Source organism: Equus przewalskii, chromosome 17, assembly GCF_037783145.1.
Source record: "Equus przewalskii isolate Varuska chromosome 17, EquPr2, whole genome shotgun sequence".
NCBI lineage: Eukaryota > Metazoa > Chordata > Mammalia > Perissodactyla > Equidae > Equus > Equus przewalskii.
Genome location: NC_091847.1, coordinates 81,174,247 through 81,244,002, shown reverse-complemented (window position 1 = coordinate 81,244,002; position 69,756 = coordinate 81,174,247). Strand labels below are relative to the sequence as shown.

Genomic DNA, 69,756 nt, shown 5'->3' with positions numbered 1-69,756 from the left:
AAGGTCTGAAATCAGACTGCTGGCAGGATTGGTTCCTTCTGGAGGGTCTCAGAAGAGCCCATCCCATGCTTTCCTCCTATTTCTGCTGGTTGCCAGTGGTCTTTAGCTTTCTGTGGCTTCTAGACACATCACTCCAATCTCCGCGTCCATCTTTCCGTGAAGGAACACTTCACTTTGCTTCTCTTCCCCTTCTGTGTCTTTCTCTCTTCTTACAAGGACGCTTGTCACTGGATTCAGGGCACACCCAATCAAGATGGCCTCATCTCCAGATTCTGTACTTCCTTACGTCTGCACAGACCCTTTTGTCAAACGACGTCAGGTATGCAGGCACCACTACAACTCTCTTGGCAGATCAAGTGGGGCCTGGAGCGGGGCACATCGGACAGGACTCGCAGCAGGCCCAGCCCTGCCCACAGCCCAAGTCTCACCCTACAGCAAATCTAAGCCACCAAGGAAGCGTCCACTCCCGAGCGTCAGATCTGACTGGCCATCTGGGAAAGCTGTCCCAGCAGTCGTGCAGCCACTACATCAGAGAGGGAGGGTGATGGGTAGGAAAATGTGGTAATACTTTATCTCCTCTTGAAAAAGATAATGACCACCTAGAGTTTGTCCAAACGTTGCAGACATGTCCTCCTCCTCCCGTGCTGTCCCTCCCCGAGCCCCTGAGAGTAGACGAGGGATCTGGACTCTGATTGTCCTTGGACATCTTTTTTTTTTTTAAAGATTGGCACCTGAGCTAACGTCTGTTGCCAATCTTCTTTTTCTTCTTCTTCTTCTTCTCCCCAAAGCCCCCCGGTATATAGTTGTATATTCTAGTTGTAGGTCCTTCTGGTTGTCCTATGTGGGACACCGCCTCAGCATGGCTTGATGAGGGGTGCCACGTCCACACCCAGGGTCTGAACCGGTGAAACCCTGAGCTGCCAAAGCGGAGTGCACAAACTTAACCACCCAGCCACGAGGCCAGCCCCCATGACAGCATCTTGAACCACACAATCCGTGGTGCAATTGGAACCAGTACCTACAACTGCAGACTGACAATCCTAAGTAGATTCACTTCTTACAGATTAAAATTACTTTAAGTAATTTTAGTGCCCGTAATTTTACTTTAAGAATAGGAATTTATTTGTTTATTTTAGCATAGGGACCAAAAATAAAAAAGATTTTAGAATAAATGGAGAGATGGGAAGTCAATATTATAATGTGTTCACAAATTTAAAAGAGTAAGGCATTTTAAGTCAAAATCCAAACGAGACCGGGGAGAAATTTTGAAAACCAATTCAAGTCTGTTTGGAAGAAAAACATGGAAGAACAGTCCAGAAAATTTGGTAAAAGAGTAAGGAGGAGCCAGCATTCACAGTTGTTAAATAGTTAATAAACAACGCAGTACTAGTTTAAGAGTAGAGACTTGTTCATTTGGTCATTCATTATTTCAACAAAGATCTTTCAAGAGTCTGTGTGCCAGGGCGGAGAGAAACAGCAGTGAAGGGGGCAGACAGGTCCCCGTTCTCTTCCTGCGGGAGAACCAGATATTGAAAACAAAGACCAGTTGCTCATAAATCTTTGATAAACATGAAGTAGGGCGCGACTGACTGTCTCAGGTCAGGTGCTCAGGGAGACCTCACAGACCCATGCAGAAAGTCGAGGAGCCAACCCCATCTGTACAAGACTGTGCCATTTGATAAGATAGCTTTTCCTGCATGTTTTAATCAGAAAAAAAATATTAAAAAACAGAATAAAGCAACTTTAAGCAAAAACTTAAGTATTGTGATTAAAAATAAAAATATCTGAAAGAATACATTGCAATGAGCCTGTTCAACTAGTCACCTCTGAGAGGCTGCGAGCTTACTCTGTGCCGTCACCACGCACACACACACACAAACACAAAAACACACATGCACGCAGGCAATCCCTGTAGAACTTTCTTTGGAACCTGTGGATGAGCCTTCACAGCATTTGCAGAGGAATAGTCTGAAATTACTCAGATTTACTCCCAACTTTGTTTCCTGAACTCAAACCTCCAGACAATAGCTATTTACTTGGGCTGAGCTTACCTGTTGCTAGTGCTGAGGTTTTCAGTCCAAAGAAAACAGCCCTCTTTGGAGATGAGGGGTCAAAGTGACTTCATGTGCCAATCGTAAGGCCTAAATTTCATCTTTTCAGAAATGTGAAGTCTCAAACACAACATTCTCCCCTATTCAAATGATAAAAGAAAAACATTTTATTGTTCAAAATTCACTCACGCCATTAAAAAAAAACAGAAATCAGGGGCTGGCCCCGTGGCCCAGTGGTTAAGTTCACATGCTCCGTTTTGGTGGCCCAGAGTTCACTGGTTCAGATCCTGGGCATGGACCTACACACTGCGTTCATCAGGCCATGCTGTGGCGGCGTCCCACATAGAAGAACCAGAATGACTTACAACTAGGATATACAACTATGTACTGGGGCTTTGGGAAGAAAAATAACAAGGAAGGTTGACAACAGAGGTTAGCTCAGGGCCAATCTTCCTCATCAAAAAAAAGCATTAAAAAAAAAGAAACTTACTTTTTTTTTTTTGAGGAAGATTAGCCCTGAGCTAACATCTGCTGCCAATCCTCCTCTTTTTGCTGAGGAAGACTGGCCCTGAGCTAACATCCGTGCCCATCTTCCTCTACTTTATATGTGGGATGCCTGCCACAGCATGGCTTGACAAGCGGTGCTATGTCCTCACCCAGTATCTGAACCGGCAAACCCCGGGCCACCGAAGTGGAATGTGCAAACTTAACCACTTCGCCATCGGGCCAGCCCCTCAAACATTCTTTTTATCTAGAAGCTGATTCCAGCCCTCATATATTTCATTTTGCCCCTTATCTGCTCTGTAAGGTTAACAAGGTTCAGTATACAGGCATGGAAGGAAGGCATTCGGACAATATCTCTCCTTACCAAAGAAAGAAGGTTTTAAAGAGCAAAAAGCTTTCTTTGACATACCTTTTCTATAATTTCTGCAATGTTCCATGAATGGACATTAATTCTATAACTAGAAAGTAAGTAAAAACATGTCGACGAAAATAATCCATAACCAATTTATAAATGAAAATTTGGGTGAGTTTATTCTGAGCTTAAATTGGAGAATTATAACCCGGGAGAGTCTTTCCACAAAGGAACAGAGCATTCCAAAGAAGTGGGGGTATACAGGGTGGTTATATACCCTCAAAGAGTATGTTTCACATATGATTGAAATGTCCGTTTTACAATAGTCGCGAGGCTGCTCTGTCAGCACAGCGATTGATGGAAACAGCAGATAGGACTGCTGTCTCAGTGAACCCCTCAGGCTGGCAGGTCTGTTGCCTCGAGCTGGGAGGTCACAGATGAGCACTGCAATCAGTTCCCAGCCTAAAGAAAGATGCTTAATCTTTAAGGAGATGCCAACGTTGGGAGGGGGAGGGAAGTTGCACCTTTATCTCAAAATGTCTAAGCAGATATACAATGCATGCTCAATGGCCACAGTCAGGCCCTTTTGGAAAAAAAAGTCAGGCCGAATTAGGTTTATACCAAATGGCTTCCTCATATACTCCAATATATCCTATTGCTTGCCATTTTTATTTGTCAAACAGAACACTCCAAATATCTTGCTATTGATCAATTGTCACAAGATTGGCAAATCATTTTTCACGTCATTTCAAGACTCTTTTAATAACAGTCCCGAATACCAAAGTGCCTTTACCAATTCACATTATCATCACCCTGGAAAGATCGTCTCTCCCCACAGTTTTCAGGCAGCAGAGATGTACAGACCCAGAAGTGGAGAGGTAACCTCAGTCGTTTCACAGCACACTTGCAGACCAGAAAGTAAAGCTTCGGAATTCTGGACGCACATTTAAGTGATGTTACTGCAGACCCTGACGCCATTCACATTGGTGAGATATTGAGATTTCCACAGGTGACTTTGTGGACACACGGGGCACTCCAGCCATGAGGACTTGGGCTGTTGTGTTCGTATCAGCAGAAGCAGTCTGAGTTCCACCTCTGAAGGACAACATGAAGGTTACTGACCATCGTATCATGGCATCCAGAGTTCTACCGTTCAGGAAGCCTCCGTGGACGTCAAAGAATTGTAGGCTTCCGAGAGTCCCCTCTAAATGACGGATGCCATTGCCCTCCGTGATGAGCCCTCACGTGGCTCGCTGCCTGGAAAGGAGTGGATAGAGACCTCACAGCTGCGCTGGGCCGCAGGAGAGAGGTGGGGCAGGAGAAGGAGATGGAGCCCAAGACCAGCTTCCTGTTTCACACGCTTTCCAGGTTTGGCCTTAAGTACTGGCTGGAGGGGCAGACACCCAGCTCCCACTCCACCATGCCACGCACGTGACGGCAACACTCCAATCACCCCTAAGGCTCAGAGAGCAGACACAGTCCCTGGGCCCTCCTGGGCCTTGGCTGCTACCAACCTCAGAGCAGCCAGAAGCAAACCTGCCAGGCAGTCTCAGCTTGCTTTACTGCGGAGGTTCATGCTGAACAGAAAAAGCGTCAATAACAACTGTGTTTGAGCCCCTGTTATATTCCTGGCCCGACCACAGGGTCTATGATGTCACCACTTCTGGACATCCAGAGCCACCATTTTAAGCATCCGAGACTTGATGGTGTGCCCCTGGCATACAGCTTGGTGTCCGCAGATGTCCTCAAGCTTTGTGAAGGCACAATTTCCACATATAGTTCTCTTTTAGTGCCTTCGTTTTATCCTCAAAAATAGGATGTTGTCTCTGAATCCTGCAGAGAACCAGACAGTGCTCGCTAGGTGGCTATTGGTTGATTCACAGCCCTGGCAGAACAAATTCTGAATCTGATCATGGTTGGGCACAATCGCCCCCGCCTCTTGCATATCCTCTCTCCAGAATAGTTTTTGTATATTCCAAGCTAAAATCTGATGACTTTAATCCTAAGGAACATCTGCTCTGCATTATCGCAAACAGAGATTGGCGACCTTTAACCTTGATCCAAAGCAGCAATAAGACAGGAGTCAGCCTCACTAGGCCAGTTGACGTGGGACACAGTCAGCGAAAACAGCCACTCTCTAGGCACTATTACCAAAATCCAGGATGTCGGTGAGAATATCGCCAGGCGTGGGCTGTGCTGTCCTGAGAAAAGCAAGAGGAGAGAGATCAAGAGGGCACAGAAAGAGGGAAAGGGACAATGAGGAGGAGGAGGGGTGCCCCCCCCACCCATTCTCGGCCCAGTCGGGTAGGGAGTCCAGGGTTGCCAGATGAAGCAATAAAAACACAGGCTATCCAGCTAAACTGGAATCTCAGATAAACAATGAGAAGTTCTTTAGTACAAGTGCACCCCTGTGGAATACTTGGGGCATACTTAGACTAAAAAAAATTTATTGTTTATCTGAAATTCAGGTTTGACCAGCACAATCTGCACCATGATGAGGACCACAGAGATTTTGAAACAAGACAAACCCAGGTTTGAATCCTGCAGTTACAGTTACTTCTTGGTCGTGAGGCTCCAGGCTCATCGTGTGGCTTCTCTGAGGCTCAGTCTCCACGTCTTAAAGTGAAGAAATGGCCTCACTTCATGCTCTGTCATGGGGATTAGAAATAAGCAAATTCTGAGCCAGCAAGTGCTGACAGGACGACATCCTTGGCTCAGTTCTCTCAGATGTTGTCATACTTGCAGCTTCACCCTTCTTCCCACTCGAGTCTGAAATATCTCTAAACTCCAGATCTTTGTGCAGCCATGTCCTCCCCTGCATCACCACTCCACTCCTCGCAATAAGGAGAGCGTGTGTTAATTTTCACAGATTTTCTCCCCATTACAGATAATTCACTGTCATAAAGTGTCATAAAGACTATGGCGTTTTAATTCCCCAGCTCAAGGAAGACATGGCAGGTCCTGAAGGCTGAGAGCCAGGGTCACCCAGGGACAAGAGCGCACAGTATAATCAGAGGCGTCCACAGCCACAGAACACCAGCTATCAACTTATTCCTCAGACTGGACGCTAATGAAGCCACTCCCTGCAGATACACTAGGAGTTCAACAGGTCTCTCTCTCTGTTTTGTGCTGGTCTCAGCCTCTCAATAACCAGTGTTGTGGTGGGACCAGCCCTTGTGGTTCTTGCTGTGATTGTGCCCTTCAGCAACAACCGTCAGGAAACTTAAAAAAAAATAAATAGAATTTGTGACTTACAGGACCTGGAAATCACACAGCACACCTGGGGCCACATGGCAAGGTCAAGGGAGGGAGAGAGAGAGAGTACATGGGCCTGGGGTTCTGCTTTTATTGGGGTCGACCGTGGGGGCCCAGGGTTCCAGGGGCTCACTCTTCATTGGTGAATTTAAAACATAAGAGTGAGAATTTAAAGTGCAGAAAGAAAAAACAAGTGGCTCAAACAGTCAGTTATCAAAATCAACCAAAGGAGCCTCACAGAGGAGCCTGGCTCTGCATCTGGTGGTGTGGCCAGAGAAGTGTTTGTTGGAGACAGCCATCTCTGAAGCAGATACTGCACAATCAAAGCTTAAGTCAGGCACTTGCATCACAAGAAAATCAACCATCAGTTGGTTAGCCTCAAGGTGCGTGGTTAAGCTCAGCAGCAGTCTGTGCTTGTTTATGGTGTGGTTACAGCTGTTGGTAGGTCAGTTGTAAATATCTGACCTGGATGCTCCTGGGAAAACCCTTTCCGTCCTCATGAAAGATTCAGGGGGCAGACTTACTTCACTCAGCATAATGCCCTCAAGGTTCATCCACATCGTCCCAAATGGTAAGAGTTCATCTTTTTTATGGCTGAGTAGCATTCCATTATATATATATATATATACCACATCTTCTGTTCTGTGTCCGCTGATGGGCACTTAGGTTGTTCCTGTATCTTGGCTAATGTGAGTAATGCTGCAATGAACATAGGGATCAGATGGAGAAAGATAAATGCCACAGGAATATAGAAAACAAAACCAAACCTCATAGAAGCAGACACCAGATTGGTGGTTACCAGTGGTTACCAGAGGGGAAGGGGGTGGGGGGACGGCGAAATGGGCAAAGGAGTCAATTATATGGTGATGGATAGAAATACACTTTTGGTGGTGAAATTGATGTAGTGTATATGGATGTTGAATTATAATGTACACCTGAAACCTATACAGTGTTATAAACCAATGTCAACTCAACCCTTTTTTTTAAAAAAGGGGGGGGGGCCAGCCCCAGTGGCCTAGTGATTAAGTTGATATGCTCCACTTCAGCAGCCCGGGTTTGGTTCCTGGGTGCAGACCTACACCACTCGTCTGTCAGAGGCCATGCTGTGGCAGCGACCCACATATAAAAAGAGGAAGACTGGCATGGATGGTAGCTCAGGGCAAATCTTCCTCAGGAAAAAAAAAAAAAAGACAGGTAGCAGAAACTGAAGCCATTGTTTAACCCTAAAAATCGTTCCCTTTGGCTCTCTTGATAGGAAGAGTGTAGTGACTTTTAATAAGACAGAGCATCGTGAAAGAAACCCCACAGACACGAAGGGAAATGCTTACCTCAGAAACTACCAGTGACAAACCTGTATCTCACCTCCTTCTGGATCAGAGTATGCAGCCAGGAGCCGAAGGCCTGCTTTCAACAGCCAAAGGGTCCAATGTACTCTGAAAAGTTTACCAACATCGCCCCGTGGCTGCAGTGGTCTCCAGCCGTGCAGGGGAGTCGGCCATCAGTGAGACCCCAACAAACTCACCCACCGTGAGAGGGAGGGAAACGGAGACAGCCTTCCAACAGCTCCACGGTATTTCTGTATCCATCCTTGATTCACCAATTCCACCACAAGAAATCCATCTTAAGGACATGCTCATTCACAAAGTTAAATATGTATTCATACAGAAACGTCCCTGCAGAATCGCCTACTGTAGCAAACAGTTAGAGAACATCAACGCCTCTCCATAGAGGGCCAGTCGAACTTTATGGTGCGCTCACACCCTGGGGTACGCACGGCTGTTAACAAGGGTGGGGTAGATCTGTAGGTCCCCATGTGAGGAGCTTTCTAAGACATATCTTTAAGGGTGTGAGGAAACTGTTCGGAGTCCCGCTGTAGCCCCAATATGTTAAAGGAAAGAAACGCCACAGTGTTTACGGTAGCCCATGTCTGTAAAGGCTCAGTTAAATGTCTTGAGTGGTCCATACTTAAGTGTTAACAGTGCTCACAGCTGGAGAAAAACCTTCACGGGGGAAATGGAGGGAGGCTGAGACACTTAACTCGACACACCTCAAGACCGTTTGAGTCTTAAGCCTACATGTGTTTGAGCATCACTTGTATTATTTTAACTAATTACTTTTTTTTTTTTTTTTTTTTATTAATGTTATGATAGATTACAACCTTGTGAGATTTCAGTTGTACATTTTTGTTAGTCATGTTGTGGGTACACCACTTCCCCCTCCGTACCCTCCCCCCACCCCCCCTTTTCCCTGGTAACCACCGATCAGATCTCCTTATCAATATGCTAATTTCCACCTATGAGTGGAGTCATATAGAGTTCGTCTTTCTCTGACTGACTTATTTCGCTTAACATAATGCCCTCGAGGTCCATCCACATTGTTGTGAATGGGCCAATTTCGTCTTTTTTTATGGCTGAGTAGTATTCCATTGTGTATATATACCACATCTTCTTTATCCAATCATCAGTTTCTGGGCATGTAGGCTGGTTCCACGTCTTGGCTATTGTAAATAATGCTGCGATGAACATAGGGGTGCAACGGACTCTTGAGATATCTGATATCAGGTTCTTAGGATAGATACCCAGTAATGGGATGGCTGGGTCATAGGGTATTTCTATTTTTAACTTTTTGAGAAATCTCCATACTGTTTTCCATAGTGGCTGTACCAGTTTGCATTCCCACCAACAGTGTATGAGGGTTCCTCTTTCTCCACAACCTCTCCAACATTTGTCGTTCTTGGTTTTGGATGTTTTTGCCAATCTAACGGGGGTAAGGTGATATCTTAGTGTAGTTTTGATTTGCATTTCCCTGATGATTAGCGATGATGAACATCTTTTCATGTGTCTATTGGCCATATTCATATCTTCTTTTGAGAAATGTCTGTTCATGTCCTCTGCCCATTTTTTGATCGGGTTGTTTGTTTTTTTGTTGTTAAGCAGTGTGAGTTCTTTGTATATTATGGAGATTAACCCTTTGTCGGATAAGTGGCTTGTAAATATTTTTTCCCAATTAGTGAGCTGTTTTTTTGTTTCAATCCTGTTTTCCCTTGCCTTGAAGAAGCTCTTTAGTCTGATGAAGTCCCAATTGTTTATTCTTTCTATTGTTTCCCTCAACTGAGGAGTTACAGTGTCCGAAAAGATTCTTTTGAAACTGATGTCAAAGAGTGTACTGCCTATATTCTCTTCCAAAAGACTTATTGTCTCAGGCCTAATCTTTAGGTCTTTGATCCATTTTGAGTTTATTTTGGTGTGTGGTGAAAAAGAATGGTCAATTTTCAATCTTTTGCATGTGGCTGTCCAGTTTTCCCAGCACCATTTGTTGAAGAGACTTTCTTTTCTCCATTGTAGGCCCTCTGCTCCTTTGTCGAAGATTAGCTGTCCATAGATGTGTGGTTTTATCTCTGGGCTTTCTATTCTGTTCCATTGATCTGTGGACCTGTTTTTGTACCAGTACCATGCTGTTTTGATCACTGTAGCTTTGTAGTATGTTTTGAAATCGGGGATTGTGATTCCACCGGCTTTGTTTTTCTTGCTCAGGATTGCTTTAGCAATTCGCGGTCTTTTGTTGCCCCATATGAATTTTAGGATTGTTTGTTCAATTTCTGTGAAGAATGTTCTTGGGATTCTGATTGGGATAGCATTGAACCTGTATATTGCTTTAGGTAGTATGGACATTTTAACTATGTTTATTCTTCCAATCCATGTGCAAGGAATGTTTTTCCATCTCTTTATGTCATCGCCTATTTCTTTCAAGAAAGTCTTGTAGTTTTCATTGTATAGATCCTTCACTTCCTTGGTTAAGTTTATCCCAAGGTATTTTATTCTTTTCGTTGCGATTGTGAATGGGATAGAGTTCTTGAGTTCTTTTTCTGTTAGTTTATTGTTAGTGTATAGAAATGCTACTGATTTATGCACGTTAATTTTATACCCTGCTACTTTGCTGTAGTTGTTGATTATTTCTAATAGTTTTTCTGTGGATTCTTTGGGGTTTTCTATGTATAAGATCATGTCGTCTGCAAACAACGAGAGTTTTACTTCTTCGTTACCTATTTGGATTCCTTTTATTTCTTTTTCCTGCCGAATTGCTCTGGCCAGCACCTCCAGAACTATGTTGAATAGGAGTGGTGAAAGTGGGCACCCTTGTCTTGTTCCTGTCCTCAGAGGGATGGCTTTCAGCTTTTGTCCATTGAGTATGATGTTGGCTGTGGGTCTATCATATATGGCCTTTATTATGTTGAGGTACTTTCCTTCTATACCCATTTTACTGAGGGTTTTTATCATAAATGGGTGTTGGATCTTGTCGAATGCTTTCTCTGCATCTATTGAGATGATCATGTGGTTTTTGGTTTTCATTTTGTTGATGTAGTGTATCACGTTGATTGACTTGCGGATGTTGAACCATCCCTGTGTCCCTGGTATAAATCCCACTTGATCATGGTGTATAATCTTTTTGATGTATTGCTGTAATCGGTTAGCCAAAATTTTGTTGAGGATTTTTGCATCTATGTTCATCAGTGATATCGGCCTGTAGTTCTCCTTCTTTGTGTTGTCCTTGTCAGGTTTGGGGATCAGAGTGATGTTGGCTTCATAGAATGTGTTAGGGAGTTCTCCATCTTTCTCAATTTTCTGGAACAGTTTGAGGAGAATAGGTATTAAGTCTTCTTTGAATGTTTGGTAGAATTCTCCAGAGAAGCCGTCTGGTCCTGGACTCTTATTTTTGGGGAGGTTTTTGATTACCGTTTCTATTTCCTTACTTGTGATTGGTCTATTCAGATTCTCCATTTCTTCCTGATTCAGTTTGGGGAGATTGTAGGAGTCTAGGAATTTGTCCATTTCTTCCAGGTTGTTCAATTTGTTGGCATATAGTTTTTCATAGTATTCTCTTATGATCTCTTGTATTTCATTGGTATCTGTTGTGATTTCTCCTCTGTCATTCCTGATTTTATTAATTTGCGATTTCTCTCTTCTTTTCTTGGTGAGTCTGGCTAGGGGTTTGTCAATTTTGTTAATTCTTTCGAAGAACCAACTCTTTGTTTCATTGATCCTTTCTATTGTCTTTTTTGTTTCAATATCGTTTATTTCTGCTCTTATTTTTATTATTTCCCTCCTTCTACTGACTCTGGGCCTTGTTTGTTCTTCTTTTTCTAGTTCTGTTAGGTGTCGTTTGAGGTTGCTTACGTGAGCTTTTTCTTGTTTAGTGAGGTGAGCCTGTATTGCGATGAATTTCCCTCTTAGGACTGCTTTTGCTGCATCCCAAATGATTTGGTATGTCGTGTTCTCATTTTCATTTGTCTCCAGATAATATTTGATTTCTTCTTTAATTTCTTCAATGATCCATTGTTTGTTGAGAAGCGTGTTGTTTAGTCTCCACATTTTTGCACCTTTCTCTGCTTTTTTCTTGTAGTTGATTTCTAGTTTAATAGCGTTATGATCAGAAAAGATGCTTGATATTATTTCAACTCTCTTGTATTTATTGATGTTTGCTTTGGTTCCCAAAATATGGTCAATCCTTGAGAATGTTCCATGTGCACTTGAGAAGAATGTGTAACCTGCTGTTTTTGGATGAAGTGTTCTATATATATCTATTAAGTCCATCTGGTCTAATTTTTCATTTAATTCTATTATTTCCTTGTTGATTTTCTGTCTGGATGTTCTGTCCATTGGTGTTAATGGTGTGTTGAGGTCCCCTACTATTATTGTATTGTTGTTGATGTCTTCTTTTAGTTCTATTAAGAGTTGCTTTACAAATTTTGGTGCTCCTGTGTTGGGTGCGTATATATTTATAAGTGTTATGTCTTCTTGGTGGAGAGTCCCTTTTATCATTATATACTGTCCCTCTTTGTCTTTCTTTATCTGTTTTGCTTTGAAATCTACCTTGTCTGATATTAGTATAGCGACACCTGCTTTCTTTTGTTCATTATTAGCTTGGAGTATTGTTCTCCATCCCTTCACTCTGAGTCTGTGTTTGTCTTTGGGGCTGAGGTGTGTTTCCTGGAGGCAGCATATTGTTGGATCTTGTTCTTTGATCCATCCTGCCACTCTGTGTCTTTTGATTGGGGAGTTCAATCCATTTACATTTAGAGTGATTATTGAGACGTGGGGACCTACCACTACCATTTTGTGTCTTGTTTTCCGGTTTTCTTCAGTTTCCTTTGTTTCTCGTCCCATGGTTTAATCTGTTCTGATGTAGAGCTGCTACTCTCTGTTGTTGTCCTTCTACTTATCTCCTCTGCTCTTGGTTTTGTAGCCCCTTTCCTTTTTTGGATTTTTCAGGAATGAGGGTTTTCCTGAGGATTTCCTGAAGAGGAGGTTTTGTGGCAATGAACTCCCTTAATTTTTGTTTATCTGGGAAAGTTTTTATTTCTCCATCGTATTTGAAGGATATTTTCGCTGGGTAGAGAATTCTCGGCTGTAGGTTTTTGTCCTTCAGATTTTTGAATATATCATTCCACTCTCTTCTAGCCTGTAAAGTTTCTGCTGAGAAATCTGCTGATAGCCTGATGGGGGTTCCTTTGTAGGTTAGTTTCTTTTGCCTGGCTGTCCTTAATATTTTCTCCTTGTCGTTGACTTTTGCTAGCTTCACTACTATATGCCGTGGAGTTGGTCTTCTTGCATTGATAAAGTTTGGAGATCTATTGGCTTCTGTCACCTGAAGATCCATCTCCCTCACCAGATTTGGGAAGTTCTCAGCCATTATTTCTTTGAATAGGTTTTCTGCCCCTTTCTCCTTCTCTTCTCCCTCTGGTATACCTATAATCCTTACGTTGCATCTCCTAATTGTGTCTGATAATTCTCGGAGAGTTTCTTCATTTCTTTTAAGTCTTGCTTCTCTCTCCTCCTCTGCCTGCAACAATTCTATATTGCCATCTTCCAAATTGCTAATTCTTTCCTCCATATTATCGGCCCTACTGTTCAGAGCATCTAGATTTTTCTTAATCTCCTCTATTGTGTTCTTCATTTCCAATATTTCTGTTTGGTTCTTCTTTATCGTATCAAACTCTTTTGTGACATAGCTCCTGAACTCGTTGAGTTGTCGGTCAGAATTCTCTCTTAACTCAGTGAGTATTTTAATGATGGCTGTTTTGAAGTCATCATCATTTAGGTTATATATCTCATTTTCTTTGGGATTGTTTTCTGTGTATTTGTTACTTTCTTTCTGTTCTGGAGATTTAATGTATTTTTTCATATTGCTTGATGATGTTGATTTGTGCCTCCGCATGGAGATAGAGTTTAGTTGCTCCTTTCACTTGTTTCAGCTGCTGCGGTGGGGGGAGCAGCTGTTTATACTTCACCAACCAGGAACCCTGTCCGTAGTTGCTAACTGGGCCTGGGCCCCTCTTCGTAGCCACAGTGGCCCTTTGGATTCCCTCCTCTGCCGTGGGGGCCGTCACGGGGGGCTTCAGGCTGCAGGGGCCTACTGTTGTTGCCCACCTAGATGCGCTCTCTCCTTGGGGTCTGCAACGGTGTTATGGGCTTTTCCAGCGGCCAGGGGTGGGATCACTTATATTTGTCGCTCCGTTGCTGTCGGCACCCACCAAATCTCACTTGTCCTCTATGGGTCGCAGGAGAGCTATTGGCATCTTCTACAGTCTGTGGTTAGTACACCTAGCTATGCTGCTTTTGCCCTGGGGTCTTCCAGCCTTGTGGCTGGCGGCTGGGTGCCTTCTACTGGTGCTGTGCAGAGGTTTTCCCTAAGGCTTCTGTGAGCCTGTAGGGTTTCCCCCTAGGCTACTAAGCTGGGTCTCTGGAACTCTCTCCAGCCCCAGTCCTCTCCGAGATCTCCGGCAATCCCTAGCCTCACCGGGTGGGCAACGGCAGCTGGGGGTCGCCCCGTCCTCTGGGCTTCTCTCCGGGCCTCTGCCGGGAGCTCTGAATGCTCAGCGTGGCCCCTCTGCTACCGGCAGACAGAGAGTTTTGTCTGCTGCCTGGCGGAGCTCCGGCGCTTCCCCTCCGGGTCGCCGGACCCGCCTTTGAAAGTTCCCCCGCCCCGGTCCTCTCCGAGATCTCCGGCAATCCCTAGTCCCACGGGGCGGGCAACAGCAGCTGGGGGACGCCCCGCCCACTGGGCTTCTGTCCGAGCCTCTGCCGGGAGCCCTGAATGCTGGGCGTGGCCCCTCTGCTAATGGCAGACAGAGAGTTTTGTCTGCTGCCTGGCGGAGCTCCGGCGCTTCCCCTCCGGGTCGCCGGACCCGCCTTTGAAAGTTCCCCCGCCCCGGTCTTCTCCGAGATCTCCGGCAATCCCTAGTCCCGCGGGGTGGGCAACGGCAGCTGGGGGTCGCCCCGCCCTCTGGGCTTCTCTCCGGGCCTCTGCCGGGAGCCCTGAGTGCTCAGCGTGGCCCCTCTGCTACTGGCAGACAGAGAGTTTTGTCTGCTGCCTGGCGGAGCTCCGGCGCTTCCCCACCGGGTCGCCGGATGCGCCTTTGAAAGTTCCCCCGCCCCGGTCCTCTCCGAGATCTCCGGCAATCCCTAGTCCCCCGGGGCGGGCGTCTCTCTGGGACCCTCCGGGCGCCCCGAGCACCAGGCTGGGTCTCCCCGCCAATGGCGGGGAGAGACTCTCCCCGCGGGCTCAGGTGTGCAACTCCAAAGTTTCCCTCTGCGTTTAGGAGTAATTGCAGGGGGTTTAAGTAGGGTTCTGGTCACCTGTTTCCACCGTCGCTCCTCTGTTGTGTTCTCGCTCCTGCCCTAGATGTGTGTGGATCCTCTGGGGGCGTCCGTTGGAAGAAAGCCGCTTGCGGGTACTAGGCTGCCCGTCGGGGTCGGAGAGTTTTCACCTATTTCCACATCCTCCCGGAGGAAAGTCCGTCCGCCTTCCGATGTATAGTCGCGTGGGTGTCTCAGACGTCCTGAGATGCTGTCTGGATATCCTTTGTCAAGCGATAAGTGTCCAAATAATTGTAGACTCGAAGGGCGAGAGACAAAGAGGACTACTCACGGCGCCATCTTGGAATCCCTCTTAACTAATTACTTTTAAAAAGAAATGTTAAGAAGAACTAAATTAACCACTTTGAATTTTCTCTCCAAATCTTATTTACTTACCCACAAAGCCTTTCTTTATAAAACAGATGATAAATAAATGAAAGGCAATAGGATATATTGGAGCATATGAGGAAGCCATTTGGTTCAAAACTAATTCAGCCTGAACTTGTTTTTCCCAAAGGGCCTGACGTGCTCTGTTGAGCACGCATTGTACATCAACTTTAAACATTTACAGTGTTCCAAAGACAGGAATGATGCCCTTAACGACAGGGATGTAGCTCCCCACATATCAGCATCTCCTTAAGGATAAGCATCTCTTCCCAGAAACTAAGGATTAATTACTGACCTGCTGTGCTCACCTTGTGACCTGCTGTGCCAGCTAAGGATCTCGTGTCAGTTGTAAAAGGGACATTCCTGTCTTATGTGACGTGTGCTCTTTGTTGCAGGATGGAATGTAACCACTCTGTACACCCCACTTCTTTGCAGCCTTTTCTTCCTTGGGGAAGGCAGGCCGGGGCTAGTCCTCAGACCTGGCTCCCAGTGAACTCACCCCGATTTTGATTTATAGATTAATTATGGATTATTTGCCTTGACACAGGAATCTCAGAAAGAAAATCTAAATCGTGAGCTTGTGGCAAATTCACACACATCTAGGATTTCCAGGGAGGATATTTGTCCAGGATTCTGAGATCTAATTGCTCCAGGGATGGAGGAGACTCCTAGGAAGAATTTATACCATGGGTCAAGTAAAGACACTCAGGTTTAGTTCAAGGATCCTGCAGAACCATCCTGAAGGAGGAGAGGGGGTTATTGAGCATACATGTAGACTGCGATCACAGAGGTCCCCCAGGTTGCCCTTGACACAGGGATTTTTAACAAAGTCTTGGAGAGAGAAGCCTGTTCAAAACACCAACAAACCAACCAACCAACCAAGTCAAAACCATCAGAACCCGTGAGTCACCAGGAGCATCAGACCGAAATGCACTGTCAGTGTGGAGAGGCTGCGCCCACAGCAACCAGTTGAACTGGATTCTGAGCAGGAAGGGGGAGGGAGGTGTGACCAAGGTGAGGAAGAGAAGTGAAAGGGCTTCTCCTTCTTTTCTTTTTAAAATTGCTTTATTGAGGTCATATTGGTTAATAACACTGGGTAACTTCAGATATACGTTATCACATATCGGTTTCTGCATCGACTCCATCTTGCTCACCCCATAGTCTAGTTTTTATCCATCACCATACATATGTGGCCATGTGGCCCTTTACCCCTTTCACCCACCCAGCCCCCTTCCCCTCTGCTAACCACGAATCTGTCCTCTTTGTCCATGTGTTTGTTTATCTTCCACATATGGTGTTTGTCTTTCTCTGTCTGGCTTATTTTGATTTAACATCTTACCCTCAAGGTCCACCCACTTTGTTGGAAATGGGACGATTTTGTCCTTTTCTATGGCTGAGTAGTATTCCATTGTATATATACCACATCTTCTTTATCCGCGCATCCGCTGATGGGCTGATGGGCACTTGGGTTGCTCCACAATTCTGAGGTGAATTTCGTTAACCCCAGCAGAGCAGGTGAGGGAGGGTTGCCCCGCTTGCAGGTTCCCTCGACAACTGTTGGTTAGATCGGTGACTCTGAACTAACCGTGGAAGATAAGGAGAGAGCAACCACAGTGGGGGAGAGGTGGGGTGTGTTGTTTGATAAAAGCATGTTCTGTGTTATATAGTAATTTTATTGTAGGGCGAGTTGTCAAATCTTCTCGTTTTGATAATACAAATATTGATGGAAGGTGGGAAATGGTTCCATTTAACAAAATGGGGCATGGCCTAAGAATTACGAGAACACTGAAGTCAATCTGATTTATTATTTTATTGCTCAGATCCTTTTCTGGGGGGAGAGTTACAGAATAGCCTGATGTTATTTTGGTTAAAATATAATTAACAGCTAACATTTAATGAGTACTTTGGACATGCTGGGTAACATTCTGAGGTGTACACTAAATGTTCTCACAACAGCTTTGTGATACAGATGCTATTAAGATCTTCCTATCGCAGACGGGAAAGTGAGGCACAGAGAGGTCACATGGCTCCAAGTGACCAAGGCAGGCTCTGAACTCTGAGGTGCATCTCTGAAGCCCTACGCTGCACTCCCTGTATACAGCCAAGGTTTGGGGGATTGATAAAATCTACTTTTTCTCTTTGCCCAAATTTGGGACCATTGAGAGATGGACACAGAGACCAAGCTAAGAAAATGTTAATTTGATTACTGATAAAGCTGGACTGAAGGATGGCTTGGGTTTCTAGGCAAGAAGTCTTGCGACCACTTCATTTTTCATGAGGTTGACTTACCCAGCCAGGCACTGCACTGCCCTGCGTCCGCAGGTCTCCTGGTGCGGCCAGGTCCTGTCCTAGAGGAGCAGGGCAGACAGCACTCCCAGACTTACCAGTCAGATCATTCTTCCTTTTCCCTGGAGGAGCAGTGGGTGTGAGTGAAGCAGGGTTTGGAGGCCAAGGACATTTCCCTAATGGATGGGCTATGCTGACAGTGGGCGTGTTCTCCCAACATTCGGATGCATGCATAAAGATGGCTGTAAAACGAATAAACGGAGGTATGGGGGAACACATGGAACGGGGCAACAATCAAGTAAGAGGAATGGTAATGATTCCGTGTTACAATCCAAGAATAGTAATGTTTTTGGAGAAGACAGCTGAATGATGATCAATTTTTGAGAGACAAAAAAGAGCTTAAGTGAAGAGGTAGTCAAACCAGATGCTTAAATAATTTTCTGATGGTCGTCATCAAGCACCAGTAGGATGTCTGCCCAGAGTGGAGCGGCCATGCGAGAACCCGACTGTGGAGATCGTGCGAGTCACGTGTTACCCACTGTTTCTGACTCCAGCCTCGACTTCTCCCTCTCTTGGTGCACACGCCCATTTGTGCAGACCATCATGTAATAGCTGATGAAATGAATGCCCAAAGGTGACACACCAGAGCATTTTGGAGGCAGCGAAGAGCAGTGAAAATTACCTCTTCCAACGCAATACAGAGTGGGCTATTTCTGAGGTGGCACCAAAGAAGTAAAAACTGAACCATTTTATTCTGAGAGAAAAGCACAGTAAGATTCAACTTTGTGCCTCTAGAAACGTCTGGGGAAGACGCAGTCACTGGAAAGACACTCCTGACCAAACCGGCTTTCTCTGGCAAATTGCTCGTCTTTCTATCCCTTGGTTTCCTTTTGCGTAAAACACAGATGTTACCTTTACACCTGCCTCAAGGACGTGCTATGAGAAAGAGAATGTCCTCACTGTGGAATAAAAGTGGTTTTGGCTCTTGTGTTGTTTTGTGTTGATTTTAACGTTTTGAGAATAAGAAGCGAAAGAAGAAGCGGGTTTTCTCCCAAAGCTGAAGCAGCCCAGGCGGAGGGCCCCTCACTTTCCTGGGTTTTCCCAAGGTTGCACGTGTCCTTCAGAAGGGGTACAAGGAGGGGCAGCACGGCCCCAGCCTGGGGGTCACCTCACGCCCTGGTGGTGGTCCTGGTATTGCTGTATGGAGAGCACACTGTTAGCATTACCTCCACCAACATTGAATCTTGGCAACAAACAGCCTCTGCGGGACCACTGAGCACCGGGACCCTCTCTTTATCTCCAAGGACTGGAGCTGGGAGGGAGCACTGGAGTCGACAGTGCTTGGCTGAGTGGGAGCAGCTGCAGCAGCCTCTGCTGGGGTGTGGGAGGGAGGAGGGTGGGCGTCAGAGGTCAAAGAGTCTAGCCAGGTCAAGGTTAAAGTCCTCCAAGGCTTGCCCTTGGGCAAGGAGCATCTCTTGAGCAGGAAGTTGTGAAAACGTGTAGAGGAGGCGTCACCAACATGGAGTCAGGACACTGAAAACGACTCTTAGTTTATTCTGATATTTTATTTATGATTAAAAATAAACTGTAAACAGCCACACTAGGGGAAAGACTGAACTGTCTTTCCAATCTCTCTATAGGAAACAATGTTACAAAATCTTTGTCGTACTAAGATGTAATCAAAGAGTATATAAGAAAAAAAGAATTTTAGGGTATGTCAATCAGTTAATTAAAAGATAATATTAATACTGTGGGTTTTTTCTACATTTTTAATGTACGTGGTATTCGTTAGCTCTAAAATTTGTAGCTTATGGTGATTAACAATTCTAAATATTCAATTATGTGTGCTTTTTCTTAAATTGTATGAAGTTCGAGTTGTATAGACTTCAGGTTCAGCAGCCTGGGACCTGCTGGCACCATAGGATTTGGTGTGGTGGGAACAACGAGCTCCAGGAGTCTCAGCCCAGCTCCACTGGCCCCCAGAGAGCACCTGAGGAGCTGGAGCGGCCGCTGGGGAGGAGCAGAGTGAAGACTCAGTGGTTTGCGCCCGGATGCCGGGCCCAGACAGGCAGGGAGGACCAGCCCGCCTCTGCCCGGGGTGTAGGGAGTCCCTCCCAGGCCACACTCAGGGGCTCAGGTCTTCTTCCAGGAGCGATGGGAGCCAGCAGCAAGCTCTGAGCAAGGCGGGGGTCCTTAGATGGGGAGGCAACGTGCCAGCTAGAGAGAAATGGGGGTGGTTCTTCGGGATCATCTGAGAAACACGGCTGCGCGTCTGTGTCCTTGAGGAGCATCACCCCGAGCCTGTGAGGAGCCAGGGCCACTGGCCTCCCCCGCAGCCCTCGCGCAGTCAGTCAACTCCTGGGTCTGAGGCCAAGCGCTGCAAAAACCCTGGGGGAGATGAGTTTCCTGCCTCCTCTCAGCTTCCAATCAATCATTCAGAGGGGAACCAGAGCCTGCCAGGTAAAGAGATACGTGAACTCCAGGCAGGATCACCGCCCCATCCCACAGAGATAACTTTTCCCTTCAGGCCGGGGGCAGGGTGTTTTAAAAACAAATTATTCTCATTCAGTCACTGTTTCCTAGCAACCAAAGAAAGCATCTGTTTCCTGATGTCTGTGGGCACCAGCCCAATGAGCGATGCTCCAGCCGCCTCCAGAAGCAGAGAGAAGACAAAGGCACTGGACTCGGTCTTGGTCGGTGAGAGATCCTGAATGGGGAATCTGTGAAGAGCTGGCGCCGAACAGAACAGCTGAGGGGCCCATGGCAGGGATGCAGGGCACAGAGGGGCCGCAGGGAACATGCAGATAGTCTCGGGGCGTGGTGTTCCTATAGAATATGGTCTGTGACCGCTGCGGACTGGTTTCCACGAAACTGCTATCGCCTGAGATGGCTGACATCTTTCCAGCAGCCCTTTCACGTATATTTCCAGCCAGAGTCTTGTTTTCACTAAAGCTCCATAAACAGAAAAGAGTGACTGGCTGAATTCAGCTCTAAACGGAATAGGGCCTCTGCAGTGGCCCTCTCAGCCGGGCACAGCTCCTCAGTGCGCGAGTCCCTGAACTCTGCAGCCGGGAGGGGCTCTGATCGTTCAGTGCTTGCTGCACAGAGGAGGAAACAGCAACACAGAGAGGCACACTCAGTTGTCCAAGATGGCACAGCTAGTTGGCAGCCTCACAGGGTCTCTGACCTCCAGCCAAGTGGATTGGGGTGGGAGACGCCCATATTTTAGAGTTAAGCCTTTGCACGTCATGCTGCATTGAATGGCAGGGGAGGGAGGGTGGCTCTGAGAGGAAGCATCGTGGCAACCAAGAGACGAAACTTTATCACTCCTAAGTCTGAAATTCAAAGAATCACAAAACAAGAATGGGTTAAAACAAACGCTAATTCTTTTGCTTTTTAAAAAGGCAGGAAGCTAAGAGAGCCCCTTACTCCCCAGTCAAGGAATTGAAGAAGGACAAATGTTTTTCCAACTTACTGAATTAGCAGAATGATAGCACATATCAACCTTTATGGAGCTGTAGAAAGTCAGGGCAGAAAGTGTTGTGGTGAAGTTAACCAGCTCGTCACGTCTCAGACGACACCTGAGGCTGGGGCCATGAAGGGCCAAGAGACTTGGCGACAGCCACTCCAGTCAGCGATGGAGTGGACACTGCACCCGGCATCCGGCCTCCTGGGGTCCGGAGCTTTGCCTTCTCTGGGCCACAAAGCCACCCCTCTGGCTTGCAGCGTCCTCTCCCACTGCTGTCTTGCAGAGAGCAGTATCACTGTCTTTGCAGTCAGTCCTGTGGGACGGACGCTCCTGCTCTCTCCCCCTCACCTTTCCCAGCTCCCCTCCAAGGCTAAAGCAGAGGGAGCAGCAGCAAGAATGGTCCAAAATAATTAAACTGGTCTGGTGAAGAATTCCTTTTAAGTCGGTGGCATCCTGTTGCCTCTGCTTGTTGTTGGAGAGCTGAACCAAATGAAGTTTAACGTTTATACGGTACAATTAAAAAAAGTTTGTAAAGTTTTTTTCCCAAGCATTTTTAGAGTAGTGATTCAAAAACATATGCATAATTTCAAAAGTACAGAAGGTAACATAATGAACATCCATGGAACTATCACCTCAGAGTCAACAATATTAATGTCTTTCTTGTATGTGTGTATTGGTCACGGTTCTCCAGAGAAACAGAGCCGACAGGATGTGTGTACACGTAGAGAGATTTAGTTTCAGGAACTGCCTCCTGTGACTGTGGTGGCTTGGCCAGTCCAAAACCCGAGGAGGTGGGCTGGACTCAGGGAAGAGCTGCAGTAGGGGTCCAAAGGCCGTCTGCTGGCAGATCCCTTCTTGCTCAGGAGAGGTCAGTCTTTGTTCTTTTAAGCCCTTCAACTAACTGGATGAGGCCCACCCAAATAACGGCTGGTAATCTGCTTTGCTCAAAATCCACTGATTCAAATGTGACTCTCATCCAAAAAGCACCTTCACAGAAACATCCAGAATAATGTTTGACCAAATATCTGGGCACATTGGTCCAGCCAAGTCAACACATAAAATTAGCCATCATAATTTGCTTTAAATCTTTTTTAAGAAATAAAAACATCTCAGATACAGTTGATATCCCATTCATACCTCTCCCTGGGCACCTCATTCATAGTGATGATTTTTTTCATAAACTCCTTTTTGAGACTTCAGACTCCTTTTGACCCCATCACCTGAATTCCAATTTCTGGCTCCATGTGGGGGTGGGAATGGAAGACATGGCCTCACATTGGCTGTCAGCACGGGTTTTTTCGAGGGCCTCCTGGCCTTAGGAAGCTGTATGTGTGTTCTGTGGAGAGCTCCATCCCGGGCCATTGCCCCAGGCTGGATTCACTGGGAGTCGGTGTGTTGAAAGTGCACAGAACTCAAACATAGTCAGATCACAAACCATCCAAGTTTGGATGGTTCTGCCCATATAGTCTCACCCACTGTTACTTGAGCCATGCCTGCTTCACTTGCTAGTTTCTCACAAGGATAAGGAAGTGGTGAATGTGGAAACACTTGCAGGGAGTAAGAGGCATCGGATCTGCTCAAGTCCTGTGCCCTGGCCTCCAGACAGCTCTCTGACCTGGAAGCTGCTGGGGAAGAGGCTTGAGCCCCACACGCTCTCGGATCCCTTCCAGGGCCAGGACTCCATGACTGGTATTTGGGGTGATAGCATCCCTGACTCAGTTCTCTCTGATTCGCTGCTGTAGCTTCTGGCTCAGAGAGGCTGGGTCTCACGGAAGGAAATCAGGGGCAGTGTAAGCCACAGACACCTGCTAGCCGGGTAAACCTTTCGTCATGGAAAGAAGGCTCCTGAAGAAGGAGATGAAAAAGCTCCTGTAAGTATGACTGAGAACGACTGTTGCTTGTTACACGCGACATTTGGTGGGTTTCTTGTCATAGCTGGTGTGGATATCGGCAGGGGTAAAAATCCAAGGGAGAATCTACTGCACTGGCTGAAAAAGCCAGATGATGTCGCCTGTCTGCGGCCCGCGGCCCCCACCTGGTGCCCAGGGGCGCTGAATCTCCTGGGAGGATGCTTCTGCCAGCAGCTCCGGGTCTGAATGCCCCGCTCTAGAGCCTCAGAGCGGACCAACCCTCCCCCCACCCCTGTCAGCCTGTGCTGGGTGGGGTGGATCCATGAGGGCCCTGCTGGTGAAGACCCAGGGCCGATTCCTGGAACAAGTGCCCAGGGCCCAGCATTCAAGTGGCAGCCTCAGCCTCTTTTATCGTCAGTTTTATCAACTAAGCAATTCACCTCCTTTTTCTTGCCATCTGGACTTTTTTTTTTAAACCAACAAAGAAACCATTAAGTTTCCCCATGGAAAAATTTTTCTCCTGCAGTAGCTTTTCTTTAACTTGATACTTTGTTAAGAGACTGGTGACAATCATAGACCATAGTAAAAGGGAAAAATGGTCACGTTCTATTTCACATGTATTATGGGCTCAACACCCATAACACCATTTTCAGCCAAGGCCTTACCACGGTCTCCATCCAAAGCCCTCTGTGTGCCTACTGAGATAATCATCTTCTAACTAGTCCTAAAGAAATGCTAGAATAAACTATGTATGAATGCACATGTTCACACATGTGTGTTTGGAGGCCAACACAATAAAGAAGACTTCATAATCAGGAATGCCAATTCCTCCACACACAACTGGAATTTCAAGACTGATTCAAAAGTGCTTTTATATCCAAAGGATAAGTTTAGGCTACTTCAAATAAGGTAACTTGGAATTACAAAGTAAAAATTCGAGAATTTTTTTCATCAATTTAAGCTTAATAATTCAGAAGAAGAGATTTCAGGAGCCAGAAACAAACTTATCCCCCCAGAGTGACATGCTCAAAGCATGTGGTAGAGACCTTGACAGCAGAACTGGCCTGACGTAAACTGTGCGATTTTGGAGACCGACCTCAGAGACCCCAGAGCGCTTTTTCCTGCATCTAGCCCCTCTTCCTGCCTCTCCCAAGACGGTGCCCTGCCAGTCTCCTCCCAGGGCCCGTATTCTGTCCTCCCTTGTTCAGTGTCACTGTCAGGAAGGGATCTGAAGAGGATGCACTCAAGTGGAGTCACTGAGATGTTTTCATGCGCAGCTCCTCCTAAGGGTATCTGCATTCTAATGGGGGCAGCCCTGGCAAAAGAATCCATGTGTACAGAATGTCACGTGTCTGGAATCCATCAACTCTGGACGTTGGGCCTGAGTCTAACACGGCAGCAGGGGACCCTTACTGTAAACAGTGGGTCTCAATGCTTTCCGTTTTGTAAAACCTTTCCTGCATTTGGGGATTTATCATACTCCCTGCTTTCCTATAAATTCTGTTCTATGTGACTTTAATTTTCAGATAAACGAGATTTATTAATCACAGTTAGACATTTTACACCTGCAGCGTTGCAGAATTGCGTTTAAATCAAAATGCAGTATTAACTCAGCTGCCAGAGCCATCCAAGCAGGACTTGTCTAGCGTTTCGGGGGGCGGGGGCGGCTGGGAAGGATGCTCCTGTGTTCTGAGCTCCTGCATCGTTCCCAATGGAATGGTTCAATCCTGCTCTCTTGCTTTCAAGGGGAGATTATGTTGGCATCAGACTTCGGGAAAATGAATTTGACCCAAAAGGAAGAAGGCAGCCCACCTTGCTAGATGACATGGTAAAGGAAGGCTTGTGAGTCACACTGTGTTACGTGTGTGTCGAGGGGACGGAACGAGGATGCGTGTGTCTCGTGAACAAGGCCAATCTTCACACCTCAGACATCCCCTTACTCATCTTCTCATCCCACGACTGTCCATGTGGTCTTTTCAACTCATTAAACTGAGGGCAAAAGAATGAGAAAAGGAAAGTCATGAGACTTCTATTTGCTATTAGAAACGATTAAAATGCAAGATGAGTGCCAGGTTAAATGTTACATACAGGATGTTAAAATGTTTCTGACAATATTAGCTATCATGTAGTTCTCAAATATATGTATATTTTTCTATTTGCATTAAGGGAGAAAATCAAAGAATTGAATAATCCTAAAATTCTTTGTGTTATTATTCATGTTGAAAGACAGATTCATGTTACATAATGAAAGTTCACTTCACATAAATTAAGGAGGAAGTTGTGTAAAGATCTAATCCAGAAGAAATTAGTAAACCTCGGCTTTTTTATGCTCACCCAGTTTCTATTCTTGCACATTTAATAAGGAAGAAAGGTACCCCCCCGCCCCACCCTGTCTGACTTCCTCGCAGCTGAAGAGGCAGAGAAACCTTGTGCTCTCAGTACTTCTCTGCACACATTAAGTGGAGAGTTCCATCCATCAGATAAGTGCTTCCCAGACTTTAATGAGGTCTCATCACAAGGCCCTTCTGATTGGGGGTCTGTGGTGGGGCTGGGAACTGCCATTTCCAACAGCACACGGGTGAGGCCCGCGGGGCTGGTCCAGGCGTCAAACTCTGGATGAGGTTTCACAGCTGATCACAGTCCATTTTCTTTCTTCCTTCCTTTTTTTTGGGGTTCTCTTTTCAGTTTGATTCTGTCCCTGGAAGAAATAATTACATTGTTTAGAGACTGTCTGAATTAGATAGAACCTTAGAAGCCTCTGAAAACACGAAAACAAAACCAACCTTCCCTTTCTGGGGTTGGTGGGGAGGAGGGAAGGGCTGTTTGACAGACAGATGGTGAACATGATGAGAAATGACCAGGAGAAGGGACTGGGGGGTGGGGGAGGGGGGTGGACAATGGGCTCGGTCCTCACTCCTTCCCCGCGTCTGAGACGCAGCAGGTCTCTGAGTCAGGCCCGCCTCCCGCCCTCTGCTCACGCTGGCCCCACCTGGACGTCCCCCTCCACCTGCAGACCTCCTCCTCCTCAGGCCCAGCTCCACTGGGGCCTCTCCTCTGAAGCCCCCTGGGACCCCCCATTCCCCAGGTGGATGACCACTTCCCCGTGCCCCAGGGACGAATTTCTGACGTTCTGGTGGCAGAATTAGAAATTGTTCTCTGTGTCCCTCTTCCTCTACCTTCATCTTTTCCTATTTTAAAATTTAAGGAATCTGAGGCTCAGAGAACATCAGTTGCTCACCCAAGGACACACCACGAGTCGTTGGCTAAACCTAGATTTGAACCCAGATTCCCTGATCCAGTTTAGCATCCTTTCCAGGAACGTATCCTTTCTTTTCCTGTCCACACAAGTCAAAGAATCTGCTCTAGGGGGAGGTAAATTCAGCCCCTGAAGATCCCTAATTATTTCCGTCTGAGTGTCAGGTTACCGGACAGAGCTGCTGATCCTCACCACGTGGACAAGACAAAACTGTAGAACGGGCTTAGCAGCAACATGGTCCCTGGGTCCAGGGGGCCCTGGGCCAGCATGTAGGCTGATGTGCAGTGTCCCCCTGTGCTCCCTGTTCCAGGCTCACTATGACCTGGCCGTCAGTGCTACGCTGCAATGGCTGGATCACTCAGAAGACCTAACTTGGTTGGAGCGGGAGGAAGTGTAAGTTGAAATCGTTTTCTGTTTTTTTTTAATGTGTGACTATCAGTGATGACAGAGGACGTCCTATCTAGCGTCTTCCACCGTGAGGCACTCTGATTTGAAAACATTGACAGGCAAGTGTCCGTCTCCAACCAGAAATCTGAAGAAACATCTCGGTTGTCAGCCCAGGAAGTCACAGAGGTGTTCACATGTTTTGCATCTCTGCCGACTGGTTTCTGTCAGATGAAGCTCTTTCTTGCGGGCACGTTGTGCCTTAGCGACACGACTGCTCTCTTGTGTACGTGCCGAGGTTTGAAAGGGTCCGTTCTGTGGGTAAAGGCTGCAGTCTTTCCCCAAGGACTGTCGGCCGCGATTTCTAAGCATTTAACTAGACGTCCCTGAGCTGAGCTGTTTGAATCAGAGTCGTGTCCTTCCCCTGATGACTGGCCTTTCTCCCTGTGAGCCGGACAGACCCACTCAGTTGGTAAGAACACGAAACCAGTGAGGCCAGGCCCAAGGAGCTTCTTCCAGAGGCGGCTCATTTCTTCTGCTCCAGGCCTTAGCTCACACATTGGGTCCACGGTGGCTGTATCAGTCAGGGTTTAGTTGTAATCAGTAGCAAATCCAGTCTGAACACATGTAAGAAAAAAAGGGAGGGGGTTTATTGCCTCCGTATCTGAAGAGCGCATGGGCAGGTCTGTGTCAGGCATGGCTTAATCCAAACCCCAGACCATGTCACTGGGACGTACCTCCTGACTCTTTCCTTTGGGTGGACGTTATTCTTAGCTTCAGCCCTCTTCACCATGGCATTCGGTCCAGGGCAGAATCGGGGCTCAGTGGCTCTGCTGGCCCTGACGCGTCTGGGGAGGAGTGGGGATGGGGGCGCGACGAGCTTAGTCCCCAGCGTGTTTTTTCCCCCTGGAATGTCGAAGTGCTGCTGGGGTCCCCGGGAGCACACAAGCTCACAATGGGAAACACAGTCCCCCAAGCAAACAGCCACAGAAGGGTAAGGACATGCACAGAACCGTAATTGTCCACCGTGGGGCCCGTCTGCCAGTGTCCGATCGCTGTGAGAACATGGACAGGTGAGGGCAAATATATTGCCATGCTGGAAGATTCAAATTCAGAGTGTGAGCTGCGCTGAGGGCAGACTGGTCACATCCATCTTTCGAATTAATACACGGCACGCGGCCACCGGATTATTGTCACAACCGTAGCAGGCGTCTAAAGAACAAGCATAACCCCTATTCTTATTTACTCATCCTCCCCCTTAGGAAAATGCCATTTCGTGGCAGACCCATATATACAAACCGCAGGGAACGAGAAGCAATGATTTTATCGTCTTACGCTGGACTCTTAATGGTAAGGAAAGAACACTGTGTGCATATACGGAGAGTCTATGTCTACTGTGTGCATTTTGATATTAATGTGTATTTATTTTATTTTTCAACCAAATGTTTCTGTTTAGGATTTACTAATATTAAGTGTTTCATTTTTATAAGATATAATAAAAAGACATATATTGTATTTAAGGGGCCAAAAAAATCCAGAATGAAACACATAAATAATTAGTATTTGGATACTCTGATTTATCCATTTATTTAGAATTTATTTATTTAGTGCCCAGGCACCATCCTAGATGTGCTGGACAGTTTTGTTCTGTAGTAAAAGAGAAGCCACGATCTGACAAGACATTTTTTGCTGTTTAACAGAACAGAATCCCAATTGAGGAAGTCTTTACAATTTATAGGGCTGGTTCTTCTGCCAATTCTGGTGCCACCAAGGTAAGGGCGACCTAAGACTATCAATGTAAGGGATTTTTAGAGAGACTTTCTCTCTTTTATAAATTTATAATGTACTTTCAGGCATGAAATAACAGTTTTATATCAAACGTACAAAACCAGGTGTAGCCACGTCTCCCTTGGATGACAATGTCTGTAAAGTGCTTTCCTTGCGTCGAGGACGGTATCAGCAGGACGACTGTGTCCAGTGACAGGCCAGGCAGAGGCAGCAGGAGGGCACCAGCCTGGAGACCCGCTTCGGCCTGTCTCCGATTAAGTTTCTCGCTCACTCTTGTGACGTGGTCCTCCTTGTCTGAGGTACCGTAACTTCCAGGCATGAGGACCAGGGTTACGAGGCTCGTCCTCCTGATAATTACTTGGTTAGCTGCGTCACATCTCCCCTCCCCTGAGACGACCATGAGGCTCCCACAGCGGGAGCGGCAACGATCGGGCCTGAGACCTGGGTCTGAGTTCTGACCCACGACCGTGGGACCCTGGGCCCCCTCCTTTGGGCTTCCACAGACTGATCTAAAAGCCACGGAGTGTTCTGGATGGTCTTTACAGCCAGCTCAGGTTTGCTCTCTATGCGTGTACGAGCTCGCAGTAAACCTTCAATCTGGCTGCTGTTTCGAGGTGGTGCCTTTACCTTGAGCCACCTCTAGAGAGGGGGAGGGAGGGCAGGGGGAGGGCAGGGGCGGCAGGGAGGGACAGGGGGAGCCCATCCCTCGCCCCAGGCCTTCTGCTCACTGCTGCTCTCAGTGACCCACTTGGATCTGGAAGAGAGGCAGGGCAGGGGGGCGACGGCCACAGGGACACCTGCCTCTGTGGTTCCTCCACCTGCAGACGCAAACAGTGGGTCACAGAGAGGCAAGAGCTTACCAGACCCGGCCCAGGAGTCAAGTATTTACCACATGTTGTAACTTTGGAACCAACCATCCTTTCATCTGAACCCACATGTGACCTGGTCATGGTCCCGAGACTCAGTCTCCCTCCGTCACTCTGGCTTCAGCTCTGTTCATTCATTCATTTGTTCATTCATTCATTCAGTGTAGTGGGGGTGCAGGGGATATGACGGTGAGCAAGCCAGACAAGATTGCTTTTCTCATGGGTCTTATATTGGGGCAGAATTTCCACCTTGGCTGAGACAGAAGTCCCCCAGGCCTGATACTGTTCAGAGACAAAGCTGCCTTGAGTTTTAAAGAACGCCCAGCTCTTTGAGTCTCTTGGAGAGCTTAGCAAACCATCCCGGTCATTCCTGCTTGTTTTTTCTGCAGGCTGCTCTCTCCTCCCGTTTCCCCAACGCCCCCAACATATTTATTTACCTGAGCCCAAGCCCCTCTCTTCAGTAACTGTGTTCTCCTCACCTTCTGGAGCCTGGGCGAGTCTAGGGGCCAGCTGGTGTCCACTCATGTGGCCAAAGGGCAAATCCGGAGAACCATGTCCTAGAGGACGGCGCTGTGAGGCCCTGCAGGCCCACCCGGGGCAACAGTCACTACGGTGTGCAAGACGGTGTCTGGTGTCTGTGCAGCTTGGCTGAGCCAGGTCCACTCACAGGGACCAGAACGGGAAGCCACGCGGAGCAGAGGAGCCAGCCGTCTCGTCTCTACCTTCCATCCGGTCATTTGCTTCTTCATGAAAGAGCATTTGCCACACTTTCTCCGTTCGGTCACACACAGTCCCGTCATCACAGGCAGTGACCACGAATAGAAGGCCCACATGTGGCCAGCTCTGAGGGGAGTGGATCACATCTGTGTGGAGGGGACTTTCCTTCGGAGGCTGTGCTTGTCTATTGGTACAGGATACGTGTGCCGGCACATTTATTGTTTCCGGCAGGAAAGACGGCATGAGGATTCGAAAGCCAGGCTGCCGGGGTTTGGCTCCCAGCTCCACCAGCCACAAGAAGAGTGATCCTGAGCAAGTCTTCTGTGGTCAGCCTTGATTTCTTTGTAAAAACAGGGTCAAGAAGATGGGGTTGACATGGGAAATGGAGTAAGTCGGTCTCAGTTAAGCCCTCAGTGCTTGGCACACAGTAACCTCAAAACGACACTGTAGTTGCTGTAGCTGAGTTTCTGGCCCTTGGGGTCTGGGTTTGGCATCTGACCTCCTCCGTGTTCCTGTAAGTCAGGCTTCTCCACATTTCAGACCAGTTAATCCTTCGTGGTGTGTGGAGGTGGGGTCGGGCCGTCCTGTGCACTGTGGGACGTTCAGCAGCATCCTGGCCTCAGCCCACTAATGTCAGTAGCTTCCTCCTAATTGTGACAACCAAAAATGTCTCTCGACTTTACCAGATGTCCCCTAAGAGGCAAGTCACAGCTGGTCGAGAGCCACTGCTCTAAACATTCAAAAATTAAATTGCTCATCAAGCATGTGTGTGTGTTATTAATACAGCGTAAACTCTGCTTTACACAGCCAGTGACCACAAAGGGTGTGATGTGACCTGAGCTACAGATATAAGAACCTCTGCTCCCGTGAGCCTCACAGGCCCCCCTGCCTGACGACCGCCAGCCCAGGGCTTCCTCGAGTGGCCACACGTCAGCTCCACACAGCGACCTTCTCCACATTGAGAATAAGGAATGAGCAGGACCCCTCAATGCAAATGTAGCATTTCAAAAATTAAATTGTAAGAGCTACTTTACAACAGTCTTTTGGGATTTAACATAATTTTAAAAAATAGCTTTAACTAGAAGGAAATGAGATTGTTCCAGAAAATAGTTAATAGCAAAGGTGCTTCTTTAATTGCTGCACGTATCTGAATGACCTTTGACTCCTGCAGATGCAATGTCTCCTAGGCAACGGCTGAACTTGCCCTGCGGAAGCCTGTTGCCCTGTTGAATTCTAACCAGATCATGGAGAATTTCCCAACCCTGGAGCGAAGCTCGTGGCTGTCTTCGGGACTGTTTGCTGCCACCTGGTGACAGAAAGCATCCCAGGCCCAGGATGGTGCACCAGTCTCAGCCTCAGCCTCTACTCCCCATAGCGAGCTGGGCTTTGCTGATAGGAGCCGTTTCTCTGCCGAGGACCTAGGACTCAGAAAAAACTCAACTAAGGGCCTCAAACAAGTGAGGGTTACTTAGAATTAGCTTCAGATAAATATTAAATGTCCTGCTGAATTTTAAGCTGAAGAAAAAGGAGCGTAAATCTTCCTTCAACAAATAAAGCAAGTGATAAAAATATTCTTTTGCTCCATCTGATGGAGAAAGAGGGAAAAAGGAAAGGGAGGCAGGAAGGGGAAACGTTTGTGCAGAGAGAGGAGAAAGCCCAGCGGAGGTGGTGGAGGACTTCGGAACACCCGCTCCCCTTCTCTCTTCTGACGCCACACCCTGGTGTCCCCTCCGCCAGCACAGGACTCTCCACACTCACCTCCACTGCCCCACACATGCTCTTCAGAGGCAAACAGACAGGTGTCCAGTCCCAGTGCTGTCACTTGCCAGCTGTGTGGCCTTGGGTAAGTTATTTAACTTCTCTGATTCCCCATTTTCCTGCACATGAACAGGCATGATCACACTTGCCCGATCACACCAGGTGTCCCGAGCACTAACCGAGACCATGCATGTCAGCGGCAGGATGCTGGCACATGGGGAGCTTCGAAATTAGCATTATTATTTCCAAACCCTCCCCCTCAGGGTGGCCAACCTCCTTCCTCCTGTCTGCAGGAGCCCACTGATAGCAGCCTGACCTCTCAGCTAGGGCTCTCACCTCTGCAGGCCCAGACTCCGGGCACCTACTCCAACACTCCACCACGAACCTTCTCTTCTTAGAGGATGACTCGCCTGAATCGTACAGAAATGAGGAAGTGTTTTCATGATAAAGGGAGGGACATACATTTAAACAAACTTCAGCATTGACAGATCTTCATGATGAGAGATTAAAATACATGCTTTCAGGGGCCAGGGCATGGCCCAGTGGTTAAAGTTCCCTGCCCTCCGCTTTGGAGGCCCAGGTTCGAGGGTGTGGACCTACTCCACTCATCAGCCATGCTGTGGAAGCGTCCCACATAGAAAGTGGAGGAAGACTGGCACAGATGTCAGCTCAGGGCTGATCTTCCTCAAGAGAAAAAAGAGGAGGATTGGCAATGCATGTTAGCTCAGGGTGAATCTTCCTCACACACACAAAAAAACCAGGCTTTCAATCTCAGTTATGCTCAAAGGAATACTTAGAGTATATGTTTAAAGTATAGAGACCAAGCCACAGCAAATCCGCCACGTGCGTGCTGTGGTTCAGCTCTGTGCGTCCTTTCACCGGTTTCCACAATCTTGAATTATGTGTCCATCATTCTTTTTTATTTCTTGATAGTTTTACTGCATATGCATCTCTAATCACTATATTGTTTAGTTTTGCATGTTCTTTGCATTTCATATAAATGAAATAAAAGCAGGATATACAAATGAAGCGAGAGGAATGAAATGAAGCAAATGCGTTATCGCGCGGCCTTCCGTTTTCACTCAGCGTCTCGCCGCAGAAATTCGTCCGCGGGGTCGCACGTCCCCAGGGTGTACTCGGCTATAGGAACACACCCCGATTTGTCTGCACTCTTCTGCAGACTGTGCTTGTCCCTTTGTGTGTCTCGACGACAGTGAGAGTCTCTGTGCGGCGTGTGCTGGGAGCGAAATGCTGCGTCACCTTGCGTTCGCGTCTTCCACTCTCTGGAAGTCCTTTTCCCAAAGGATCGTCCCCTTTACAGCCCTCCCTGCGCTGGGGGTCATCTGGTTGCTACCAACGCTGGGTGTTTCCGGGCTTCTTAGTTGGTCCATCTGTGGGGGGTGGGGGGGGGGGGTGGTCTTCATTACCAATGAGCAACTCCTCACGTGGCTCTTCTCTTGTAAAGTGCCTGTTAAAATCTATCCATTTTTCTGTTGGGTCGTTTGTCTTTTTAATTTATACAGAGCCTCAATTTTTTAAAAAACTGTGATAGGATATAATCAGTCAAGTCTTAGATTTTCCAGTACACTTCTCATTTGAAATTTGCCCTTTATCTTCAGAAACTTTAAAATGTTTACAAAATATGATTTTGCAACATTCCAACCATATTTGCAAAACTTCTTGGACAGATACAAACTTTCCAGACCACATGACCACGTGGTCAGCTTTTACTGTGGAAAATATGATTGTCACAGCATATGTTCAATTGCTTTGACATTGATCTTTGATCAGAAATTCCCCACCCTCCATCTCAGCGATATCAAAATGGTGTTTTAATAAGTGACTGCTCTGGGTTGAAGGGCAGATAAAGATTACTGTCTGTGCTCTTCAGCCCTTAACGATGGAGCCCTGTGCACATTCCTACGTGCTGTTCCACATTCCCCTCTCCTCCTCCTCACCCTTCCAGTTACAAGAAAGTTTTGTTGAATGTGCTTTGGACATAATTTGGCACTCAATAAGTACTTGAATTGAGAAATAACAATCATAGTAATACTTTTACATTGACACAATAAAGATAAAGATTTAAAGTAGTTTTAAAGTAAAAAAAAAGAGCATATGATTAACTCTAGGTTTAGGATTTAAATTTCATCCAACTTTTTAAATAATTTTTTCACATAAGCCACACAGGAAGCTATATTAACTGCTTGCATGAGTCATCAGATTATCAGGACTCATAGCATATTTGAGCTGGCAGTCACTTTAAAATCATCGAGTTCCGAGTTCCGTCTTCCCCAGCAGATGGGGAAACTAGTATGAAAAACATCCGTCTGGGATCTTCTAAGGCAGGCATATGAGCTGTTCTCCTCCCCTTGTCCCTGGATGCATCATCCTGGAGGGCTGCTGTCACGGCCATCATTGCCCCACCCTGACACGAAGCCTTCTTCAGTTACCGTCTGTGTTTCAGGGTCCTGTTTCTGAGTAGATTATGTGCTTCTTGAGGTTAGAGACCATCGCTTCCGCTTGTGTTTAATTCTTTACAACACTGGATATGAAGTAAACTCGCAATAAATATTTCTGCCATTTGAATAAAAGGCTGAGGTCAAATTTGGAATAGCCCCATAAGCTATTCTGTCAATAAAGAGAACACACCTCATTTATTATTTAATCCATCTTTTCTGTATGATAGAGCAGAAAACCCATAGGAATCTTGAAAAACAGATTTACTTCTCATATAAAAGGAGTCTGGAGTGGGCAGACCAGGGCTGGTACATGGTTCCACAGTTGTCAGGAACACAGGCATCTCCCAGGTGTCTGCTCAGTCCTTCCTGTTGCAAATTGCAAAGTAATATACAAATACAGTCCTTTTCTTTAAAAAAAAAAAAAGAAAAAAAAGACAGGAAAAAACCTATATATAAACCACACGATTCTCCTAGAGCTCAAATTCAGATTGTGGAAATACAGATTTTTACCTACTTTGAAAGGATACCAATTATGTGGGAACTTGATCATTAAGAGATTCAGGTAATAAAGATAGAGAGAAGGAATTTTCTGCTGAGCTGGAAATGTAACAGTGGGTATGCATTCTGTCGTCCTTGTCTTGGTGTCGCCTCAGTTAAACATCATACAAGGTGCCCTATTGATGAAATGGGGCGTTTGCTGAAAGAAACACGTGAAGAGAGTTGTATAAGCTTCTTTTGCTCCTTAAAAATACGAGTTCTGTAAATATAAAGCCTGAAGCTGTATCAGTAAGAGAGTAGGAAGGTGCTGATCTTGCAGAGGGTGTTAGCAGTCTCTGGCCTCCTGCTCTGATTGATTCTTTGTCAGCAGTCCACTCAGCCTTTCTCTGGAAGGCGAGGCGGAGGAAACGGCGGCCAGGATCCGCCGTGGGTAACTATGCGCAGCAGGAGCTGAGTCAGGGAGAGAAATGATGAAGATGGCGATAGAGATAAATAACAATTACTATTATTATCATTATTTTTAAAGTTAACGTGCTGTACTCTGGGCCAAGAACCGTTCTGAGCGCTTTACAAGTGCTGACTCTCTGATCCCACCACGCGCGGGGGGCGGTCACCGCTATGTTCGTCTCACGAGGAAAGGGGCCGGGGGACGCCAGGTGACAGGCCCGAGGTCACGACTTGTGGATGGTGCAGCCTGCATTCAGGTACAGCCTGGCTGACGTCCGTGCTGTTAGCCACCATTGCAGTTACTCAAGTAGTCCATGACGCCTGAGGGCCTACTGTGTGCTGGGCCCTCTCTGGGGCTCTGGAGATGACAGGCTGAATTGGCCGCCTGGCCCCGGCTGCCGCACCCCAGTCCACTCTCCCCACGCGGCCGGGCTGAGCTGCTTTCAACCTAAATCAGACAGTGTCAGCCGCTGCTTGGAAGCCTTCCAAAGGCGCCCCGCACCCTGGAGTGGGCGTCGGTCAAGCGCGGCGCGCTCCGCCCAGGACCACCGGGCGCGCAGGTGTCTGTCGGCGCCTCCGCCCGCCCCGCCCGGCCGCGCGGCCCCTTCCTCTCCTGGGAGGGCCTCGGGCTCCCTCGGCCGGACAGGCCTCTCCAGCTCCGCCACGCTCGCCCCCCTGCCAGCCTCGGCGGGAGCGCTGCAAAGAGCAGAGCCCTTCTCGGGCTGCCTCCACGCCGCGGCTGCCCAGCGGCTGCCCCGCGCAGCGCCGAGCTTAGCTTATTAAACCTGGCACAGCCAGGCTCACGCTGCTGCTCTAACAGTCTGTAGTTCGTGTCTCCTCACTCAGCCCCACAAAGGCAGGAACCCTTCCTGCTCACTAAACCCGGCCCCCGGAACAGGGCCTGGCCCATGGGAGGTGCTCACTGAAACCTGTGGAGTGACTGAGTGAGCGCAGGCGCAGGTCCGGCCTCGCGGTGCCGCGGACAGCGGGTTATTACCAACTGTGACACGCGGGGGTGTCCACGTGACAGCATCCTTTCAGTCCCAGACGAGCCAGTCAGCAGTTTCGCCTCGGGCGCGGCGGGTGCCGGCATGGGAGAGGGGAGGGGGGACATGGAGCAAGTTTCTCCGCAAAGGTGACTTTTGAGCTCCCTCTAAAGGAAGAGCGGGGCCTGTAGGAGGAGGGGAGGAAAGGGTGCTGCCGGCACGGGGAAGCGCGAAGAGCATGGGCGCGTGGCGGGGCATCCCCGGCGCAGCGGCCGCGCCTTGGCCGGGTGAGCGATGGCGCGATGTCCAGGGGCCGCGCGGGGGCCGGCCCCGTGCCGACCAAGCGCGTCCCCAGCAGGCGCGGGCGGCCCCACCGGCAGGTCTGCTTCCCTTGCAGGGTCCGGGAGCGCCGCCGGTGCCCCGCTCCTTGCACCCCTTCGCCATGCTGACGGCGCCCCAGGCCGCGGAACACGCCCGCAAGCAGGGTGAGCGCTCGCCTCCGCGCGGAGAGGTCCCAGCGGACCCGGGAGGGCGCCCGCAGAGCAGGGTCACGGGGTCTCTGAGCTGAAAAGAGTGAGGCACATTTCTGACTCGATTTCCCTCCGTGTCACTTCTCAGACCCTTTGGTGACGGGAGCAAAGAACTCTAGAAGGGAAGGCCCTCAAACTGTGGGTAGACTCATTAAAAAAGCCTTTTACACAGATAGACAGATGCGGCCACTACCTGTGCCTGCAGGGGTCAAGCCGAGAAGGGGAGCAGCGAGTTCAAACGCCGCCGCCAGCAGCTCTGCCAGGGAAGCAGGCGTCGCGGCGCGGAAACCGTCGAAGAACGCATCTGTGGACACACGGCCAAAGAACAAAGTAGGTCTAAAAACACGAATCGGACCAAAAGGGTACCAGATATTTGGGGAGTTCTTCATATCGTGTGGTTAAAAGTCTGCCCTTTGGAGTTAAACGCTCTGCGTGTGACTCCAAAGCCTACTAGTCACCAGCTGTGTGACTTCAGCTGTGTAACCTCTCTGTGCCTTAGTTTCCTCCTCCGCAAACTGGAAAGAGTGATGGTACCTGCCTCTCAAGGTTGTTGGGATGATTGACTGAGGCTGTGCGTGTTAAGAGGGTATATGGTGCTTGGCACAGAGTAAGCCCTAAATAAACATTAACTATTATTATCTTTTTAGCATTTGAGAAATACTCTCCGCCAGTTAATCAGCTCTGGATTCGAGTAAGTGTGTCGAGGAGAAGATTTGTGTTGCTGTCTGTGTCCAATGTTCCTGTTCTCGGTCGGTTCTCACTAGTGAGAGATGCTTTGATCTCTGCGGCTTCTGCCCTATCTGATTCCTGTTGCAGAATTCAGAGAATGGTCAGACCGGCCGCAAAGAACCGACGGGAGGAGGGCGTTCTGCTTTTCCAGCTCTGGGTTCTCAGTTGTAACGTGCAAAGCGAAAAGTCGAAAAGTCGGAGAGGCCAAGCTGGTCCGAGAGGGGAGAAAATCAGAAAGTGGTGCAGGCAGGGTGTCTGGGATGATGTAGGTTTTGCTGAGTGAGAAATTCTGGGTCAGCAGGAGGGTTGAAAGTTTCAAAGGAAAGAGGGGATTTTGAAAGTTGATGCACCAGCTTATGAACTGGGTTTGCTTCAGGAAAACACAGGTGAGATTGAAATTCTCTTTTTATTTGGTTTGGTTGCTGTGCTGTGTATTTTAAAAATGTGGATCTCTGAGTAGACTGGGCCTTCTTCAGGTTTCTGAGGCAAACTGCTGACTGATGGGAAAGGTGGCCTTAATGTAGCCAATGCTTTAGGAGCGGCCTGAATTCTTTGGTGGCCTCAGGTTTTACTAAGCGTTTCCCCGGTGACAGAACAATCACACTGTTCAGAAATGCTCACATCTCTGAGTTTCTTTCAAAGGCATTTGCTGTAAGGAAATTTGAAGGTATAGCTTTTCTAGAACCATATCTTTGTCACTGAAGAACTTTTTGAAGTAAAATGATGTTCTTTTTAAAACTTGAGTTTGGGGATAACAAGCTTTAGAAAGTAAAACAAGGCAGCAGAAAATCAAAGAACAGTAACAACTCCAGAAATAACACACACACACTGATAATCTAGGCTGTAAAGTGCACGAAAGAACAGGGGTCCTAGACCCCAGAGGCTCAGCCACGCACCTCGGGTACTGAAGATCTGGCTCCCTAGACGACTCATCGGTATGTTACTTTGAAATTGTACTTTCATCCCAGGTGTGTTTTCCTTTGCAACCCTCGCAGCTCATTGGCTTCTGGATGGAAGCAGATCCTGTTTCATTGTTTCCCGCACGTGTGGGAAGTGCTTTGCCGGCAGTAGATATTCAGCACTTACTGTTGGTTAGAGACTTGGCAGTGAGCGAATGCTCCTTGGGCGAGTCCTCTCAATCGCTGTGTCCTGTCTACATGGTCCAGAGGCTCGTTTCTAGGGACCAGCCGTTTCTGCAGGCTAATGGATGCTTGTCAGACCAGGAGAGTCGCAACAGACGCCCATTCCTCAGTAGGGCCAATCCTGAGATGAAACCGTCCATAAGGGCCCCTTCTTGATAATCAAACAGCATAAAACACATTTGAGGGATTTCTTCATGCTTTCTTATTTGTATTCTTCAGGCATCTTTTCCAACTCCTGGATAATGTACTTTTTAAATTAGTTTAAAAATTATAATAGTAATACGTGCTTATGTTAAAAATTTTAAGCAATAGGAAAAACATGAAGTGAAACCTAAGAGCTTTCCTCTTCACCACACTCCTTCCTGCTGCTCAGAAACAACCACCGGCACTGCTTCGTGTGATGCTCAAATACTCGCTACACATGTACGTATCAATATACAGATACACATGCCTGATTGATTTGTTAGAAATATCAAAGAAATAAATGTTTATTAAATGTATGAGAAACATGCTTTCACAGATTATTGTTTGAAAACGTTTTTCATTTTATATATTTGAACTTCTTAGTCTTTCCCTTTATGGCTTATGGATATGATATCATGTCTTTTAGCTGATGAACAATTTTTTTTTTTAAAGACTGGCACCTGGGCTAACAGCTGTTGCCAATCTTCCTTTTTTTTCCAAAGATTGGCACCTGGGCTAACAACTGTTGCCAATCTTTTATTTTTCCTGCTTTATCTCCCCCAAACCCCCCCTGTACACAGTTGTATATATCTTAGTTGCACATCCTTCTAGTTGTGGGATGTGGGACGCCGCCTCAACGTGGTCTGATGAGTGGTGCCATGTCCGCGCCCAGGATCCAAACCCTGGGCTGCCGCAGCGGAGCGCGCGAACTTAACCACTCGGCCACGGAGCCGGCCCCAATTTTTTTAACCTTGAGATAAAACAATGCCTTATTCAGAATTTTCTATTTATTTCCAGCCACTGAATTTCTTCATAAAGAAAAAGAAATTATTTTTTAAAATACAGGTATTCTTGGAAACAGTTTTAAAGATTTCTTTTATACTGTGTGGGTATTAGCAGCTCATTTTTCAGTCGAAATAGTAGGAGCTATGCGGTACCCTAGGAACGTGTCAGCATGGGGCACGTCACCAGGAGTCGAGCTGGGAATGGACGGGCCACGCCAGGAGCTCCAGGGCAGAGACAACAAGAGTAAGAGGGGCTCTGCAGTCGCAGGCCGGCTGGAGTCGCGGTTCCCCGTTCCATCACCTGGGCAGGTTGTCAAGTGAGTCCTGTCTGCTTCACTTGCTCATCTGTAAAGAGATCTGACAGGACCCACCTCAGAAGGCTGTGCTGGGACTGAATGAGCTGCCTGTGTGAGGGGCTCAGAGAAGGGCCAGGACCACAGCCCGCGGTGGGTAAGTGCTCCCGTTATCCCCATGCCCGAGGGGCCAGAGCAGGACACAGAGAGAGGGGCAATGGGAAGGATTCCAGTTTCCGGTTCCACACATAAGGAGCTTAGAGACCACCACTCCGTCCTAATGAATGAAAAGCCCGAACAGACTGGGGCCGGCCCAGTGGCACAGTGGTTAAGTTCGCACACTCCACTTCGGTGGCCTTGGGTTCGCCAGTTCCAATCCCAGGTGCAGACTATGCACCGTTTAACCAGCCATGCTGTGGTGGCATTCCACATATAAAGTAGAGGAAGATGGGCATGGATGTTAGCTCAAGGCCAATCTTCCTCAGCAAAAAGAGCAGAATTGGTGGCGGGTGTTAATCTTCCTAAGAAAAAAAGAAAAGCTGAACAGACTGAAAAATTCACAATCTTATTGGATCTGTAAGGCAGGGAGGACACAGGCAAACCCCTGCCCCCAAGGTTGGAGAAGACAGGGTGATGGTTCACAGAGCAGACTCCTGAGCACTGATGGGACCCTGGGCCTGTCACTGTGATTGCTGAGGCTTGGTGGGGGCAACTCTGAGAGCTGTAGACTCCAAGGGACCCAGTCACGGGGCCACAACACTGTCAGCCTTACCTCCAGGAGCTCCCTAGGTTCCCACGGTAAATACTGGAGGAAAACCCCGCCTGCTTCCAGCAGGGGAAGAAAAGGAACCATTGGCAACAGCCAGAGTGCCTGTTTTTAGGAGGCTGCCCCCAGGGGAAACTAGTTAACAGAGACTAACCTGCTGGGGTCTTGTCAGAGCCTGACTGACCTAGAGGAAGAGAAACACTCAACTCCAGCCCCTCTAGTCATCTGTCCCACCTAAGGGAGAGAAAAAAACTGAGAAACTCTGTGGAGTTCACAGTCAGAGGTGCAGGCTCACCAAAGACTGAGACCTACTCACAGGACCTCCCCACACCCCACACCACATCATTAAAGGCCTATTCACAGCAGTTCCTTACACTCAGCATGCCACTCCAGCTATCAAGAAAAAACTACAAGGCATACTTAAAGGCAAAAAACACAATCTGAAGGGACAGAGCAAGCGTCAGAACCAGACATGGCAGGGATGTTGGAATTATCAGACCAGGAACTTAAAACAACTGTGATTAATATGCTACGGGCTCTAATGGATAAAGTAGGCAGCATGCAAGAACAGATGGGACCTGTAAGGAGAGACCTGGAAATCCTAAGAAAGAACAAAAACAAATGCTAGAGCTCAAGAACGCTGTACAGAAATGAAGAATGCCTTTGATGGGCTGATTAGCAGACTGGACATAGCTGAGGAAAGACTCTCTGAGCTCAAGGATAGATCAATAGAATCCTCAAAAACCAAAAAGCAAAGAGAACAAAGACTGAAAAAAAAAAAAGAACAGAATATCCATGGACTGTGGGACAACTACGAAAGTTGTAGTGTACCTGTAATGTGAACATCAGAAGAGAGAGAGAAAGGAACAGAAGAAATATTTGAAACAATGACTGAGAATTTCCCTCAGATTAGTGTCAGACACCAAATCACAGGTCCAGGAAGCTCAAAGAACACTAAACAGAAAAAATACCCCCATACTACACCTCAACATATCATTTTCAAACTACAGAAAATCAAAGATAAAGAAAAAGTCCTGAAGGAAGCCAGAGGGAAAGATGCCTTATCCACAGAGGAACAGAGACGAGAATCACATCCGACTTCTCCTCGGAAACCACACAGGCAAGGAGAGAGTGCAGTGAAATATTTAGTGTTGAGAGAAAAAAAAAAAACACCAACTAGAACTCTGTACCGTGTGAAATTATCCTCAAAAGAGAAGAAGAAATAAAGACTTTCTCAGGCAAACAAAAATTGAATGAATTTGTTGCCAGTAGACCTGTCTTGCAAGAAATGTTAAAAGAAGTTCTTTAGAGAGAAGGAAAATGATAAAGGCCAGGTACTCGGATCTGCTCAGAGAGGAAGAGCATCAGAGGAGGAAAAAGTGAAGGCAAAATGAACACTTTTATTCTTTTTGTTTGTACTTGATCTAACAGATAGTAGTTTGTTCAAAATAATAGCCAATGTATTCAGTTTGGTATATCTGATGGATATATATATTTGCTCATGTATTCTTGTAGATAAGTGAAATGAGTGACAGCAGGGATACAGGGATGGGGGAAGGAATTGGGATTATTTGGTTATTATAAGGTACTCACACTACCTATGAAGGGGAGTGGTGGTATTTGAAGGTGGGTTTGGATTAGTTGTAAATGTATAGTGCAAACTCTAGGGCAACTACCTAAAAAAAATTAAGAAGAGAAATAATTGATATGATAAGAAAGGAAGGAAAATAGAATCATATAAAATGTTCAGTTAAAACCATAAAAGGCAGAAAAAGAGTGGAAGACAGGAACAAGAACAAGGGAAATTAATAGAAAACAGGAGCAAATGTGTTCAATATTAATCCACCTGCATCAGAAATCACTCTGAGGATCAGTGGCCCCAATGCACAATCAGAAGGCAGAACTCAGTAGCCACACGTGCCTAGTGCCTACTGTGTCTGAATGGCACAGACCATCACTGTGCACGGTTCTACTGGACAGCACTGGTCTATATCTTGCTAGGGACGCATTTGTCAAAACTCATAGGATGGTGAAAGCTTGTGCATTTCATTTATAAAATTTGCATTTAAATATATTGAACTCACTGAAGGCCACCTAGGCCGACGTGTTTAGGGTGAAGTGTACTGCTGTCTGCAGCTTACTTTGAAATGCATGAGGAAAGAGATAGACTGATGGATGGGCAGAGGGATGAAGAGAGGCACTCACGTACGCTGAAGCAAACCCAGCACACCGTTCAGCACAGAATCCAGGCATTGGGCGTATGTATGTTTATTGTACGCTTCTTTCAGCTTTTCTGTATGAAAACTTTCAGAATAAAATTATGAGGAAAAAAGAGAGAAATGGTCTGAGTGGATCAAAAGAACACAAACTGATTGTATGCTGTCTACCAGAAACCACTTTAAATATAAAGACACAGGTAGATTAAAAGTACATGTAGGGAGAAAAATAAATCATGCAAGGACTGTCAGAAGAAATAAAAAGGAGCTATGTTAATTTCAGACAGAGCTGACTTCAAAGCAAGGAAAGTGATCAGGAATAAAGAAGAGCATCACATAATGTTAACAGGTCAATTCTCCAAGAACACACAGCAGAGCAGTCCTTAACATGCGTGCCCCAACAACAGAGCGTCAAACTACGGGGGGCTAGAACTGCAGAGAGAAAGAGATGACTCCACTCTGCTAGCTGGAGACTTCAGCACCCTCTATCAGAAGTGGAGAGAGGGCCATTTAAGTTTAAATTCAAAGCAGTGTAGAAGAAATTCGAAATAATATGCCACAAACACACAGTTGCTAAGGGGCAAAGAAATTATTTGCTTTGGGTAGGTTAGTCAAAAAAAGTATTACTTTTATTAGTTACTTTTCATTTGAAAATAATTTCGAGCTTAGAGGAAAGCTGCACAAATAGTACATAGAGCCCTCAAATACGTTTTACTCGGATTCATCAATGGGTAACATTTTGCTCCATCAGCTTTACGCTTTCACTCTCTGTCTCTCTGTATGTAGATAAATAATTTTCTCTGAAGTTACATCTGCCATATCGCTTTACCCGTATATACTTCAGTGTGTATTTCCCAATAGTCGTTCTCTTAAATAACCACAGCATAGTTATCAACGTAAGAAGATCTGACATTGATACTTTTATTTAATCTACTGTCTATATACCAGTTTGTCAATTGACCCAATAATGTCCTCTTTTAAACATTTTTTATTTCTGTACAGGATCCAGTGTGGGGTCATATACTGTATGTAGTTGAGAAATATAACTCAATTTCCAAATGTCTCAGAACAATTCCGTGGAAATTTCTTTGTACCTACATTTATTTTAACCCATCTTTGTCAGTAACTTAGTATCTGATATTTGATCTTACCCTATAGATAGAAAGCTAATGTCTGTGTCCGTGTTAAATTGATGGGCTTGATACCAAAATCATCTTTTTATTCTGCAGGTCACTTAGAAACTTGTAATTGCACTGTGGGAGTTCGTAACAGAATCTCTGGGAGAGGAACAGACACATCACCTTAAAGCTGCGACTCTCGCCGGCACCTTCTCCTTACGGTCATCTTTCGATGCAAAGTGCATGGAAGTGCTATTCTGGGTATCAAGCTTTCTTCTCTCAGAATCACATCATATGGCTATATTGTGGGGGGGGGGGGGAGTGTGTATTTTATGCTGCTTCATTTGTGATTCGAAGACTGTGGTTGGAGAGTTCCCAGGATATATAGTATTTCCATGTCGGAGCAGGCTGGTCTTGTAGCACATTTTACAAATACTTAGCACTGGATACTGCAGAGTGGTGAGGTAGGAGGCAGTTTTCCAAAGTTCCAGTCCAAAATAAAATTCATCTGTCATTGATTGCCTTTACTGTGTTCTCATATGGAAACATTTAAAATCGTTTCAATAAAGCATTAAAAGAAAAACGGGTGCAGGCTTTCTTTCAATAGAATATAATGACTATGAGGGGAAAAAGTTCTAATCTTTCAGCACCTTTCCAAAATGCTGATTAGGCACACAGTGTAGCTTGCAACTACGGGTAGAAACAATTTGACCAAATGGATGTGAGGACAGATTACACTTTTCTTAAGGTTCTGATGCCCATCTTCCTGCAGAACAGTTTTCTTCAACATATGCAGAAACAGCTGAGTGGTGTGTTGACTTGCTGAGACGGAGGTGTGTTCTGAAGTGGCATGGTGGTGGGACGCCAGCGCAGGCTCTCCACGCTGGTTCTCCCATGGCTGTATCTGAGGTTTGCAGCAGACCTGCCGCATCGGGAGGAGATGGAGGAGGCGCCCATGGTCCCTGGACACAGCCTCGCTTCCCAGGACTCCCCCGTTTTCTTCTGTGTAGCTCTGCCAGCTGCGAGGGGATGTTTTTTTCTCTCTTGCTGTGTCTCCTTTGACATCTGCACATCTGCTGCCTGAGGACCTTCCCAGAAGGCCTGGTGGGACATGTAGCTGTGTGTGGTTGGATGTCCTTTGAGAGCCCCTCCCTGGGTCGGGACCACGAAGGTTTGATGTCATCTTTCTACACACACACACACACACACACACACACACACACACGGATGCCAAAAGATGAGTTGGGGATGGAGTCATCCTTGACTCACGTATCTGAGGAGTGCTTCAAACCAATGGCTTGGTAGCAGTGAGAAATCTCTCCAGGCCGTCATCTGGGTTCTCTGAAATGGTGACGCTCCAGGAGCGATGCAGGCAGATCATGATGTCAGCTCTGAACACCAAACAAGCCTGGGAGACGGTGGTGGGAGGGCGGGGCTGGGGTGGATCCTGTGTTCCTGCTCTGGGACCGTCCCATAGAGTCTCGAGACCTCTTTATTTTTAGCCCAATGAGAAGTATTTAACCTCAAGACAAAATATACCTATTTCCAAAATTTGCTGCTTTTCACCAGCAACTCAAAGTCATATATGTACAAATTGATTTTATTTTTTGCATCCCATGAAAGTAATATATATTTATAATAGGAAGTTGAAACAATCAAAAACCACAAAAGGAGAAATAAAAAACATAAAACTAGGACCTATAATCTTGCCATTCATTGATAACCATGGCTGACCTTTTGATGTATACATACACACTCTAATCCTTTTTCTCCTATATAAACACGTGCAAAATATTTTTTATCAAAACCATATAATGCTGATGAGATAATTTAGGATGTAATTTTCTTCCAATTGGAGAATTTTTTGTTTCCCTTAGCACTTCAAGTCCTTCTGAAACTCGTAGAATCGTCACAGGTCACCCCAGATGGAACCACCAACCTCACCTCTGCAGTCTCCACAGGCAAACATTACAAAATGCTGGGCGTGGATGTGTTTCCAGCGAGCCGCACGGGGTGAGAAGTGCGCCCTTTGTCTCCAAGGTCATAACGACTCTGCTGACTTCAATTCCTCTCACCACAGCTAGTGAGCACAGCTCGAAAATGCCAGAAAGGAGAGCCCCCTGCCCCGTGATCCCAAATGAAAAAAACAGAGAATGTAGAAATCCCTCATGCGCTACCCCCAGGCCCCTTTTGTGCTGTTCTTGCCAACGCAGCAGCCGTCCTGCTACATAGACCGGCTGCCACTCTTGTCCCCGCAGTCTGGACTCTGGTCATCGCTGTCAACAGCCATGGGGAAGGTGAGCCGAGCAGGGCCACGCCGTGTCTGCTGAGCGTCTGCCGTGGGGGTCCTCCCGGCTGACGTGCTGCCGCCTCTCGTTCTCCCCGCAGATCACCTTCTTCGAGGACCGCGGCTTCCAGGGCCGCCGCTACGAGTGCACCAGCGACCAGCCCAACCTGCAGCCCCACCTGAGCCGCTGCAACTCGGTGCGCGTGGACAGCGGCTGCTGGATGCTCTACGAGCGCCCCCACTACCAGGGCCACCAGTACTTGGTGCGGCGCGGCGACTACCCCGACTCCCAGCACTGGATGGGCCTCGGAGACGCGGTGGGCTCCTGCCGGGCAATTCCTTACGTGAGTCTTGCTTCAACCGGACTGATGTGAAAGCATCATTGATCCGTGGCCGTAAATTCCTGTTACAAGTCAGTCTGTTTCAATTCAAGGCTAGTGTCCACAGTAAGGATAGCAATTCCTGACTCTCAAGCATTGAAAAAATGTGAGCAGGATTATGAATAACTATAATCTCTATTTTTTTCTTACTTAAGGATGACAAGATGGTTTTTAGGGCACCAGAAATTACAACATAGCCTCTACAATTAAATTTGGTAGCATCTAGCTGATCTCTAATTTCTAAATAAAAATCACCTTGTTCAGTAAAGAAAAAATCTATCTGGATCATTATTTTTTAATGATAGAAACACTAACAGACTGCAGGAGAACAATACAGGTATGATGCATTCTTACTGTATCGGCAGTTGTTTTCAGTACCTGCTCTACAACACACGGATCTAGAAGCTGGAATGATGTGTTTTAGCTTGTTGTTATCGACAGTTTCTAACAACGAGCAGAGACGGATCATGTGTCAGGGTGTCACGGACGTTGTCCTAGCCAAAGTGCTGGCTAATGTGTTTTAAGAATGTGGAGTTTGTGTTTCTGCTTTCTGATGACACCAAATTATGCGGTGTGGCAAGCAGATTCGAGAAGTGAAGCCAGAATTAGGCTAGAGAAATTTGCAAATGCAAAAAGAGATACAAATAAAACAGGAATTTCTTTGAGGCAAGAAACTCAAATGGTACAAGTGACGGCAAAATGTCAGATGTGCGGACTCAGAGTAAATATAGATTGTTGTAAATTATGAATACAAAAGTGACCTAAAAACAAGCTTGATAGGACTCCGTCATACGCAGTCACAATGGAAAAGGGGTTACCATCGTCTCTCAGACACACTAAACACAGTTGCGACAGATGGTTTCCTACAAAGGAACCCTTTTATTCCCTTTATCTCAATGTTTGTTTCTTCCACAAGATAGTCCACTAGTCAGGTCAGTTTTATGTTAAGCCTCTTCCTAATTTGTTAGACCAACAATGTAAGGAGATGATGCATGTATGACAGGATGGTTTGAAAGCCATGCTTCACAAAGATGCAGCTGGTTGAGTCACTGTTATTGACATCAAGGATGCACACTATTTATTTTTCTTGCTTATTGTTACAACAGACCAGCTCTCATAGGATAAGGCTGTACGAGAGAGATGACTACAGAGGTCTCGTGTCTGAGCTCACGGAGGACTGCCCCTGCATCCATGATCGCTTCCGGCTCAGTGAGCTCCGCTCCCTCCAAGTGCTGGAGGGCTGGTGGGTCCTCTATGAGATGCCCAGCTACCGGGGGCGGCAGTACCTACTGAGGCCAGGGGACTACAGGTGGTACCACGACTGGGGGGCCGTGGACGCCAGAGTCGGCTCTCTGAGACGGGTCATTGATTTGTGCTAGGCTGTGTTTTTCTTGTTATGATCACTTAGAAAGGCAATAAATACACAAATTGTGGCGCTAAGTGACTCTTGTTTAGCTTTAAAAACTAACTGAATTCTAATAAATGGTGACCTCTGGCAACTGACCTGACCCTGAAGTTCAGATATTTTGAATGTCTACTTACTTCTCCTTGGTCAGGCAGCAGTATGTCTGAAGTCCCCACTCATGTCATGGGAAGGAGGGAGAAGCACTGTCTCTGCCTCTGTGCCCCACAAGCTGAAGGAGAAAGGAAAGATAAACATCATAAAAACGATCAGAACCCATCTCCTGGAGAAAATATAGAACCAGTCGTGACTGGGACACCAAATACAAGGGATTGTTGGAGAGGTCAGGGCAGCTGAAGGTTCCAAATAGGATGACTCAAGAAAAGCTGAGTGAAGAGAGGGATTTTAAGCAGAATTCCCAACGTAGAGAAGGTCAAGCGTGCTGGATGAGGTCATCTGGTAGCATCAGCATTAAACCAAGAGCTACTGGGTCTGAGTTGTTAGCCTGTCTCTGCTACTTGCTAGCGGAGTGACTAGCTCAGTCACGTCTTCCAGGTACTCTCCCAGTTTTCACAGTAAAAGATCTACATCTCACAAAACCCCCAGTCTCAGGCGAACCGGGGTGGCTGGTTACCCTACTTACTGGCTTCTCTCTTTGAGCAAGTCACTTCTTATCTTCTCTGCACCTAAATTACCTTTTTGAAAACCACAGTGATAATAAATGCCTGCCTCACTAAAGCCTAGGGTAATTATGATGAGAAGATGGGGAAGCTTGCGAACACACTTTGTTATCTTTAAATTACTGTACAAATGGAAGTGTCAGGAATTCACATATTCTCAGTGTCCCCTCAAATTCAACACTCTGTGTGGCCATCTTTGTTTTGGGCTTCAATATGAATCCCTATCAAGACTCAGTTATGCTGAGTGAGGTACTGGTATTTGCTCTCCTGCATACCTTTGGGACTTCTTTCCACTATAGTAGAGATGCTCTCCCAGAATGCTAATTCTTTTCCCAAATTTATATAAGCAAAAGTAGTGCTCTGTCCCAGGTAACTTCTTTGTAGAAATTGATAAATTGATTTTAAAATTGATACAGAGTTGCAGAGGACCCAGAATAGCCAAAACAATCTTGAGAAAGAAGAACAAAGCGGGAGGACTCACACTTCTCCATTTCAAAACTGGTGACAAAGCTACAGCAACCAAGAAAGTGAGATACTGGCACTCAGGTGAATGGAAGAGACTTGAGAGTCCAGAAGCAAACCCAGCTGTCTATGTCGAGTGAGTCTGACAAGGGTACTAAGACCATTCAGTGGGGAAAGGATAACTTTTCAACAAATGGTACTGGATATCCACATGCAAAAGGATGAAATTAGACCCCTACTTCACAATAAAAATTAATCAAAGTAGATCAAAGACTTAACTGTAAGAACTCAAACTGTAAAACTCTTAGAAGAAAACACAGACATACATCTTTATGATCTTTTATTAGGCAATGATTTCTTAAATATGACACCAAAGCACAAACAATAAAAAATAAATAAACTGGAGTTCATCAAAATTAAAACATTTTATGCATCAACGGACACTATCAAAAAAGTAAAAAGGCCCACAGAATGGGAGAAAATAGTTACAAACCATATATTTGATAAGGGTCTAGTATCCAGAATATATAAAGAACTCTTACAACTCAACAACACAAACAATGCAGTTAAAAAATTGTCAAAGGACTTGAATAGACATCTTTCCAAAGAAGATATACAAATGGCCAACAAGTGAATGAAAAGATGCTCAACATCATTACTTATTAGGGAAATTCAAATCAAGACCACAGTGAGATACCACTTAATACCCACTAGGATGGTAACAATACTTTTAGAAAAAAAAAGAAACAGAAAACAGCAAGTATTGGTAAGGATGCAGAGAGACTGGAACTCTGGGAATTGCTCCTGGGAATGTGAAACGGTGCAGCCACTGTGGAAAACAGTTTAGCAGCCCCTCAGATAGTTAGACATGGAGGTACCACATGACTCAGCAATTCCACTCCTAGGTACATGCTGAAAAGAACTGAAAAGCAGTGTTTAAACAGAAACTTAGACACGAATGTTCATAGCCGCAATATTCACAATAGCCTAAAGGTGAAAACAACCCAAACGTCTACCAAGGGATGATTGGGTAATTAAATGTGATATCTCCATACACTGGAATATAATTCAACCGTAAAAAGGAATGAAGTACTGACACATGCTACATCATGGATGATCCTTGACAACATGTTGAGTGAAAGAAGCCAGTCACATAAGGCCACATTTTGCAGGATTTTATTAATATGAAATCCCCAGAAGAGGCAAATCTACAGAGACAGTAACTAGGTCTGTGGTTGCTTAGGGCTGGGGGATGGGCAGATAAGGGAATGATAAGTAAAGGATACAGGGTTTCTCATTGTGGTGGTGAGCATGTTCTAAAATTGACTGTGGTGATACCATATACATGGACTGTAGACGGTAAAAGGGCCAGAATAAATTAACTATTTTCCAGAAAATTCCTTTAACTCAAGGAAATGTGAGCGTCCTCAATGTCCTTTTGACAGTCACCCATTACTGCTATCCTAGAAGTCTACACTCAGATAAGTGAATCAGGGACCACGGAGCCCTTTACAGTCAGTTAATGCTGAGATCTTAGAGCTAGGATGAAGAAATCAGCCTGGGAGCCATCAGTCAACTGAAGAATCCACTAGAATATACCGGAACTCCTGTTAGAGCCAAAGATCCTCAGGGTTCGTAGGGACACAGCAGGTAACTTGGGTGCTAGGCCTTTTGCAAATTAAAAAAAAAAAGTGTGACACTGAACCTATGATGAGAAGCGTGTAATTCAGGGAAGACAGAAGACGTGTTCATCCAGAAGGTAACATCCGACACCACTGTGTACACACAGAGGCGTTAGTCCAGGTCCCAGAGGCTGACAGACTCGAGTTCAGCTCCCAGTCCCTCCACTCACCAGCCATGGGCACCTTTCTGGATTTGTTTCTCCACAGTGCTCAGTGTTGTGGTTGGACTTGGTCAGCCAGGGCCCTTGGCCTGCACTAGCGCTTCAGAGAGCCCCACTCCAGCCTCCTCCACTGCAATCTCCTCACAGGACAGGCCACACTCCTCCTTCTGGACCACACTCCTTATACCCGGGGCTCCAGAATTCCCTGCATTGAGAGCTTGCTCCCAAGACCCCAGAGAGCCTTCCACAGGCCTATCCTCCCAAGGACACAGGTAGTTACAGGGCAGCTGTCCGTGGGAAGGGGGGCATGTGGCTGGACCTTGGACGTGTGAGGGAGTGGGAAGAGAGACGGAAGTCCATGGTGCGGCAGGGCTCTGTTTATGCTCTTGCCCCAGATCTCACAGACATTTGGGGAAGTCCTGACAATAACTGTGGCATGTTGGCTGCACACATACTTTGTACAGGGTTCTTGGTCAGTGTCTGGGACACACTAGGCACTCTTCCTACATTAGGCTCTGATTATGAGCCTAATTCGGCAGGTTCAGTCCTACCCGCTCAAATGTGAGCAGCCACGGCTCCTCCAGCAGGGTCGTGGCAGCAACATGCTGACAAGCTCAGGAGGGTTCATCCAGAGACACAGAGGTGATCACCAGAGAGTCAGGAGGACACGTCTGCAAGCACATCAGGAAAACCCAGTGTGCAAACTAAAGCACTTGTGTGGGGCGGAGGAGGGAGAGGAATGAGCTGTCTCCACGGAGGCCTCCACGGGCCGCAGGTGCATTAATGGCTCCTAAATGAATGACTTTGCTTTTGGAAAAAGCCAGGGTTATATCAGATCTATTCAAATATTTCAATAAGCAAGCTTATACATTTTGATATACAAGTTTATTTAACCATGAGTTTCTAGAGGACCTTAAATGTGTTTATACATTTTTTTTTATTTAAATAAGACCTGTCTTTTTAAAAAAGAGTTTTGCAGTTATTTTTAATGAAAAAAAGAACGTACAGAACGTTAGCGTTAAACTCGGTGTTCAAATATCTCTGATAAAAGTCTCGCTGGCGTTAGCCCCAGAACGTCCGCACATTGTAAAGTGGGGCGTTGGCGGGGACACAGGGAGACGCAGCAAAGCGTGACTGGCAGCAGCGAGGACCCGGCGTCTCATCCCACTGACCCATCCGTCTTCTAAAACGCAAGAGAGTGGCTAGGAATCTCTTTCATTATTTTCCTTCTGAAATATGTTGCTTATCACTTTTTCTTTCATTTCATTCTCTTCCCCAGGCCACTCCTCCTGTCTCTCCTTCAGCCATTAGAGGGATGTGCTGAGACCTTAACAGGATGGCCCTAGAGGTGCTCTGATGTTCCCCACCATCAGGAAGGCCTCCTGCCCTCGGCCTGCACCAGCCTGCAGGTTTCTGGGCCATTACTACCTCCCCTCCCTCCCTCCCACGTCTTCCAGGTCACTGAGGACAGCATAGAACTGGAGGGTGTTGGAACCAGAGAAAGTGCTAGAGGAGCCGGTGGGAGAAAGTGGCTTCTGTGTCTCTGATCATCCACATAGGCAACTCACGCCTCATGTGGCAGAGTTACTATTTCCCAAAATAGAATTGGGATCATTATTGGTTTAACTGTTTGTCACGTTCCCAGGGCTCTGTTTATCCATCTAATTAATTAATAAGGACTTACGGGGGATTGGGAAGTGCAATGTGGTCCTTACCCAGGAGCTTATAACCTTGTTGAAGACACTGTACCAGGAAAAGAAGAAATTATACAAGAAAGACAACGCCTAAGTGCTCGACTGGGTGCTGATGAAGCAGATGTAGACATTCAGAGAAGGAGAGACTGGGAAAAGCTGGTTCTAAGAGGAGACGTCCTGGGAAGAGAGACCTAGACGGCCTTGGAAATTGAGTGGAATTTGATAAGCTTCTGCGAAGGGGAGGTGTTTCAGGATTGTTGGGGAGCAGCGCCCTCACATGGGCCCAGATCACCATGGACATCTTGAATTTAGAAGGCAAAATGAGAAAAAATTCTCCCTCGTTAGCCCTTCTGAGCCACCAACATTTAAAAGAAATGTACCCACAGTTTTCAGTGTGGATGTGTTTGTATTCCTAGTGTTTGTATTTCTGTACTGAACTGTACAGGGTTCAATAAAATAATGAAAGTGAGGATACTTGTTCTGACTTGCTCTTTCTGTATCGACCTCCCTTTTCCACACTGCTTCAAAGACCTCTAAAGCGCTGAATAGAAAGGATGCACAGTTCTAATGTGATGAAAAATAAAAGCACACAAAAACACTGCATTGGTGATATGGAAATGGAAAAAGGGAGAAATTCTATTGTTAGCCAAATCAGGCTTAAGTCACCCGATAGGTCTGAAACATGCACACATATGCACACACTCGAGCACGCACACTCCCGAGCCTCTGCTACAGCTGTTGATGCCCCTGCCTTCTGCATCCCCAGTCCCCCAGCCACAGCGAGTGGGTTTAGAACAGGGACTTGTCAATGAATTCACGGTAATGTGTTCTCGGGAGGATTTCCCTTCCTGTTGGCATGTTCCACTGCAGATCGCCTCCTATGAGTGCAGCCACTCCAACTCGCAGTCCTGCCTCAGCCACAGCGACTTGGTGCGTGCAGGTGGACAGCATGAGCTGGGGCATCCACCACCAGCAATGGGTGGACTTCAACGACTCTATCCGCTCTGACTGCCTGGTCCTCACATATGTTCTTCCTCTTCTTGGCATCTTGCTCAAGACTGCACACAAACAGTACTCACCATTTGATTGTGAAATCAAAATTACCACACAGAGGATCTTTGCTAAATTAGACTAAAAGTGTCCCAATATAAGAAGTTATCCATTGATTAGATTTAGTCTCCATACCATAAGCAAAAGTGTAGACACTATGACATTGAAGCACAGAAACACAAAGATTTATTTTTGACTGATGTACCAAGGAATTCTATTAATTTCGTCATTTTTAGCATTTATTAAAACATGAATGATATAACATTTTTTCACCACTGGCATTACTTTACAATTTACCATGTGCTTTCAAGTCCACTATGTCATTAGACTTTCATTGTCATTCCTATTTTATAAATGGGGAAACTAAGGCTTGGGGAAGTCAAGTGACTTTCCCAAGATCACCGAAGCAGAAGCAGAAACTGCAGAGATGCGTGTGGACACATGCAGCCCTCGCTCCTCAACTGTGCTCTCCTCAAACAGCGCCTGTTCAACAGTTCCATGGCGCTTGTAAGCACTGTGAAGAAAATAACCGCAGAGGAAGCCGTGTGAAAGCAAGGCCACGGGACAGACAGCGCAGGTGGTCACACAGGGTGTTGTCTGCACCAAGCAATGTGCTGGCCCCAAAAGCACCACTCACCCCGACCCCGCCCAGCCCAGGTCCCCGAGGCTCCGACATCAGACGCTGATCCCACAGCTGAGCGGGCTTGCGTGCAGGCCTATGGCTCAAAGCCCAGACTTTCCCATGATTTTGGATTCAACAGGCAGGGACCACTCTCTTACCAGCCTCTTCACCTTACACTCCACTTCTGGGTGTTTTCTCTGACTCCCATCACGTCCTGATGTGATCGTTTGCCTCAGGCTCCTGTAGTGCTGCGCTCGTTTCCAATGTTCCGGATGACTCTACAGTGTCACGATGTCACACAGCACAGGCTGAGAGAGAGACTGGAGCCAGCCCGTAGCCACCCACATGCTCTGTCACCCACGGAGACTCCTGCCCGGCCTGAGCATCGGCTGCACACCGTGCTGCTTCTGTCCCAACAAGGGATGCCACCCACCGCGAGTTTCCCTTTTTATAGGAAGGGCCTTAGACGGTAGACTATTACACAACATAAATAACACATTTTCAGGAGTAATAACCATACTTTTCAAAGCAAAAGCAATGAAAAGACTGGCATCATTTTACATTTTTATGAATGTCTTTCAAGTCACAGCCTCTGGAGAAACGCCACCGCACACATGTGAAAGGGCAAGAGTGAGGAAGGCAAATAACATCTTGGGGTTGTTATGAAAACTGTTCTGCCTTATGAACCCCTTGAAAGTGTCTCGGGGACCTCGGAGTCCCCATTCCTCAGTGTGAAATCCATACTATCAAGAGGGTCTGTTGCTTGGCCTGGGTGCTGTGGGCATCTCAAAAGCCGAAGGAAGCAGGTGGTGTGGTCCTTGGAGGGCATCCACATTGCCCTTCACACTGACAGCCCCTTACCCAGCGAGCAAGACTTGACAGTGCTGAAGAGGAGAGAAGATCTGAGGACTTCGGGAGGGGGCAGGACCAACGGCAGGGGCACGCTGGGCAGCCACAGCAGAAGGAGGAAGGGCTCCCAGGGAGACACGGTAAAGGGGGAAGGCCAGGGCGGTCTGCTTCCTTTAGCTCAGAGCCAAGGACTGAGGGCCTACTATGTGCCAGCTCTCTGTCCAAAGGCCCTGGGGCAGAAAGGAGCACAGAGAGTTCCCAGCTGCCAGGAGCCAAAAAGTTTCCAGTCAAGGATCAATTTTACTCAAGATAGGCCCCAAATAACAACAATGACCCCAGAACCTTGAATTTGAACTCAGCTTTATGCTTTCAAAGCACTGTCACAGACCACTTCACTTGATTCCCTCTTCCTTAAGATTCTTTAATTAAATTCTGGGTTTTTAAGAAGTTTATTTTTAACACCACCAGTCGCTGAGCAGACTGCATTGGTTAGCCTGACTACTTTTGAGGAGTCAGTTAAGCCGAGTAGGCTATGAAACAAGCGCATGAGGATGGAGTTTCGCTCATCCGTTGGCTCCACTGAAAGAGTAGACTCTTGATTTTGGTGGCAATCACAGCTTTAGTGAATTAGAACAGCCCGAACCTACCAGAAAGAATGAGAGGAAACCGCCCAGCTAGCGCGACGCCCAGGGGAGGGAGCGGAGCTGGCAAATGCCCTTACTCACCGAAATGGGGCCCTTTGTGCGATTTCCTGCGGAGGCAGCAGTCCGCATGCTATATAGACGGCGGCCTCCCAGCCCCGCCATCGCCACCCGTCTGCTCGCTCCAAGATGGGAAAGGTGAGTGCGGGGGCCCGGTGCGCACCCTCGGCCGGGTCGCAGCATCCTCGGCGGCGGCAGCGCTTCATGCTCCCACGTCTTCCCTCCTGCAGATCACCTTCTTCGAGGACCGCGGCTTCCAGGGCCGCCGCTACGAGTGCACCAGCGACCAGCCCAACCTGCAGCCCTACCTGAGCCGCTGCAACTCCGTGCGTGTGGACAGCGGCTGCTGGATGCTCTACGAGCGCCCCCACTACCAAGGCCACCAGTACTTGGTGCGGCGCGGCGACTACCCCGACTCCCAGCACTGGATGGGCCAAAGCGACTCCATCCGCTCCTGCCGCCTCATCCCCCCCGTGAGTGTGACTGTCGTGTCTCTCGTCTCTTTGGAAATGAAAGCCGCTTAAAAATCTCATTCTTCGTTCCAGCCGGGGCACAGACAGTGGAGCAGAGCCTGGTGCCAGCAGTCTGGCCCAGAGGGTGTCTCAGATGGGAAGCCATTCTTCAGTCACTTTGGTGGTTTTTTTAAATCACACGTTCCCAGATTTTATATTTTAAATGTAATCAAAATTAAAAGACCAAAGACTAATTAAGAAAAAGCAAGGCATGGTGGAGACTCAAGTTACCATCGGTTCAAGATGTAATTTCTTAAAGTGGTCATTCTAAGCCAAGTCAACTCAGAAATCCAATAGATCAAAATTTATCAATACAATCTTGGTCTGTTTAATTGGTAAAAACACTTTGGGTGGCTTTGGCTTACTTTTCTATTTGATTATGTTCCCGGAGAAGACAGGCCCCTGTCCTCTAGTTTCAATTCTGATTTCATGGTCGATAGCTGCCAGCTCTCTTAGAAGAACATATCAGAGGAAAGACCAACGCCAACTGACGTTTGAGAGTCAACACTTTCAGAGAGTGAGCGCAGAGTTCTTAGGAGAACTGAGTGTGGGAAGCGTGGGTGCAGTGTCCTTCAAACCCGGCTTAGGAAGGTGATTCTAGCAGCTGGGGGAGATGAATAAGTGGAGGCGAGGGAACCAGAGAGGAAGCTAAAGGGTTAGATAGGTTGAAATCTGGACTAAAACTGAGGCTATGAAAACAGAGGTAAGGAAAATGTGGCATCTCATTTTTACAAGAGTTTAATAATCCTCATTCCATAGCGTACCTAAAACCCAAAACGCTGCTCTTACGGAAAACAGCTAAATGTTGGTTCCTTTTTAACAAGAGTAATATATCAAATGAGACTTCCCTTTCCGGTGTCTCTCACTTTTCTCCTTTGAGAAGGACTTTCTCTAATAACAATTTTATTTTAGGCAAACCTTAATTCCCAAGGACAGAGACTGGCGGAGGGGCGGCTGAACCGCTGCTGAGTTCTGTCCTCACGTTGCCCACAAATCATCAGACTCACTGTGGGGGGGCGCTGGGGCCAGGGAGGCTCTTTAACTCTGTAACCTGGCTGTTCTGGAAGCGAATTTGGACTCAGGGAACCTCTGGGTTCTGAGGCCAGGGAGGTGCAGGGGCTGGAACTTTAATTCCTGTGTGTGTTCATTTACTTTTTCCTTCTGTCCGCCACCCCAGCACACGGGCGCTTACAGAATGAGGATCTACGAGAGAGATGACTTCAGAGGACAAATGTCAGAAATCACCGATGACTGTCTCTCTCTTCAGGACCACTTCCACCTCAATGAAGTCCACTCCCTCAACGTGCTGGAGGGCTGGTGGGTCCTCTACGAGATGCCCAGCTACCGGGGAAGGCAGTACCTGCTGAGGCCGGGGGAGTATAGGAGATATCTTGACTGGGGGGCTGTGAATGCCAAAGTTGGTTCTTTTAGACGAGTCATGGATTTTTACTGAAGTATTTACATTCTCCACTTTTCTCCCTAGAATCTAATAAAATATTTAGCTTGTGTTTCTGGCACTAATGGAGTCCTGGTTTTCTTTCAATCTAAGACTTAATAAGCGATAATGGTACTTGGCTAAACGTAATGACGTTTTCAAGATGAGAAATGACGTCTTACAAGGGGAAGGAAGTAGAAGACGTTATTGCCAGCGTTCTTTAAAGACTAAACCACATAGGCTCAAAGTTCTATTCAACTGGCTAAAGCCATTTGTGGCTAGTCTTACAAGGATCTATTTGCAACTACAATGATACATTAGTACTCACTAAACACCTCAAGTTAGCCCCGCCATGGTCCCTATACAGTCCAAGTCTTAGCTGATGAGGAAAGTCGTTCTCAGCATCTAGACTCTTCCTTCAGTTCCATAAACAAACAAAAAAACTGGTCCCTCTCGTCCGTTGCACCCCGTCCTTCTAGCAGCCATGATTCCTTTTCTCCCAATTCCATTTCCAATACCTCATTCCTGCGTGAGATTCCCAGTCCAAATACAATTCACTATCTCTTTGCTGTATGTATTTTGTGAAGAATTCCAGAATTTCTCCCAAAACCACATGCTCACAGGGAAACTCAGCTTCCTAGCATTTTAATAGGAAGTAAAGTATTAAGATTATACATAGAGAATAATACTAAGTGGAAAATAAGGAATCAAAATTTTCTGGAGAAGTTTGATTGTATTGTTTGTTTATTTTTTAAAAAATGGATTAAGGTTACTAATAAAAAATTACAATATAATAAATTAAAGAATTTTAAAATAGGAGAATGAGGAAATTGAGTTAGAGGAAAACAACAGTAAGAGAGAGAAAGAGATGGAGCCAGGAATGAAGGTCGACCCGAGCCATGGGCTGTAAGGCGCTTTGCTGGCTGTTGACAAAGCAGATTTGGATCCAGCAGCCAAGGCAGAGATGGAGAGAAGATTGGTTCCACGACTCAAAGAATCTATAAGGCAAACAAATTAATGATTCAAGGCAAGCCCCACCATTCCTGGTACTGAAACCTAAAAGAAAGGTTTCTTGTGGGTCCTGGTAAAGAGGTTACTGAGTAAATAGCATCCTCGCTAGAGTCCTGCAGTAATTAAATATGGTTCTTAGGGCTGTTTCTTCCAAAGTTTCTCAGTGAAGCTGGTGGCTTCAGGTCAAAATTCCTCTTAAATAGCCCATCCTTTGAGACTGTAATGAAATGGCTCAAATCCCACCTCACATAGGATGGGAGACTTGTGTCCCACTTCCTCCAACATATTATACACAATGTCACTGTAATTCTGCAGAGGGAACAAGGGGTTTGTGCTTTTCCCAGGTGCCCTTCACTCTGGACTCCTGCATCCTCACTGAGGACCATCCTGCCCTCCCACCCATGCCCCTCCCACTCTGTGCACCACACTGACCCAGACAGGAGACACAGCTCCTCTTCCTGTAGCCCCTGCGCCATCTCTCCCATGAAGCACTGATGTGTGCAGCAGCTCTATTGTAGAGGTTCTGGGGAGCGATGCAAGTTTAGATCAAATAGCACAAAAATATCAAACTTCATACCAGGTAGCCTTGCTCTGGACGGTCTGCAAGTCCCAACCTGCTGCTGGGTGGCCTGATCTTCCTTCCCTCCCCAGCGCCTCTCTTCTCAGTTCTTAGCTGCACCCACATGGTTGCTCACTTTGTGTAGAGTCCCCTTCCACTCCATGTCCTCAAGGACACCATACCCACCACCCAAGCGGCTTACAAACAGAGCAAGCATTTAATTTCTTGCTTAAACTAAGTCATTTTTGAGAATGAAATTGTGTACTATTGATGACTACACTGGGACAAGGGGCATGAACCAAGATGGTTCCAGGCAAACCAGGGCCCATGGTTAGGCTACTTATACAGGTTCCTTCCCTGGAAAATAGTCAGATTCTTGAATTATTGTATATTAATTGTTGATAAATCCCAGTTCTTTTGGCTTTAAACTCCCAGCAGTAGTGTTGGCTTCCTGGAGATATTAACCAGAGTCCTCTGTTTGCCAGTAATAATATGTCAAACATGAATTAGAAAGCCAAAAGCTTCTTGGAGTGTTGAGTTTTATACTATTTTCCCAGTAGGCATAAAATCATAGACTGCAGACACAGAAACTTCCCTGAAACACTTGAACTGAAGGCACATAAAATTAGAGCCCCTGGATCTCATTGATCAAGTTTTTTCTTCTTGAAGATCGGTTGCTTCCATCCCTGGGGCAAAGAGAACTGTGTTCTCCCTCTAATCTCAAAGTAAAGAAAAAGTCCACATTGGGGAGCAGCTGGGGACTACCTCCTAATTCTCCACCTTCCTCTTTCTCTCCTCCTCTCCCTAAAGTAAACCCTGGACCTCCAAGAGTGGAAAGAGTCTGGGGTGGAAGCAGCCTCAAGAGTGGAATGGGAGAAAGGACATCCCACAGTATTCCGCTAACCTTTATCCCATTGAGGTGAATCATCCCTTCAAGGTGACCCCTGAGTCAGCCTCCATGCCCAACACACACCAGTATTTCCTGCACATCATCACTTGTAACACCAAGTCCAGAGTTAACATCTTCTTCCTCTCTTCCCCCTTTCTCCCTTTGAATTTACTTCTTCTGGTCTATCGACCTTGAAAAGGCCCACCAAGCAAAGAAACTGGAGGAGCAGCTATTCCATGAAGGAGCGCCAAAAACTGTGGTACCAAGCTGTACCCTCAAAGGATCTCCTCATGGCGGGCTCCCTCTCCAGTCTTTCTGCCCTGCTGACAAGGATGGGGTTAGGTCATGATGTTAGTGTGTGTCTTACTCCCTCAAGTTCAAGTTTTCTTCTTTGTGGGTTTGTTAAAGTAAAAGTGGCCATTGCAACCACCTGTTGCTTAAACCAGACGAAATGTATTGCTCTTAACACAAAAGTAAATTTGTTCCAAGAGGAATGTCACAGGAGTTAAGCAAAGGTGGGTCAATGATTGCTTCCTGTGTTCTGTCATTTATGGAACGATCATCAAGGACATGCTGAGGAAGAGGACAAGAGGCTGGCGCTGTGGCGGGACTCTTGGTCCCTTACCCAGTCTCCTTGTTCAGGGCAATTCGGTCTGCATGGCCGCCAACCAAATGACCTTTTCTTACTCAACCAAGCATGTACACAATGCAAATGCTGCATTAATTACTAGGAAGCAGGAAGGTGGGAGGTAAGGTCAACTGCTGGCTGGACCTCAGACAAGCAAAACTCTGGAACTGGCAGCTGCTGCTGTCCCATTCATTGGCATCTCAGACAGAATCACCAAGGAGCAGAGGGTTTAGAGGACAACACATGTTCCTCTTTGCTCTCTTTTGCTTACTCTTTTGCTTACAGCAGGCCCTTGTGATAAAGGCCTCTTGGATCAAAGGTGGGGTGCTCCTGTCATCCACACATTGAAAGTTGCAGATGCTGAACTTTGATGCGTGTGTGTGCTGAGCATCTGAAATCGGTCCCATGGACTATTAGAGCAATGGATTTCAGACCAGGGAAAAACATTCATACCCTGTATTCATTGAGCAACCTTAACATGCCAGTCCACTTTGTCAGTTAGTGAGAATACAAAAATAAAGACAGAATAGGGGCTCTCCTCATTTATTTCAAGGAACTGATGTCTAAACAAAATAATCACATAAGTGATCATACCATTACAGTGGTATGAACAAGATGCTTGAGGAACAAGGTAGACAGTATTAAATTCAGCCCAGAGGATTAAGAAGGGTTCCAGAAAATATCTACAGAGGAATTGACACTTGATTTGAGCCTTGAAGAAAGAGTAACATTTCTCTGGGTGGAAACTGTAGAAGTGGTGTCTCAGTGAAAAGGATCAATATACTCAAAAGCAAGAGAAGTGTGAGGATAGCATTGCGTATTTGGGAAACCACAAGTGGTTCAGTGTGACTGGGCAGGACATCTGGGGACAGACAGGACGTCGGGTCTGCTGTGCTACATTGAGGAGTCGGGGTCGAGGGTGGAGGCAGTGGGAGTGAGGAAGGGCTTCTAGCAAGGCGGCAGCCGTCTTAGTTCAGGCTCTATAGTAGTGTTTTCACTACTCTGCTCCAAGAACAATCTGGTGCTCGTCAAAAAATACAGATTCCTGGAATCTTTTCCAGATCTAATGATGCAGAATCTCCAGAGAGGGCAGGGCCTGGTAATTTGCATTTTTAGTAAGTACTGGTGCTTCTTATGCACACCAGCGTCTGAAAACTCTAGATGATTTCTAAAGTCCTTTTCAAATTTACCACTTTTTTTTTAACCACCAAATGGCTTCACAGCAGAGAAATTTCTCAGGCGTCTTTCAGAGGATTGCATATCTTTGGGAAAGACAAACAGGCTGAAGTCATCCTTAATAATGTGACACTATTACTAATACCAAACATTTACTCAGTGCTTGCATGTGTCAAGTAGGTGCCAAACACGCTACACACAAAATCCCATTTATTCATGTCACTGTCCCTTAGCCAAAGAACCACCAGGAACACCGGTTGTCAAACAAGGGGGTTTATTACTTGTTACGGCGGGGAGAGCACACCACGGGAGTCGTGGAGCACCTCAGCACAAGGGTGTTGGGAAGACCCTGTGATAGGATTGGTGCTCTGGCTGGGTGGTTTGGGGGAGGGTCTAGAAAAGTGGAGATTTACTCCAGACAGAATGTTGTCAGGAAGCCGGGATCATTTTGTGGTTGGATGTCTCCATAAATCCACTCATGGGGAGGGGCTGGGGACAAGGATAAAGCTGCGATTGAGAAAGAAGTCACAGTAACTATTTTGGCTGAAAGGGATGTTGGGTATTTTGTGGTGCACACTGACTTTGTTTCTGCCTGTGCTCAGACGGAATTATGAGTCTCCTTATTTGGTCTCATTTCATCTTCATCATGATCTCAGAGTAATCTCGTCTGACATTGGTGTTTTGTGAGATTGTTTGTCTAACAGGGAAATACCATGGCCTTGTTCTGAGGGCCAGGCCAGCTTCCAAGTATGGGAGGCTGCTCTTCCTTCCTTCCTTTCTCATTCGACATAACATGTCCTGTGAGATAAGTGCTACGACACGACTCCTGCTCTGAGAGGTGGTGTGGCTTGCCAAGTCCATGCAGTTATTATGTGGACGTTCTGAGTCCACGGGGCTTTACTGCCTCCCCCTGCCCTGGAGAAGGGAAGCAATCTATAATGCAGTTTACTTCTCTGTTTCGGACCCAATGACCATAGAAACCTTTCCCTTGGCTCTCACAGAAATTGTCTACCAGGAGCTGATCTCCAGAACACCCACCAGAGGGAAGGTAACAGCTATGCCTTAAAGCACGGGGTCAAAACTAGCAAAATCAGAATGCGCACTTGTGTCCTGCACTGGACTGGCAACTTGTGGAAAGAAAAAAATGTCGGGCCAGCCCCAGTGGCCTAGAGGTTAAGTTGAGCGTGCTCTGCTTCTGTGGCCCAGGCTTGGCTTCTGGGCATGGACCTACACTGCTCTGTTAGGAGCCATGCTGTGCTGGCAGCCCTCATACTAAAAAATAGAGGAAGATTAGCACAGATGTCAGCTCAGGGTGAATCTTCCTCAGCAAAAAAAGAAGAAAGAAAGAAAGAAAAAAATGTTGAGTTAGAGTGGTCTCTGCTGTCACTGCTCTTTGCACGGCCTCTCTGGAGGTCCAGGACACTCCTCTGAGGTGTAGGTTTCTCCTGGAAAATGCACAGGGCACAACTGAATCATGTGTGTAGAGACATGAATTTAAGGTCAAAAGTTCGGACTGAATTGCTGATAAATTTAGAAAACACTAAGAATCCAAATGAAAGCAACGCTCGGGACCCATTGAGGATGCATACAGAACAGCGTTAGAATGTACCAGAAAGTGAGGGCAAATCTACAGGCATTTCCACTGAATGCAGCACGTAAAAGGGATCCATAAAATCCCCTTACTCACCCGGGGCCCCTTTTGTGCTGTTCTTGCCAACGCAGCAGCCGTCCTGCTACATAGACCGGCTGCCACTCTTGTCCCCACAGTCTGGACTCTGCTCATCGCTGTCAACAACCATGGGGAAGGTGAGCCGAGCAGGGCCACGCCGTGTCTGCTGAGCGTCTGCCGTGGGGGTCCTCCCGGCTGACGTGCTGCCGCCTCTCGTTCTCCCCGCAGATCACCTTCTTCGAGGACCGCGGCTTCCAGGGCCGCCGCTATGAGTGCACCAGCGACCAGCCCAACCTGCAGCCCCACCTGAGCCGCTGCAACTCGGTGCGCGTGGACAGCGGCTGCTGGATGCTCTACGAGCGCCCCCACTACCAGGGCCACCAGTACTTGGTGCGGCGCGGCGACTACCCCGACTCCCAGCACTGGATGGGCCTCGGAGACGCGGTGGGCTCCTGCCGCCTCATCCCCCAGGTAGGTTCGGCCTGATGACGTCAGTCACGCCGCCTGAGTGTCCTCACTGCGTGTTGAGACGGCTTGGGGTGCGGGAGCTTTTCCTTTAAAAACACCTAAAGCTCACGCGGGCTTTAGATTCCTGCCTAAGCCCAGGAAGACCCACACACAAAGACAGCAGGGAAGTAAGGAAGAACTCGCTTCTGCGAAGAGTCAGTTTTATTTTTAATTTTTGCTACCATTAGGTCAAACAGAAGTTGTCCTTAACAAACGTAACATCTTAGTGGGATGTGAAACAAAACTTGCAGAGAGGAAGCTTCTTGGGCATAAGAAGGCCGTATTTCTAACAAATTAATTTTTACCTACAGTAAAGGAGTTGATAGTGAGTGCATTAGACAGGTCCCACCACAGACTAGTGAAAACAGAACACTGTTGTTAATATAGACTATGCAAAGGTGGTGTCCAACTTTGGAAAAGACAATGTTCCTTAATTTGGAAAATCAGTTGAGTTCTGATTCCAAGTGACTATTTAAACCAATTTTTCACTGAAGTATGTGACTTTTAAAATCCTCCCTTAGTGATAAGTTTATATGGATATAAATTTGGGAGACAATACTCATATTAAAAAATACTGGTCAAAATATAGGTTTGAGTTAACACAGAGAATTAGGAATCCAGATATTTGAGTTCCTGATGGATTCTAACCCAGACTTTGAACCTCTTAAAAACTGCATCTCCTAGATAAGAAATAGAAAGCGAGTGTGCAAATATCTGTGAAGTGCTAGCAGAAGGCAGGCCTGTGCACAGCACCCACAGCAATCCCGTCTCAGTCTGTTCACTGACAGTCCCCAGCCCCAGCCCACCAAGCTCATCTGTTGTGGGCTTGCTTCTCCCTTCTCTCTGTGGACCCGGCAGACTGGCGCCCACAGGCTGCGGCTGTACGAGAGAGAAGACCACAAGGGCCTCATGAAGGAGCTGAGCGAGGACTGCTCCAGCATCCAGGACCGCTTCCACCTGGCTGAGGTCCGCTCCCTCCACGTGCTGGAGGGCTACTGGGTCCTCTACGAGATGCCCAGCTACCGGGGGCAGCAGTACCTGCTGAGGCCGGGCGAGTACAGGCACTACCAGGACTGGGGGGCCGTGGACGCTAAGGCAGGATCTTTGCGGAGGGTGGTGGATTTGTACTGAAATAGGTCCACATTCCCATTTTCCCCATTTGAAGCCTAATAAAGTATTTAGTCTGCATTACTGGCAATTGCTGGCTTCTGTTTTTCTTCCGTGTGTGCCCGTTAATTCCCCTGTCACGGGTCCCAGAGAATAAATGGATCTATTCTAGAAGAGCTTCAAGGCGCAGGAGTCTTGAACGAGGGTCAGAAGTGAGGTGGAGGGAGGAGCCAGCCTGTCTGAGACAGAGAGGCAAGTCAGGGCCAGAGCAACGGGAGGGCTAACTGGTGAGAAGGGGGCCTTCAGCCGAGGGCCTCAAGGAACAACATTCTGGAGTTTTCTTCTGACCCCAGAGGCGGTTGGAGACCAGGGCGTCACAGATTAGTAGTAAAGGGAAGACCACTCAGCAAAAAGCCTGATTAGATGAAATAGGGAATCGTGGCTCTGTTCACCCTCAAGCACAGTGTTATATAACCCAGGCCAGGGCTGCCCTTGCCCGTTGCCTGCCCTGGGACTCAGTGAGAGGCCCTCCTTCCTGTTCTCACGGCTCCTGACCCGTACAGCCTCCGGGCCGGTACAGCCCCTGGGCTAAACACCGCGTGAAGGGCAGAAACTGCACAGCTGTACCCGGCGCCGGGCTAATGCAAGTAAATTAATGAGAGGTACACGTGGTATAGTGCACCACGAACACAGGAAGGCCTTAAGTGCAGAACAGCAGGCTCTGACTAAAAGGCACGTTGAAGAAACCCACAGCTCTTAGACGCCTTTGACTGAACTAGAATCTGCTTGCTCACAAGCAAAGCCCTGCATGTGAAAAAAAAAAAAGAAAATCTTTTCATCAATAGAGAATTAATTCATTTTTAGCTTGAAAATTTTCTAACTACTTTACAAATTCTATAAAGAGAGAAGCGGGGTCCTCAGACCCCACTCGTCACTGCTAACCCCCGCTTACCCTGGGAAGCTGCCTCCTCAAGCTCTCCCTCGTGTATAAAGACGTCCCATGAAACATAGCCTTGTCTTCTTTACAGAAATGGAACCATGCTGTACATTTTAGTCTGCAACTTGGTTTTTTTTTCAGTCTTATGGAATAGGTTTAAAGTTTGATAGGAAATGAAATTTTAGAGAACCTCATTGGGCATATTATGGTACACAGAGTCGCAACACCTCCTGCGGTTCAATAAATCTGTGATGTTTGCTGCGCTGGAGTTTTGGTTGTAGAAAACCTCAGGACCCAGGGGATCGCATCCACGGGATGAAGTTCAAATGAAAGGCTATTCTGTCTTAGTGATGTTACCTTAACACAATTAAACCCAGGTAAATTTACTCATGGTCGGTCCATTTACCCTACTAGAGGGCTTACAAATCCACAGCAGGAGCCCACTTTTCTAAATCATAATTTCTATTAAAACTAACTTGAGTAGATCACGAATTAGAATGCCAAAAACATAAATTCTTGACATAAAGCATGTGGGTCTAAAAGCGTTTCAGCACTTCCATGGGAACCTTTGGGACTGTGTTTCTAAGTTTGGGGGATACATATGTATTCCCCTCTGTTGCTGTTACTAAGGTTTGAAAATTTTGAGACGCTCTTTCTTATAGGTCTGTTTATCTGTATTGAGTGTTTTCCCAGTTTCATTGGGAAAGAATCGACATACATCTCTGTGTAAGTTTAAGATGTACAGCATGATGGTTTTATTCGCATATGTTGTGAAACACAACTTGCTTTTCGCATGTGACATGATATGGACCTACATCTAGGTTGGTGCCATAATTTTTGGCAATGACTAAAGTTAGGTTTTCTCTCCATCTCAGTAGAATGAGGCTTAGATTCATAAAATATTTTGACTCATAGAAAATAAGGAAAGCGATAGTTCTTACATACTTCATTTTGTAGACTGGCCTTTATACCAGCTACACAAATCATTGACACTGCGTGCAGCAAAATCCGAATCTGAATTAGTCTCTTTTTCCTTCCCTTTTGTTTGAAACCAACTGAATAATTAGGGAGCAACAAAGGGTCACTTTCTGGACTAGAACAGGAGAACAACTAGAACTCAGCCCGATCCTGAGCCGTCCTCCCTCCAAAGACGGCCCCCATTGGTCATTCCAGGCAGCTAGTGTCACTCTCTGCTTCTGCGCCCAGGTGCAAGAATCTCAGGTCCTAACTTAGGTTCCTAGCACACTAAGTACAATTAGGTCTGACACACATTTGTCACTCCCTCAATTTTCTGTAGAGCATTGAAATCAAGCCACATTTTGGGCCAAGCCATTTACTTTTCAGCTCTATGAGAAGTGTGGGGGTTTTCCATGATTCTTCCTCTAGCTTGAAATAAATCCTCTCTTCCTAGGTAGTGAGAGAAGCGAGCCCCAAGTCCTCTTGTTTGGGTCCTCCAGATGGACCCTGAATTTCAGCTGTCACTGCATGTGGCTGAGGTGGCACCACACAGACATTCCCACCACGTTCCTCCACATGCTCGCTAGGACTCTGCATCCCGGTGCTTACTCATAGGTTACTGTTTTCACCCATCTCTCCCCACAGAAACAACTCTGAGCAAAACGATGCTTTTTTAAATTTATTTTTTGTTCTTTAAATTTTTGATTAAAATGATGATTTTTATTCTTTAAATTGTATCTGCTTATTTCCACTATGTAAACGTGACTTTGCAAACACCTCCTTTACAAAGTGGGTAACAGGAACTGAAAGCATCATATTGTACGCAGTTGGTGTTTAATTCATACACATCAACTTACAAAGATTTATGACCCAAAGTCATGCCAAAGTATTTCCACAAGTCAACACAGGACTGTGGAGATTCTTTGAACATGAGAGAGGCTGATGGCACAGGTCATCTTCCTCTCCAGTGCTCCTTCCAGTCCATCACACTGTGCTCTTCCAGGCCGATGAACACTCTCCAAAGTCTTCCTAGAGTCCCAGCGTCTGGACATCTGTTCCCTCCTCTCTCTGCGCCATTCCAGCCCTGTGCATGCAATTAATTTTCTCCGAGTCAAAAGCTCCGTGTACTCTTGTTCCCTGGAGAACAAAAGTCTCTCTAGATCCTACCAGAAATGTATTTCTTAGGAATTCGGTTTTATTTATGATAACCTAAGAGGTAACCTATTTTTGTGTTTTTAAAGTATTACTTTTTCTTATTTCCTTAAACTTAGAAACTTCCCTTTTAGTTCTTCTTTCTGAGATTAAGCATCTTAAAACTATCCCCCCTTTTGAATCACAATTAGCCCAGATAAACTTCTAGGCATGACTGCCACAAAATCGGACCAAATACTGTGTTTGCTCTGTGTTTTTTTTATACTGAAAGTTTGAAATTCTGTAAAATCACTTGGTAAAATATTCCATATAGCTTTTATGAGAAAGTTCTCTCGAAGGACTAATTTGAAATTTTCAACATTTAGTTAAGGTCATTTCATTCTTATTAACAATTAGTAATCAACACTGTGGCGTGTAAATAATATCATAGCCATTACAGATGGAATTTATATTTTACCATATTATTCTATGCCTATTTTGCTCCCCCAACTTAAACACTTTCTGTTTCTTCCCAACCTGTACAAATAAGAGTGTGGACTACAAATGAAACGGGTGAAGCTCCTCTTCTGTTATTAAGTAGACAATGTCCCACGTGACTTTTTTTTCAAACAGTCTCCATGGCATCAGCCAGTGACAGCAGCCGGAATACTCCAGAGGGGATGCGACCCGTGGGCTCTGACAGCAGAGAAGGGAGAGGAAACCCTCCTCACCCGGCCCTTTGTTCGGCTCCTGCCAACACAGCAGTATCCTGCTCCAGCGAACCCGCCCAATGCTGGGAGGGGGCGTGGCCACAGCGAGGGGAGAAGAGCAGTGTACCCCCACCCACCGCCCCCCGCCCCCCCTCACCCCCCCCTGCTTAGGGCTGGGACGTGTCCACCGCATGGGGAGGGGACCTTGTCCACCACTCCCCTCCCCCCACCCCGAGGAGGGAAGCCCTGTCCACCGCCCCAGGAGGAGGAGCCTCTTGCATGGGGGGCTGCTGGCTGGCCTCTGAGCCTGTCCTTGCCTCCTGCAGATCACCTTCTTCGAGGACCGGAGCTTCCAGGGTCGTGGCTGCGAGTGCACCAGCGACCAGCCCAGCCTGCAGCCCCACCTGAGCCGCTGCAACTCCGTGCGCGTGGACAGTGGCCCCCACTACCAGGGCCACCAGTAGGGCCACTTGTTGCAGCACGGCCACCACCCCGGCTATCAGCACTCCATCTGCTCCTGGTGTCCCTGGTCCTGCTGTGCCCTCTGGTCTCATCCAGGCTCCAGATGTAGTATTCATGCCAGAGGACAGCAGCTTTCTTTTTTCTGGCTCTGGCTGTGTTCTCTTTTCCTTCATTAATGCAAAGCTTTTAATTGGACAATGTATTTTATTTTGGTAAAATTAACTGGCCTCCACTGGGAAGAAGTAGTGTGTGGTATTAGCTGTGTCTATGCCACAGGTGGTGAACGAGCAGAGGATTGACTCCTAACTGCCAGGCCGCCTTAGGCTGGTTCCTGGGCTGTTTCTCTCTTCATCTGTGAAATGGGACTAGCAAGAGTACCTCATTC

At 46.8% G+C, this 69,756-nt stretch overlaps 4 protein-coding genes and 1 long non-coding RNA gene across 14 annotated transcripts; 4 read left to right on the top strand and 1 right to left on the bottom strand.

The window, feature by feature from the left end:
• Positions 1-3,059: 3,059 nt before the first annotated feature.
• Positions 3,060-5,612, bottom strand: LOC139076866 (uncharacterized). Its single transcript, XR_011528904.1, has 2 exons — positions 5,436-5,612; positions 3,060-5,108 (listed from the first exon to the last, which is right to left on the bottom strand). It is a non-coding gene; the product is annotated as an uncharacterized lncRNA (long non-coding RNA).
• A 17,047-nt stretch (positions 5,613-22,659) lies between these two features.
• On the top strand, positions 22,660-44,294 carry C17H2orf80 (chromosome 17 C2orf80 homolog). 10 transcript variants are annotated; one of them, XM_070581821.1, is made up of 9 exons: positions 22,660-22,811; positions 24,537-24,618; positions 26,357-26,439; positions 27,693-27,780; positions 28,131-28,202; positions 36,347-36,434; positions 36,685-36,809; positions 37,127-37,170; positions 43,823-44,294. In XM_070581821.1, exons 1-9 carry the CDS (start codon positions 22,771-22,773, stop codon positions 43,839-43,841), a joined length of 642 nt encoding a protein of 213 aa, XP_070437922.1. In that variant the 5' UTR covers positions 22,660-22,770; the 3' UTR covers positions 43,842-44,294. The 10 variants fall into 10 exon arrangements, with proteins under 10 accessions (XP_070437922.1, XP_070437925.1, XP_070437921.1 ...); XM_070581824.1 differs by having other exon boundaries at positions 36,656-36,809; XM_070581820.1 differs by having other exon boundaries at positions 36,652-36,809.
• Positions 44,295-44,357: 63 nt separating this feature from the next.
• LOC103543006 (gamma-crystallin A-like) lies at positions 44,358-47,875 on the top strand. The gene is made up of 3 exons (XM_008509937.2): positions 44,358-46,008; positions 46,100-46,342; positions 47,485-47,875. Exons 1-3 carry the CDS (start codon positions 45,880-45,882, stop codon positions 47,755-47,757), a joined length of 645 nt encoding a protein of 214 aa, XP_008508159.1. The 5' UTR covers positions 44,358-45,879; the 3' UTR covers positions 47,758-47,875.
• A 7,935-nt stretch (positions 47,876-55,810) lies between these two features.
• LOC103545868 (gamma-crystallin B) lies at positions 55,811-57,646 on the top strand. Its single transcript, XM_070580895.1, has 3 exons — positions 55,811-55,819; positions 55,912-56,154; positions 57,371-57,646. Exons 1-3 carry the CDS (start codon positions 55,811-55,813, stop codon positions 57,644-57,646), a joined length of 528 nt encoding a protein of 175 aa, XP_070436996.1.
• Positions 57,647-62,764: 5,118 nt separating this feature from the next.
• Positions 62,765-65,263, top strand: LOC103542842 (gamma-crystallin C-like). The gene is made up of 4 exons (XM_008509776.2): positions 62,765-62,939; positions 63,614-63,697; positions 63,789-64,031; positions 64,926-65,263. The coding sequence occupies exons 1-4, from the start codon at positions 62,859-62,861 to the stop codon at positions 65,196-65,198; spliced, it is 681 nt and encodes a 226-aa protein (XP_008507998.2). The 5' UTR covers positions 62,765-62,858; the 3' UTR covers positions 65,199-65,263.
• The last annotated feature ends 4,493 nt before the right edge of the window (positions 65,264-69,756 follow it).

What these genes read in the sequence shown, in the direction of transcription:
- C17H2orf80 (XM_070581820.1), top strand. Translation starts at nt 22,771, where the DNA reads ATGGAAAGAAGGCTCCTGAAGAAGGAGATGAAAAAGCTCCT. An exon ending in TGGTTGGAGCGGGAGGAAGT is followed by an intron (nt 26,440 to 27,692) that starts GTAAGTTGAAAT and finishes CCTCCCCCTTAG; the next exon opens with GAAAATGCCATTTCGTGGCA. An exon ending in GGAACACGCCCGCAAGCAGG is followed by an intron (nt 36,435 to 36,651) that starts GTGAGCGCTCGC and finishes CCTTTTACACAG; the next exon opens with ATAGACAGATGCGGCCACTA.
- LOC103543006 (XM_008509937.2), top strand. Translation starts at nt 45,880, where the DNA reads ATGCGCTACCCCCAGGCCCCTTTTGTGCTGTTCTTGCCAACGCAGCAG. An exon ending in TGTCAACAGCCATGGGGAAG is followed by an intron (nt 46,009 to 46,099) that starts GTGAGCCGAGCA and finishes TTCTCCCCGCAG; the next exon opens with ATCACCTTCTTCGAGGACCG. An exon ending in CCTGCCGGGCAATTCCTTAC is followed by an intron (nt 46,343 to 47,484) that starts GTGAGTCTTGCT and finishes TTGTTACAACAG; the next exon opens with ACCAGCTCTCATAGGATAAG.
- LOC103545868 (XM_070580895.1), top strand. An exon ending in CCTGCCGCCTCATCCCCCCC is followed by an intron (nt 56,155 to 57,370) that starts GTGAGTGTGACT and finishes CCGCCACCCCAG; the next exon opens with CACACGGGCGCTTACAGAAT.
- LOC103542842 (XM_008509776.2), top strand. Translation starts at nt 62,859, where the DNA reads ATGACCATAGAAACCTTTCCCTTGGCTCTCACAGAAATTGTCTACCAG. An exon ending in TGTCAACAACCATGGGGAAG is followed by an intron (nt 63,698 to 63,788) that starts GTGAGCCGAGCA and finishes TTCTCCCCGCAG; the next exon opens with ATCACCTTCTTCGAGGACCG. An exon ending in CCTGCCGCCTCATCCCCCAG is followed by an intron (nt 64,032 to 64,925) that starts GTAGGTTCGGCC and finishes TGGACCCGGCAG; the next exon opens with ACTGGCGCCCACAGGCTGCG.